Below are 72,089 nucleotides of genomic sequence, written 5' to 3'. Positions count from 1 at the left end.
TATGGATGTCACCAGAAACCTTGCACAAGTTGATCATTGTAACACACAGCCTTCCAGGATGAAGAAATAGTTTTACGGGCAGTTTATTTTTACTTGCTAATATCTCCTTAGGCATAATCATTTCCATCCCTGCTATCACAGGATTCATGTGTTATACTCTGATCTTAGTGCTTTGCTGTATTTACAGAAGTTGATTATGAACACCAAACCCCAAAAATACGCCTTCATTGTAATGCATCATTACTTTCCATTCCGTTATGAAAGCAGAAAAACTGTATTCCCTCTGCACGAAAGAACTGGGATTGATTGTAGTTTTTAAAAATATTAAACTAAGTAGCAGATAATATTTTTGCCTAATGTGAATTCATGCCTGAGAGTATAGAAATATTGTTTATATCTTGTTTATTGCTGAAAACCTACCTTAACTGATATTATAAACATCTTATATATACTATATGTGTATTGTATATACCTTATTAATATTTGTGAAGAAACATTTGATATCTGTACATCCAATAACTGAAGTTCATTTTAATTATTAGCAGCCAAATGAGCATGTTGTTTACATGCTCTAATCCACAGTCTCTGAAATGACATTTGTCTGAAAGCCTGAAATATCCTTCATGCTAACCTCATAAATGTCAGCCTTAGCAGTTATGACTGTGTGGGACATGAGGCAATTTAATCCACTGTTGAACCCAGCAATAGATGCAAAAGAACAACAGCAATATCTATAATGCTACTTTGCATCAAGTATTAATGATCCATTTTACTAAAGGAAGAGCACACTTACTGCATGTACTTGTCCTGAAAACGGAAAATATACCACTGTATATAGGCTTAACAATTGAATTCAATCAGCAGGTGTAACATGAATGAAATGGACCAAAATTTTTCCTTCACATGGCAGAAGCTATTGAGATGTGCCTATTTAAAGAGAAGCAACATCTTCTATATGTTATCAGTGATTTGCATCTGCCTTCTCAAAAGTGAGAAGCAGAGAGAGGTTAACTCTGCTGAACAAAATGAGAGCTAAAACTCACAATATTTTGTCTCTTACTGACATATCAAAATGAAAGTAGAAATATGGAAACATTTGATAATTAAAGAAAGAATAAAAGTATTTTTATAAGGCTGATGTATTAAGTATATAAATTCCCCACCTTGTATACAGCAGTACATGGAATAAATATGTTGTGCTCCTTCAGCTCTCAAGATAGCTAACCCTTACATATTAAAGTGTTGAGAGAAAACACTCATGCCATTCTGTCAGATTGAGGTCTGGCCTATACTCTGCTATAAGCATGTGAAGGCACAGTTATTCGATGATTTTCTGTAGGACACTTACCAATAAGCTTAATGCCAAGAGAGACACAAGACTATTGCTGATAAAAACATGTACATCTGAGAGAACATTTTGAAACTTTAAGAGGCAAGGTAAGAGAGGAAATCTGGTTCTTTAAATGACAAGTGGCTGCAGTACCAGGGCATGATGGAAGAAAATTAAGTGGAACAGAATAAATGTGAAAAAGTAAAGAATAAAACCTATAAGAACAAAGTTCTGAAGGAAAAGATATAAGGGAGAAACATTAATGAAGGACTTAAGCTGTGTGAATTTGCACAATCATGAGAGAAGAAAGTTTAAAGAAGTGCTGGTGAGTCACTCTGCAGACTTGCCAGTGTATTAGCATATCGGGGTCAATATGGTTTCGTAATGTGTACTGTGCTGTGACAAAGAGCGAAGTGATTCTGCACATGTGCTCTGGAGAACATTACACCTAATCTGTATTTGAGCTTTCAAGTACATCAAAAGAAATTTTATTGAATAAACAACTCTGAACCTCTTGCACCTTTATTTTGTACTGCAATCAGTTCAACACTTATCGCAAACCTATCTGATCTCAATTTTTGTTTACTCTTGTATTTTGTCTTTATGACACTTGTAATTATATGCTCTTGAGTTCTCTCTCTGCTTGTTTGCTCTTCTGCAAAACACAGTATTAGCCCTACAAAAAATCCATTTATTTCTACTAGATAGCTTTGAACCACTTATTGGTTGTGTCACAAATGAGTAGTCTCTAATTAGCCCATCCTTTAATTGTTCAGATTCCTGAAACTTATTTAGACGACTGTTGCATTGTCAATGGTCAATGACTCCCTCTGACAGCAGGCTTTGTGTGAGAAAATTAGCCTTGCCCAAGTGGCGTAGAAGTCTTACGCAGGGAGAGTCGTCAGACAAGAATACTGCCTTGGACTCCCACGTCTTCCATCTCACTTTCTCCATCTGCAACTACTAGCAAAATAGCTGTCTGGTGCAAGCAGTTATAGGGTGACAGAGGCTATGGTGCCATGCAGAGTGTGTTCAAAGTAACCTGAAAGCATGTTCCATGGCCAAGGCTCCAAGACTTTGTAAATGTCACTGGTCATGCAAGGCACAGGATGTTTCCATGCTGACAAGAAAAGTGGTTGAATAGTATGCCTTTTCCAGAATCTTGATTTTTTTTTAAGTAATATAAATGTCCAAAATTACACATTCTGCATTGTGTTTCTGCTGATTAATTGACAATTGCAAAGATTTCTTTCTTTTTTTTTTTTTTTTTTCTTTTTCTGTTTCTTTCTATTGCGGAACACAGGACTTGCAGTCTTATTTTTTGCCATTAGTATTTCTACCAGAGCAGATTTGGAATTCCCCTGAAAGTTTGCTTTCAGACCAAAGTAGCAAAGATCTTCAATTTATCCACTTTTGACAGATAACTTGACTATAACTATTCAACATGATCTGGCATATAAAGGGTTAGTAGACTGCTGTATGAGGCTAATCTAAAATGTTATGTGAATAAGTAATGAAAATAAAGATACAACTGACTGACTGACCATGGTTTAGCTGGTGCAAGCTCACCAGAATTTACATTTTCATTTAGCACTGATAGCTACACTGTTTTCCTTTAGCTTCTCCAGGTATATACTTTATAATATATACAGGAGATGGTTTACCTGCCTGAAAATATCTGAGTATTTATGCTTCATCTAATGGCATTAGATTTACAATCTATCTCTTTGATGTTCAGCCTCGGTCTTTTCTCACTTGCTATGGATCTCATGTTAGCTCTTCAATTACAGATTTCAGGGAATTGGGGTTTATCTTTGAATGTGACTCAGCAATTCATGAATACATAACCTTGTCAGAACAGCTGGAGCATGTCTCTTACTGCTCTGTGGGATGTGCTAAAGACTTTTTTTCCTGAAATGAGAATTTGTTAAAGTGTGACTCCAATAAAGTAAAAATCGCCATACAGAGCTGACCTTGGAAGTGGTATTTTTTTACAAATCCGTTAGCGGTTAATGCTATGTTTCATTTTGGAGCCTTTAGAAAAGACCTGGTCACAACTTTGTCTCGAATGTAATTCTTTTCAATTTTGTAACATTTCAGTTAATGCAAAGTTAAGAACAGCTGTGTTGAGAACATTTCAGAAGCAAATGTTCTAATTTTTCATGAGTTGTTTCGATATTGTTTGACAGTGGTTTTCCCTCACCAGTGAAATTTCAGAAGAGTTGACACAAGAGGTTGCTTGTGCTTACCCAGTAGCTGAATCCCAAATTGCCATGGCTTAAAGCCAAATTTGAACGGCTTTGTTGCCATTGATACCTGAGCTTGCTGCAATTAAGTCCACACTTTGTCGTTTATACAAGAGATTTAATGGTGTCGCTGTCAACTATTGGAGAGATCTGTTAACAAGTTATTCCTAGCATTTCCTGTAAAGTACTATATGTATAAAAAAAGAACTTGCACTGAACTGTGTTTCTCTTTCAGTCATACTCTGATTGTTCCACAGAAATGTCTTTAAGTGTAGGTAAAGGCAGGGTCTAGAATTTACCAGCAAAAACTCTGTCCTGATGAAAACTTGTCTTTTGTATATTTTCGTAGCTATTTTTTTTTCTCCTGTGAGAACATTTCTTCTCATGGGTGGTAGATTACTAGCAATTATGGATGCCACAGAAAGGCTGCATATGTCATGTTATCGTCACTATAGCTTTCGTCAGTATCAGGTACAAATCTAAGTTCTTTTCTAAAGCAGTAATGCAAATTAGTCCAAGTTATCCCGCAAAACCTGGGAATGCAGAATATCAAGCTTTAGTGGGCTGTGACGCTCCTTTTATGGATTCAGAGTTTGTATATAAGCCAAGAACACTCTCTTCTGTGGGGAAAGCATGGCAAATGCAAAAAAGACAAACTGACAATATCTAAAAAATTTAAAGACAGTTACACTAATTCTCAAAACCCAATAATGAATAAACACCCCTCCCCCCCAAAACAGTCCATACATTATCCTTTTTAAACCTAGCAATTTTTAAGCCAAGTCTTATATGATTTCTGAAGTTTGGGTTAGAAATGTTATTAGTCTTTTCAGCAGCCCATGATAACTTTCTACTTAGAAGTGTGCTTAAGTAAATTGTTTCAGGTGAATTAGCAGCTTACAATACATCTGAGGGAAGACAGATATGGCAGCTAGACATGGACTCCAGGAAATTTTCCCATCCATATTTAAATTGGAAAACCTAGTTTAAGGCTTGTGTTCCTAATTTTCATCAGCAGTTTTTTTTTCTACCTCATTCTCTGCTGTGTGTTTGTTTTTTCTTTCTTTTTTTAATTTATTTTTTTAATTATATGATTGCGAATCTGGGAGTTCAAATAAGGAGTAACAAAGTAGAAAGTTGAGCTTCATATCAATTAGTAATTAGAAGCAATAGCATCATCTGCAAATATCTCCACCAGGCTGGGACAGAAATAATGCAGTAAGAAAATATTGTCCATTTTGGTGCTAAGGATGAATGTACAAAGATTTAGTTGGGAGTGATTTCACTGAGTGAAGTTTAAAAATTCTGTACATTTTACCACGTGTAGATCTCATACCTATGGGTTATACCTATATAACCTCATTTGTTTCTCTTTTGAATCTTCAGCATATTTATGTTATGTACTTTTTTTTTTTTTAATATTTCACAGTGGAAACCCTGTTCAAGTACTTTTCATTTATATGCCCTTTTTTATAGAACAAAGGCTTAATTGTGATATTACAGTATATCAAGTACTGTTTCTGATGCCATTAAAACATATTTTCATGTAATTGCATGATAGACTAAGAGAAGCAGAGGGCATACATTAGTAGTAGGAGCTATCGAAAGCAGCCCAAATAATAGAATACCTTAAAGGTAATTGTAAGGGAAATGAATATATGTCAGAGGTAAAATACTTAAAACATTCCCTGGTGTGAAAGTCCTCTTTAGTTCTAATGGTGCTAGCAAGTGCTCCTGTAGCACTTTCTTACACTATACTTTTTCTACCCTCACATAAGATAAATGGAAATGTCTTTTTGTTCATTGACAGTATTGTCCCTTCAGACTGAAACATTTTATTCAAGCCTGAAATTTTAACCCTGCTGACATGAAATCATAGTTTTCTGTCATCATGTCAGTGACCCACATTAATGTCATAAAAGTGTAGAACAGCAGCACCTGAGTTCTAGTTCTTGTAAAATAAACCTTTGTGGAAATTGGGCCAACAGCATAAATTTAGTACAGACCCTACTGCTAGTGCTTTATCTGAAAAATGTTTATCTTGAAAGCATACTGCATGCTACAGACAAGCCATGCAACACCTGCAAGGATTTTTTTTTTTTTTTAAACCACCACTAATATAGCATCCTGATGTGAAAAGATGCTCTAGGGAAGTTTATTTACAATTTAAATGAATTAATCTTTAACAACTTAAATGACACTTTATGGAGTTACTTTATATTTAATCATAAAGAAAAATCTTCACGGTCTCATGTACTCGGAAAATGATGAAGATCATTTTGCTTCCTTTGGTCATGTGAAGTACATCTTATACAAGTAAACATTTCAACAAAGACCAGAGCTGTTACTCTGATGAGTCAGATACTTTGAATGTAGGCAAGATTGGAAAGATCATACAGACGTAGTTTCATATTTTTCTTTAAGGATGGATTGTTAAGGTTCAATTTCCTAATTTGTACTGTAGGTTATCCTGCTCTTGCAGGGGGGTTGGACTAGATGATCTTTTGAGGTCCCTTCCAACCCTTGGGATTCTGTGATTCTGTGATTCTGTCCCCTGTTCCCTGTGTCTTGCAGCAAACAGTGCTTTGCTTTCTGTACAATGAAGTACATGTTTATATCGAGTAACAACTGTAGTGTCAATTGCTGAGGACGTCTGATCAAGGAGAACCTGTGGATGAAGCACTCTACAGACAGATAGGAAAAGCCTCTCGCTCGCAGGCCCTTGTTCTCATGGGGGATTTCAACCACCCTGATATCTGTTGGAACGATGGCACTGCACGGCACAAGCAATCCAGGAGGTTCCTCGATTGTGTGGAAGACAACTTCCTTCTGCAAGTAATAGAGGAGCCGACAAGGAGAGGTGCCATGCTTGACCTCGTGCCCACCAACAGGGAAGGGCTTATTGAGAATGTGGTACTCCAGGGCAGCCTTGGATGCAGTGATCACGAGATGGTCAAATTTGAGATCCCCAGGACAGTGAGAAGAGCGTGTAGCAAGCTCACTGCCCTGGACTTCAAGAGAGCAGACTTTGGCCTCTTCAGGAGCCTGCTTAGTAAGGTTCCATGGGATATAGCCCTGGAGGGCAGGGGGGCCCAAGACTGTAGGTTGATATTCAAGGATCACCTGCTACAAGCTCAGGAGTGCTGCATCCCAACTAGAAGGAAGTGCGGCAGAAGGGCCAGGAGACCTCCTTGGATGGATAAGGAGCTGCTGAGGAAAATTCAAAGGAAAAAAGAGGCTTATAAAAAGTGGAAGCAAGGACAGGCGGCCTGGGTAGAGTACAGGGATGTTGTCCAGGAAGCTAGGGACTAGGTTAGGAAGGCTAAGGCCCAGTTAGAATTAAACTTGGCCAGGGATGTTAAGGATAACAGGAAGGGATTCTACAGGTACGTAGCAAACAAAAAACAGACTAGGGACAAAATAGGCCCCCCCTGAGGAAGCAGGTCGAAGGAGGTGATCCTGCCCCTCTACTCTGCTCTTGTGAGACCTCACCTGGAGTATTGTGTGCAGTTCTGGTGTCCTCAGCATAAAAGGACATGGAATTGCTGGAACAAGTGCAGAGGAGGGCCACGAGGATGATCAGGGGACTGGAGCACCTCCCGCATGAAGACAGGCTGAGGAAGTTGGGGCTGTTCAGCCTGGAGAAGAGAAGGCTGCATGGGGACCTAATAGCAGCCTTCCAGTACCTGAAGGGGGCCTATAGGGATACTGGGGAGGGACTCTTCATCAGGGACTGTAGTGACAGGACAAGGGGTAACGGGTTAAAATTTAAACAGGGGAAGTTTAAATTGGATATAAGGGGGAAATTCTTTCCTGTTAGGGTGGTGAGGCACTGGAATGGGTTGCCCAGGGAGATTGTGAGTGCTCCATCCCTTGCGGTGTTCAAGGCCAGGCTGGATGAAGCCTTGTGTGGGATGGTTTAGTGTGAGGTGTCCCTGCCTGTGGCAGGGGAGTTGGAACTAGATGATCTTGAGGTCCTTTCCAACCTTAACTATTCTATGATTCTATGATTCTATGACATTCTAAAAATCCCGCATGAAGAAAGAGTTTATATGCTCCTTATTTACCTTTGTATTAGTATGAACCAGTTCCCTTCCAGAAAAATGTGTTTTGCATTTGGCTTCCTTCTTCACTCTTTGTCAAAAAGTCTCCTCTGCTGCTAAAACGATTACATTGTTGTGGTATTATTTTCAGTTCAGGCGACATTCTTGCAGAAGTGCTCAATTTCTACAGTGCCTAGTATATTTATTTAACACATTGTTGGTAGTGAAGTTCTGACAACTTAAGAATGAAATATGTATGAAAAATAAATATGCTATTTTTATAATGCTCTCAGTTTGCTTTCTTACTCCAAGTGCAATATTTGCTCATCACAAGGGTCATCAATAGATGCATCTGGAATTAATCTACTGGTAATTGTAAATGTATTAACACTCACAGCAAAAGAATGGCAGAATGATAGCTTTCCTATATATTTCCTATTCCAAATTCTGCACTGTATTAGCCTGTGTCTTGACCTGAAGTGACCATGACCTCCTATTGAACTGGACCCTGTAACTAGTTTACCTGTTGCTGCAGCTGCGAGAATCATCCCAAACCTGGAACTTAGCTTGTGAATTTTCCTAATAGGGCAAACTGCATGCATCCCTCTTCATTTTCCTGCAGCAGTTATTCTATCAGCAGCTGACTTTGTTCACTCTTTAAAGTGCTGGACAAAATTTGCCTAAATAGTCTATATCCTGAGAGATAAATAATGAGAATTTTAGAGTGAAAGGGGTAGGAAAACTAGACCAGTCTTTGGCTGGTGTAAATTCTTGAAGCTCCACTGATGTCTATGTGTACAATTATCTAGATAAAATAAATGGAATAGTTCCTGTGCTTTGCCCAGATGAACATCTGCTCCGAGACTGCTTTATTATAAAAGATGTGACTGGCTAATGATGCTTCTTTAATTGCCATTTGTGTTTTCTTGGTGGTTTCTGACACAAGGGTAAGCTGAAATAATGCTAGTAACTTCTTTTAAAAGTCACTTGGTACAGATAAGTACACTTTGCCCTAGAACTGTAATTTAACAAACAAGTAACAAAGTGAGCAAACAAAATTTCCAGATAGTTCTAACTTCTTTGTGTATGTAATTTTACAGATTTCTTTCTTTAAATATGCAGGGTGAGATAATCAAGAGTGTTAACAGCAGCCCTGTGAGTGGGTGAGGGACTGGGCTGACAGGCAAAGGACCTGGGATGAGGACCTGGGATGAGGTGAACACAAGGTCAACAAGATGAAGCTTAAGCTGGGCCACATCTGGCATTTCCATGTAAGCAAGGAAATGCCTTTTTTTGGGCACTCCCTCCACCCCAGCCTCTCTAGGAAATCAGCATGCTGGGTTGTCTCTCTGAAGTGCTGTACACTAATGCACACAGCAAGGGGAATAAACACGAGGAGATCTGTGTGCAGCTGTAGAGCTACTAGCCTGTTGAGATCACAGAGGCTTAGTGGGATGGCTCCCATGACTGGAGTGTTAAAATGGAGGGATATGGGTTTTTCAGGAGAAAAAGGCCAGAAAGATGAGGGGAAGCTGGCCTTTATGTGAGAGAACAGCCAGAATGCATGGAGCTGTGCCTTGGGACTAATGATCAACTGACTGAAAGCTTATGGGTAAGAATTAAAGAGCAGATCAATATGGACATTGTAGTGTCTGCTAAAGGCCACTTGATCAGGAAGAATGCGTGGATGAGGCTATTAGTCCTTAAGGGGGAGTTTAGCCACCCTGCTATCTGCTGGTGGAACACAGCAGGGCATAAACAATAGAAGCAGCTCCTGGAGAGAATTGATGTCAACTTCCTGACCCAAGTCACACAGGAACTATTTGATATTTGAGTAGTTTATGCTGAGTTAGTAGCTATTTCTAGAAGACAAAAAAGTATCCATAATGTGTAGCATCTAAACAAAGCAATCTATTCTGTTATTAATACAAGTTACCCTCCAAATGAAACTGAAGCAGGGAGATAATCAGAAGGTAACTACAGCTGTGTTTGGTATATTGTTAATAAAAGAAAAAAAAATGTTTGCTTTAACTGTCATCCTATTGTCCTGCGAAGAATTAACCCAAGCAGCTGAGAGTTTAACCATTTACCTTGTGAATACGGAAATCAAGGAAAAAGAAAAATGTGAAAATCCACATAGCACAATTACAACTTCCCCTGAAGAAACGGAGTAACCTAAATGATAATTTCTATCCTCAACATAGGATTTAAGGTGAAGAAAAATAAGAAAAAAAGATTTAGAGCTTGGCAGATCTATGAGCGCTTTTTGTGATCAGCTCATGGTCAAGATTTATCATGTGTGTAAATATTCACCTTTAAACTATATAAAGCTTCTTTTCCTGGCGAAAGTAATTCCAGAAACTTGACACTAGTAGCAATGAATACCTGTGTCCCACTTGTACAGAGTGGACATATGAATAGATACTGATAAAGCCAATTTGAACTCTTCTGCTAATCCTGAGGTATTATGTTCTTATTACTCAAACTGGAAGTGGGCAGTCTCCTAGCTACAAGGCTCTATTATTCTGTGCATATGTGTGTGTTTGCATACGTATATAAATATATAACTATAGAAGAAACTAAGAGTAGGTGTTCCAAGGGCTAAATAGTCCAGAACCCCTTGTCATCCAGTAGACCGGAATCTGTGTGGCTTTTTCTTTTTTCTGCCTTTTTTTTTTTTCTTAAAAATAAATTTTTTAAAAACAAACAATTTCACTGAGTGGAGAATATGATCTCATTTCCAAAGTGTGGCAGAGAATTCCACAGATGTCTGTAAAATCTATTTTAGAGCACTGGTGTAAAAGCTCTATGTACTGGTGATGCTCTGAAGGGTACAGACCTATACATTCAGAAGGAAATTAGGGCTCTGACGCAGTCGGGAGTAGCAAGAATTTGAGCAGAGGCAGGTCTGTAACGTCATGCACTCTATTCTATACATTGGTTTTGCATTTTTCCCATCAAATACATGTCTGTTTTTTTTTCCAGTAGGACAATAGATGATTAAGCCAGCATCTGCTGAGAAAGAAGACAACAGCTAAGGAAACACTGAGTTTAAGAGTTGTAATAGAGAGATTCATCCAGCTTGAACCCCTGTCCACAACATACCTGTCAGGGTCCTGAGGGCACTGCTTGGCCTTGCTGGCCCTGACCTGCACACATTACTACAAACAAAATGTGCACATTTTTAAGTGACTACAAGAAAGTTCTGGCTCCTTAGCTGTTCCATAACTGTTCTGGTGGGCCACAGACTATCCATAAGAGGGAAAGAAGAAACTGGGGTCTGACAGGGGAGTGAATAACTGCAGATTTGGGCTTGTCTGTGGTCTGAGATTGAAGGAGGATGTTACCCATGTGCTACTTGCTCATAGTGCACACTGTGCCCATGGCTGGGCTCAAAGCATTATACACCTCAGCAGCACGGGCTCCCCATTTATGTGACATTAAGACATTAGTCTCCCAGAACCCTGAAGCTCTCAATTTCTTCACCTGAGGGGTCAGGTCCCCTGCCAGGGCAGTCACTTCCAGTTTGGCAGCTGCTCCCTCAGCAACCTAATATACCTTCTGCAATAGGCCAAGAGGAGTTCCTGAGGGCACCTCCTGAGGGTGGTTCCTGAAATGCCCAAACCATTTCACTCTCAGCGGTGTGGTTAGAAGTTGCTCATTGTGCTGTGGAACCTCTAACAGGCTTTAACGCACAATAGACAAAGAAAGGTCTTGCTGTAAGATCAGTTTTCATGCTTTTTGCAACAAAGAAGAGAAGTGCTAAACGTTTTATACATCTCTGAGCTAACTACATATTTTTCAGGGATGAAACTGTGACTTTTCAGCACCTCCACCTCCATTAGCATGCTTCCAAGAGAAGCAGAGCTTGAAAAATGTTTTAAACATTTTTTGCTACACCATAAAATGTCTTAGCTCCCACTTAATTTTATCCATGATTATTTACAATAAAATGACTTTCATCTGTGTATAAATCCTTACCTAGTACATTCTTTTTCCAAATTGCCTTATTAATCCTTAGCTATTATTAATTAGAAATGGCACAAACAGCACAATCATTTCCTTAACTCTGTCCGACAGCTGGTCTTTAATAGACTACAAAGCATGACTTTGGTTTCTGGAATTTATTTTTCTTCTGCATTAACAATGTCGCATGGTTGAATAAGGAGAAAAAAAAAAAGAGGAGAAATATTTCCAAGTGTCATTTTTAACTGCAGAGAGACAACATTTTATTGTAACTATAATGGACTGAAACTCACGGTACGTTCTTAATGCAGGCAGGCAAAGCAGTTAGCAGCTTTGTATTCACAATACTTAAGTTAAAAAAACCTAAAAATTCATAGCCCCTCCCTTATATATCAGTTTAATCATCTGTTATTGGTAACACTGGTCTCTGCTGTGTTTGCAGGACCCACATATTATATCATGTGTGAAACAAATCACATAACTTCCCCGCAGTGATAATTGATCAGGCAGAATGTTTACATTTAGCAGCGCAAGATCTTGGTAATTGCTTGGCTCAGAAAGAGCACGAGTTTTCCCTGGATTGGTGCATCCTCTTCATGTACTGGCTGACCATCTTTTGACTTCTTTTAGTCACCTGCTGGAAGTTTTACTGATGATATAAAAGGCACGTGAGTAGTGTTGAGTACCAGGGATGGTGGAGCTTTCAGCTTCTACGTCTAAACAGTAAGCAGAAGAGTGGAGAAACACTGTTAATGCTGAAGATGTCTGAAATATTTGCATTTTGCACGTATTACACAATGATTTCTTTTTCTGAACATCTTTGTTATTCTTTTTAATGATATGCTCCATCAAATCTGTTAGCCTATGGGGTAAAAGTGTGACTAGTTTCTCAGATGATATCACCCTTCTTTCATGTGCACCATCCTGTATCTGAAGTTTTGTTAACGTAATCAGGATAAAGGATATAAAATTGTACAAAATGGAAACCCTGTCATTTAGAGAGATTTGTATTTACAATGCAAATGTAAGAAATATGGCCCAAGGACTATGAAAATGTTCTGATGAAAGAATTATAATGGAATCTCTTATAGAGGGGTTTGTGTTATTGACATAATCTTAAACATTTTTAGAAGTATGCAGTAAAGGAAAATGACAACTAGGATATAAGCTCATAGTAAAAGAGATCTAGTGCATAATATTCAGAAAACTGAGAAAACACATATAACTGAAATCTGATGAATGACCCAGACATAGGAACTTGCTACTGAAACTTGCATTTCTTTCAGACAATGAAACGTGATTTTTTAGAATAGTTTTAATAACTCTCCTATTTTGTTAATTCTTAACTAAGGTAATAATTTCTACAATATGTGTTCAAGAAGCAAGATTTCATATCTAAGGCTAGAAAAAAAAAGTCTGCCTTTGCCCCCTACTCCTTGTGTGACCTTGAGCAACTTGCTTTTCTCTAGAAAGCTTTTGATTCCTAATGTTTACAGAGGCACACCCTTACCTCAGTGATAAGGTAAAGATATTATTGATTTGTTGAAATGCTATGAACATGGGATACATGTGCCAATACAGCTCACTCTGTGCATGGATAAATACCGGTTATGTGTTTGTAAAAACTCAAAGTTAATTTATGCAGTATTCTTTTTCTTCCCAGTTTTCAATCAGCTTTGTTTTTACAGTCTTGGAAAAATAATTCCTGTTAAAAACCCCAGCTTCTCCCTTCTACCTACAGGTCCTTATGCAGGAGTACCATTCACACAATTCAATGGTATAGCTGGAGTACCCAAATATTTCATGCTCCCAACATGCCTCATTATTTTGTATGTTTTGAATTGTATTTTAGTTTTTTGAAACATAGGCTGCAGATTGAGAGTTCTTGAGAACTCTAGACAGAGACAGAGATTAGCTTCCTAACCCTCTTGTCAATTCCAAACCTACTATAAGGACTTAGTCTTTGAGTAAGGCATAGACACTCATGCGCTAAAGGTTAGCTCCTTAACATAACAGTATTTCACTGTAACACATATATATGTGCATTTTGTATATTTGGCTTGGTTTTTTGCTCTTTAAAATGGGTCTAAAAAGATTTACTTACACCTTGTATGGGGTTCTTGAGATTAAATTGGTCATGGTAGTTTTTAGATCTGGAAAGCCCCATGTATCATGGAAGTATCATGATCCAAGTATCAAGAAGTTAGAATCAGAGGGACTACATCTACATACGAAATTCCTTCTCAGTACTTGCAATCCCTGCTTTTGCAAACTAGAAATGAGCTTGGCACTTTCAGCCCATTACTGCTGAGACAAAAAATGGAAGAAGTTTTTTTTTTTCTAGTTTTATTAAATCAACCCAAGCTATATAGAAGAAAGAATCTTCTTTCTACATACAGCATTATGCTGCACACTGTAAACTGTCAGAAACACTTAACTTCATGCTGAAAATGTTTTATATCTACTGTGTCTGATATTTGCTATTGTGAAAAAGAAAGAACAAGTAAGGCAGTTGAGGTTACCCTCATACCACACAAAAAAAGAAAAGAAAAAAACATCTTTTCAATTATAAATAGTGAATTGCATGAAACAGCTGCAACATGTTTCTGAATTCTTTGTTTCTGACTGCTTTCCCTTCATGCCTTGAGCAACCAAAAGGATTAATTCTGGGTAGTTATTTAAATACAGTTACTTGCTAAAAATCCTCTGCCAAGATCAGAGAAAAAGGATTAGGATTAAACTGTCCTAATCGAAAATAGTGTGGGTTGGGGTCTTTTTCCTTTTCTTTTTTTTTTCTTCTGATTGGAACTCTTGCTTCAAGAAAAAAGTATTAATCCTGTTGGCACTGCAGTGCTGTATACTGAATATGTCTCAGTGCTAATAAATACATTCCTTATAGAGGAAATTATTATTTTATCATAAAACTAGCTGAACTGGTAGAGAGTATCATGTATTTCCCATTCCTTTAAAGCACAGAAATAAGGAACGAACCCATACTTCTGGAACAAATTAGAGATTTTTATTGCCTGGCTTCCAAAAGGCCATCTCCATCTAGTACTTCCTGAAAAAAGGTGCTATTTGTCTGTGGTCTTTTATATGGTACTGCATCTACAGAATTAAAGGTTAAGAATATTTCAGGCAGCACTTCTACACTTGGAGAGGACAGAAAGGAACCTCTGCAGCAAATTATTCTATTGCCCATTTGAATGAATAGGCCAGTGGTAGAAAGGGCACTGCCCTGGTTTGGGGAGCTAAGGTGTTCTCAACCAAGGCCATGGAGTGAGGAAGGTCCTGACTGATTTGGCACTAAGAATTAGCCACTGCTGATGTGGTTTAGGAGAGGAGTACTTTGTCTGGTGATAGAAGACTAGCTGAGAGGGCAGAATTGACAAAAGCTAACTGTAAGTATTTGTGTTGAGCATTATCCACAGGAATGAGAGAAATTATCCAAATGCAGCTGTGTTGTTCTTCCTTAATTTAATAATTTGTATGACTGTAAGCCTGGGTGAGTGCACTATTAAATGTATCCTTCCTTTCAGAAATTAATTGTAATCTCATCAAAGGTAACTAAGAGATACGGTCCATCAGGTTGCTAAAACATCTTCTTGTAGCAGATGAAGGCTGGCTCAGCTGATATGAGGACACTGATTGCTGGGATCATTGTTGATGAGGAAACAGATTAGAAATGAGGTTAGGAAAATATTTCTACAGTCCCACTCAGCAGTGAGCCCTCAGTAGGTTAGAGATAATTTAGATGTTAATGTCTTGGGGACAGAAACTCTTTCTTTCATGGTGTATCTACAATTCACAGTATATAAGAATCAGAACCATGACTGGCTAGCATTAACAGTAGTACAGGCACAATAATAATGTTATTTAAATGTCCATTTCATTCTGTGATGTTTAGCTATGGTTCAGGACCTCTTTATGTAGGTGGAAAAATTGATACTGGAGCTTTTTAGCCAGTCTTACCTACTGACAGAAAAATGCACAAGTTTTGTTTCCCTGAAATGGGAAGGTTCGAACAGGAAACTTTGCATTTTACTCTGAATTTTTGTTCTAGTGATTTTTTTGGTGTGTTTTCTTGGGCTCTTTTTTTCTTTCTACTTCTTTCTCTCAGACTTGTGCAAGTCCAGCTTTTACCTGTGATGCTTGGGAGTTGCCTGGATCCCCGAGATATCTCATTACTGACATAGTTTTCAGGAAAAGTTAATGTTGTTGTAAATCTTCCCTTTCTAAAAAATTTTGTCCTGACCTCAAATTTTCTCTCCTTCAGCTTGATAGGAAAGAAACTTCAGTTTCTGGTTTTCACATAGATGATGCTGGATTCTGTTCTATTGGTGTGTGAATAAATTGTTTTATTTGCACCAACTCTGTGGAGTTAGTGCCCCTTCACCTTGAATGATTTCATAGTGATTTCCTTGTTCCAACGCTCACTAGCTCTTTTATCCTCCATGGAAGTTTCCCATGGAATCCTTCCCAACTCAGCTGTGAGCAAGCTGAATTTTGTTCTTCTAAAATCTAAAACCTCTGTCTTATCACTAATCTTCAGCACACTCAGCCAGATACCAAACTCCACAATATTGTGATCATTGCAGCCAAGGCTATCACTTACGAATATATGACAAAGCATAATGCACAGAAGATGATGTCTAGGTTGACCTTAAATGGGAACAAACAGATCTATGAAATGCTTTTCTGTTGGTCAAACTGTTGGACTATGGTATGCATCATTAATAGGAAGGTACGTAAATCTTTTTGGTCTTCTGGATTAATGCATACACTGTCACTGACTTGTTTAGAAATTAATTAAATCAGTATTTATACTGGAAATATTCTGGGTATTGCCAAATGCTTTATGTCATTTTCATACATACAGGTGTTTGTCTAAGTGCCTATCTGGAGCCAAATGGAACCTATCCAAGGTATGACTAGACCTCCAAAGCCTTGACACCTTACTGATCTTACATTGTCAAAAACATCAGTAGCTCAAGGTCCTTTGAGAGCACTCACTGCTGGATTTTCTGACTTCCTGGTGGTCTTTTTTTTTTTTTTTTTTTCTGTCATCTGTTCTATGCCTAAAGAAAAAGGCACAGAACACATGAAAAACACATTACTTTTTCTTCTTTAGGAATGGAAACCTGTAGGTTCTTACTATCGATTGTACATGTGTGATTTTCTACCATTTAATTGTGGGATGACATAGTGGACTTTTATATATTAGACATGATGGGAAACTTTCCTATAGTGCAGCATTGTCCAGGTAAGAAATAGGTCCAATGTGGATGCCAATAACTCCTGAGATTTTTTGTATCAATGAGCTCTGAAAATTTCCAGTTCAGTGCAGACCACAATAACAGACTTTCTCATAACTCACCAAAGATTTAGGATTTTAAAACAAATGCATAAAAATATTTAGCAGTCTAGCTGACTCCTTCAGATTTGCTCTTCTCTCTTAGCCACCCTGAAGATGTATCAGGAGTTCTCAAGAGGGAACCCAGTGTGTTCAAGTCTCACTGAAACTGATGTTTTGCAGGTTTCCTGAAGTTAGGTTCCTAGGAAATTCTTTAGCATCTTACATGAAAATTCCTTGCCTTTAGAGCTGTATCCATGTGACAATGGCAAACAATGGGATATGTAGTCTTTGTTTTGCATGACTTATTTCCTCGTTTATTTAAAGTTCTATTTTCCTTTTCAAGCTTTCCGTGCATCGATGGATACAGTCCTATGAGCCTCTCCCATCATGGATTGCAGGTTGATTGTATGTGGGACGATTATGAGAAAATGTGGTGTGAAATCTTAATATTAGTTCTCAGACCATTGGAAACTCTGTCATAGAATCATAGAATGATTTGGGTTGCAAAGGACCTTAAGATCATCTAGTGAAAGCCCCCTGACATGCACAGGGATGCCACACACTAAGCCATGTCACCCAAGATGCTGTCCAACCTGGCCATGAACACTGCCAGGGATGGGGCATGAACAACTTCCTTGGGCAACCCATTCCAGTGCCTCACCACCCTTACAGTAAAGAATCGTTTTTCTGTAAAGGACCATGGGTACAGGGCTGACATTGAGGCCCATGAATGGCCATGCCAGCCTGTGCTAAAGGATACCAGTCCTTTGCCCGGCAGAGTAAAGCTCGTCAGTGCTTCCCTTTACCAAGCATACAGTGTGTTTCTGTAACATGGAGAAGAGATTTCAATCCATCGCCTCCTATGCTCTTCTCCCGTCTAGGGAGGGAGGGCACTGTTCCTTGATCCTTTCCTTCTAGGGCCCATCCTTCCCTTCTGGTATCAGCTCAGGACACCGTGTGAACTGGCATCAAGCTGTCCCCTCACAGCTTCTCCTGTTTCCTGCCTTCACTTGTGAAAGCTTTTGCAACAGCATTGTAGCTCCAGTTCCCTCCAGCTTGTCTCCCTTTGCCTTGGCTGCAGCTCTGGGCTTTCATGCTGGTGTCCTCAGCACACACCCTCCATTGCACTCACCAGTACTGCTGTTGTGTGAGGATTTATTTGCGCTAACGCTGGAGATAGGTAGAGAGAGATAGAGATGTAGATATAGGTGTAGAGATACAGAGATAAGAGATGAGCTAGCAATAGACAAAGAAGAGTGTGTTTCTGTTTGTGTATATTGTTTTTTCCTTCTTGTTTCCAAGAGGTCACTTTCTATCAGAGCTGGGCAGAGGCAGTAGCGTTTTCTACTCCTGTATATGAAAAACATAGGTGTTTTGCCTAAAAGAACAGTTTGTCCAGACAGACACAAAAACTTCCTCGTTTCAGATAGGAACCCGCCTGGGGCTGCCTTCTGCAGCCTGCACCAACATCTCCAGTAAGAAACTTGGCGACTGTCCCTTTCCCCCCCCCCCAACTCCAGTCCACTCAAGAAATCAGCCTATGGGAGAGAGACCAGCGGTCATGCTGCGTTTCAAGGATTTGAACAAATATGCTGGGGGCAGTTGTGGCCAATCTTTCAATCTCTGCCATCTATACAGTACCCTTACATGATGCTTAGCTGGGGGTTTTAAAACTGTTCTACACGACTGAATCAGTTCCTTGCTTTGCATGAGTGTTGCAAGGAAAAGCTGCTGAGTCTACGTGGTTTAAACCAAATTGGGATCAAAACACTTTATTGAGCTATCGAGAACGGATTTAGGCAGCAGTTGGTGAAGTGTTGCACTCAAGCAGTAACACAAGAGGTAACCCCACAAACTAGACACACAAATGTTAATAAACACAAGCAAATATCTAAACATTCAGAGTAACAAACACAGAAGAGATTTCTGAAATTCTTCTTCTTTCCAAGAAGAAGACCTCACCATAAGCAGCATTGTAGCAAATGGCACTTGGTGTACTGGTAAGGAATGGTGAGGAACTCCTGTATGCTCTCTATGCTTCTGCAAAGTTCATGCAGAGGGAACCAAAACCCCTTTCTTTCTTTCTTTCTTTGACTTCTGGGATCGCCATACTCAAATGACTGTCTGTGGTATAAAAGCCTTTATTGATACATCTGGACATAGGAATTCATTTACAGGGACACTCTGCAGTGGTTCCCAGTTTGTGGCCACCATGGGCAGGGACATCCCCCTAGGCCTCCTGGGCACAGGCACCGCCTCAGGGCCAGCACCCCAAAGGCCTTTCTCCAAGGCACGCTGGGCGAAGGGGCAACAGCAGCAGGGCTGCCGTGGGCAGGGCTGCGGGGGCCCCGTCATGCCCGTGTCAGCACCTGGCAACGCAGCATCAGAGTGCTCTAGGGCAGTATAAAGCCCAGTGCCCTGCGCCAGTGCTTTGGAGCTCCAGTGCCAGGCACTGGAAGGGTTCTTCCTCCCAGGCTAGATCGGGCCAGTGGCATTTTGCTGTTGTTGGAAGCTCCTGAGATGGCTCCAGGTGGAGGCAGAAAAGGCAGTGCCAGCGTCCCCTTCTCCCCTTAGAGGCATAACCAGCCCGTGGACCGGGAGCAGGTCTTGCTCATGTGCTCAGGGAGTAACTGACTGCCAGCGCTGGGGTCAGGAAGGAATTTTCCCCCGGGGCAGACTGGCACTGGTCCCCGGGGGTTTTTTGCCTTCCTCTGAGCACTGAGCATGACCACTTGTCAGGGCTCCTCTGGTCCTGGTGCTCTGCATTATCGCCTGGTGCTCATGCACCACGAAGGTGGCTCCTCGTGTCCTGCAGCTGGGGGGGGAAGGCTTTTTTGCCCCCAGGCTGGACTAGCAAGTGTCCCCGGGTTTTTTTTTGCCTCCTCCGTAGCTGAGCACAGCCCCTCCATGGGGCTCCTTTGGGTTATTGGTAGCCGAGAGGCAGCTACTAGTGCTCCACGCAGGTGGCCCTCGTGCCCCGCAGGGGGGGAAGGAAGCCACCTGCACTCCCAGGATGGCCCCGGGACTTGCTGCTTCTCTCTGTAGCATTGAGCACCCCCCTTGTCAGGTCTTCCCCGGCCCATTCTGGCTGGGTTCTTTCTCACACTGCGCTCGCCCCACCACGGCACCGCTCCTGCCCTGGCTTTTACATTTATCAGGCTGCAAGGGATGTTGTTTCAAGCTAAACTGAAGGATGTGTCAGCCTGCTGCTGGCTACGCATGGGCATCGGGTTAGTGCTTGTGGGCATCAGCTCTGAGAGATTTTGAAAAAGAAGATAAGCTAAACTAGATTAAACTAAACTAAAATTAATTAAACTAAACTAAGCTAAACTAAATGGAATTATTTATAGATTAATAAAATACCCTTTCCACCTCTAACCTGATTTGCGTCTGATTTGTGTCGTGGAAAGTGGTTTTGGTGCTGAAAGCCTTGGTATTTCAAGTAAAGAATGGTCATGTCGTTATACAACTCACTGTGAGTGCAGGGAACGGGATGGGATGTGATGCAATGGAACGGAACAGAAGAGAATGGAATGGATTGAAATGCAGTGGAATGGAATGCAATGGGATGGGATGGAATGGAACAGAACAGAACAGCACAGAACAGCTATGATACGTTATGCATACAGCTCTGCATGACAAACTCTGACCTAGGTCTGAGGGGCCATCTGCAGTACAGGTCCCAAGGGAGGCCGGTCCCAGGCATTGAGGCCTACAAACACCCTCCGGACCCCGACAGCAGTAGACCTCACTCCTCATATACGCTGCTTCAGACATGTAAGGAGTGCCACTGGAGAGAGTATTGGGTCAGATGGCCTCCTGATAGAGTGCTGTTGTCCCCAGGCTCTTGTGTTAGGCTGTTTCTCCAAAAGCAGCAATTCAGGCATTTTTAAAAACTAGTATTTGGGGGAGCAGTGTTCTGTATGCGCTACAGTGGACACTTACGGGCCCTGCACAGTCTGGGGCTGGAGCAAGCAGTGCAGCTCCCTCTCAGCTCCCCTGACACCTTTCAGCTACTGGCAGTCTCCCGCAGCTCAGCCCCTGCTGCAGGAGGGCCTCCACCAGCGCGCACCGAGTGCAGCCCTGCCCGTTGCGCACCCTCGCCTCACGAGAGCGGTGCAGGCACTCTCTGCACCCCGAGCTCTGCGCTGCAGCCTCCCCTCTCACCGGCTCTCTCTGGGTGCCGGGGCAGCCAGCGCCGGGGCAGCCAGAGCAGAGCCCCCAGCGCGGGCCGTGGCCCGGAGCCGAGCGTTCACCACCCCCTCCCCGCCCGCTCGCTCTGGCGGCGCCACCCGGCGCGCCGCGCTCCTGCCCTGCTCAGGGCGGGGCCTCCCTCTTGGCACCGCCCCCTGGGAGTCCCTGCTCGCCTCAGCGGAGCGGCCCCCTCCTGGGCAAGGCCTGGCGGGAGCGCGAGGGCCCTTTGGTGGCTCTCTCCGCCCAGAACGGAAGCTCCTGGACGCGGTGTTTCCCCTCGCTCCGGGGTTGAAGGCTCCTCTCTGGAATCACCTCGGCAAATGACTGTTAATGGCCGACAATGACCGGTTTAAATCTGCCGCCAGCCTCCTGTTTCTGCCCCCTTTGGTCAGAGATTTTTAACTGTCCAGCATGGGACACCTGTTGAACGCTTAGTAGGTTGTACATCTATTTCCTTATTTTTCCACAACATGATCTTAAATGTTCCTCAGATACGTATGGCAGTACAGGTCAGGCCCGATGGGACTAATAATTACTGCGAGGAGTAAATCATGAGATAGTCAATTTTCTGGAAGCGGTGGCAGTAGTCTGGCAATGGGGAATACTTTGAAGCTGTGAACACTTGTTATTAAGTGAAATAATCAATGTCCATGGCATAGGTTTGAATGCTTTCCTATTAGGCAGTCAGACCTTTTGCTAGAGTACCAAGGGATCATCTTGGCTAATCACTGAGATTACCCATGACAGGAGTCTGTGAGACAATAAATAACTTACCCAAGCTATTTATGTGAAAAATGTTGTCAGATGGAGTTATTCTTTTAATGCTTTATTCAGATTCAGAGTAATCCTTACCAGTGCACCAGAAATTCAGACAGAGCAGTCTGGGAAACCATTGCCACTTCTGAGACAAATGTTAGTGCCTTTGCCAAGTGCTGCTCTCAGTAACATGGTAAAAAAGCAGAAGGAACTGGTGGGTATAGGTTGGACCTCTCCTGTATGGCTTAAAACTATCATAGTGTGTTAAATGGTGTCTGAATAGTGTCTAACCTACAGTACAACCCAAAGCAATGCTACCTTTCTGTCTCATCATGATGAATATACATTGCAGCTCATCTGCACAGATGTATCAGGCCCAGTGGCATTGTTGAATTACTGTGCCTGCCCATCTGACTTTGTTCAATCTATCTGCTGTATATAAACTTGAATTTCTTGCAGTAAATTTAGGGTTTAGTAAATTAATTTAGTAAATGAGAAATTTAGGATCTATTAAAACCATTGATACAAAATGCACAAACAAATGCTATTTTTAACAGTGCCATTTTTCAAAGGAATTTTCAGCTTCTGTCAAGACAGATAACTACTCAGCTCACCTTTGAGTCTGTGAGCAGCACTGCTGTACTATAACTGCTACAGAAATAGTCAAGAGAGAAGCAAAACTCAATGACTTATTAAACTGCTTGCAGTAACCTTAAGACATGTACAACTTACTGTTCTGCTCAAAATCAAGGGCAAGCTGGTTGGCTCCCAGTAGCTATATATACATGGAAGTACCTATATATATATGGAAGAATTATGTATTGAGGTGTACCAACAGTTAAGCTGAAACGGACTCTTAAACTGATTCATAAGTGTATAGTTTAAGTATAATGTGTTTAAGTAATTGATGCTGGAGCAATACCATCTTAAAATATGACCTTAAAGCTTGGAGAAACTGTCAAATTGCCTCTAATTTCCTCATCCACATGCATGGGGTTTGTGCCATCTTCACTTTGTATGGTCCTTGGGAGTCTTCTTCCCTCTACTTTTTGACTTTTGTCTGATGTGTTGTGTTTGCAAGGCCTGTTGCTCTCCTCACATGGTGAAGTCATCCCAGCAGCTGCCTTTTTTTGCAATTGCTTGCATAGACTCATGGAATGTAATTATTGCAGAAATATTCATTCTAATAGTGTTGTTAGTCCTATGCGGTATATGTTATTCATATATTTATTTGGAGGCATTTGAATGTAAAGGCATGAATGTGGCATTTGATCCATACTGCTGGAGTCCATGTTTCATGTATGTTTAGGCTTTGATGGCATACTCAATTATTCTGAGTTTTACCATTGATGCACTTGACATACTCTTGTCTTGTCAGGTTCTGTTGAATTTTGCAAGTGCTGCTATCACAAAAGCAATTTTGCTTTTGATTTCTGCTTCAGACTTTCTCTTCTTTGTGATGGTAATTCAGAGATACCTGAATGAATCAGCTCATTCGAGTTTCTCAACTTTGATGTAAATTTCTTGTTGCATATGAGAATTTTCTATTGTCCTCTGTCTGTTTTTTACCTCCTATTTGATCACCAGTCCACAGGCAGTAGCTTTGTTGTTAGACCTGTTAGCTATGGTCCTATTTCTTCTAATCAAGTTGATGAAATCTACAAAGTAAAAATTATATAGATCTTTTACCACTAGCTGATATTGTCCTATCAGAATTTTCAAGCACTTTGGACTTGCTATGTTCAAAGAAAACATGAACAGGTATGCTGCCATGAAAAATCTGTCTTTCAGTCAATTCTCATACAGAATCATTTACTTAATGTGTACCCTGTGAAGATTATGCTTTTCAAATTGCTTCTAAAGCTTTTAATTCAGCTTCTAATGTATCCTGAACAGTTTCTGGGAGGAAAACCTTGTGCAGTTGGCTTTGAGGTTGAAGGAACAACCTTACTACCTTTTGTATTGATGAAAAACTGCTATACTAATACTATAAAAGTTACTAATTTTACCTTTGCTGCTTGTTTATTTTTGAGGCCTGAATTATTTGATGGAACTATACTCCTATGCTTATTACAAGGAATTTAGTCACACTGGGTATGCTGTGCGTCAGTGTTCTCTTCTAACCTGAATTGGTGTTTGGTGGAATCTATGTTCTCATCTAATATATGAAGCAGTTCTGAGATCCACATCTGCTCTGGGTGCAGGACATACTCTAACGAGCCTATTCTGTGCCAAGGAACGTGTTGGGAATAAACCTTCTTCACTAACCAAAATTTTCACAGGAGAGAAACAGAGTTGTCACTCAAAATATTCTATAGTTCTGTGTTTAGGGCAAATTTGGTAGGCAAGGGATGTGATTTCTAGTCACCTGAGACAAAAAATTGTTTAAACCCGGATCTCCCAAATCCTGAAAGACATCTCTAATTTGGGGGTATTTATTGAATAAATAAAGGAGGAAACAAAAGGAAGCAGTGATGCTATTTAATTTTTCTTCTTTCTTTCAAAGACTGGCCTGATTTTGTATTATAATCTCAGGAGATGATTCACAGCTCTGGTTCTTGGAAAGCGATGTACATCTAGGTTTATCCAGATGCTGAGTGCATATAAAATTTGTAAACATGCTACATAGTGGAGTTCAAGCAAAGCTGGTACACATGGTGATTCAGAAATACTTGGATATCCAACGTGAGGTATTTGCTTTAACGTAGGACTGCAACCAAACTAATAAACCTTTACTCTTTACTCCATGAAATGATCACCGTGAAAACTTACAGCAGACACACACTTCACGGCAGAGGAGAGACTTGCTACAGACTTCTGAATTTGTAGCAGGCTTCAGTTAGTCTTTTAGTACAGCACCATAAGCTCTGCTAATTTGCCATTGATTAAAATCAGGTGCGGAATGGAAACTTCACAAGCCCTCCTTCCTGTTAGTGTCATGATGTTTACCCCTTCAAATACAGAAGATGCTTTCAAGTTTAGATCTAGTTCTTTTTAAAGTGAGAAGTAGGAGAAATAAAGTGAGCATAGGAGCAAGCTATCCTGCCTAGTGAAGTGTACATACACCTATTTTAGGCCAACTCACATGTCCTAAAACATATGCCTTAGTCTGGTCTTCTTCACACTTACAATTCTGAGTCTGGTCCAGAGTGCCCTGTTGCTCAGATCATAGTATTTACAATGTCCTTTAAGGACTGTACAGCAAGGCCAAGTTCTGTCCTGGCTTTAGAGACCATGTAAATATACTTGAATTGATTAGTCTAATACTAGTCCAAACCCCCCTGTTATCCGTTTGATATAGGCTTATTTCAAATTTCCTCAGATTTTATACAGCTGCTACCCAGATTAAACATTGGACAACAGTCTAAGTATCAGTCATGCTTAGCTCTTGCTTTACAAGTTGCCATCTGCCTGACCATGCAGTGAAAAACCCACAGCTTTAAAATTATTTATTATTGGTGAATAGCTGAGAATTCGTGTACCTGTGGCTTAAAAATAATTAAAAAAAAAAAAAACCAACAAAAAAGAGGATCTGAGAATTAACAATGTATTTGGCTGTCAACACTCAGCATTTGTTAGGAACCTTTAAAAATCAGAGTACTGAAGTTCATTGCAGTCCCCCAAATCCCACTGCAGATTCTTACCTCAGTTCTCTTTCTCTAAATTTGGTTATTGTCTATCAGTCTTACTGCATGTTTAATAATCAGCAACTTCCTTTCAGTCAGTGCACAGCTAGTTGATGTACCTGGAGCAGATGATGGGAAAAGGAAAGGATGGGACTCATCAAGGGTGTGTCTGTACCATGGGCTCCATTCATAGTCGGCAGAGATGCAGTCAACATAATGAGTAGAGTCTAAAGTGCAATTTGTCTCATCCTAAAGCAGCTGTCTAAGAGAAGTGAAATGAACCAAACCCTGGAAGTGCTCATTACTCTCCACTGACTTCTAAGGAGCCAAGCAGACTAACTTCCCTGTAAGCAGCCAGACATCAAATATTAGTTGATTTGAGCCCCGTCCCATGCAACTAATTATGTTTAACAGGTGTGTAGAAATAACCATGAATTTGTTACATACATGACTATTCTGTTTGAAGCCTGGATGCCCAGGTTTGTAATCCTAATTTAGGCAGAAAGTGTTTATTCCAGCATATTTGTTACTGCATATGTAAACTGCTCCAGTTTGGGAACACAAGCCTTTCTGTCCTAGGTCCAGATGGCCAGCACCAGCTTAGAGACTGGAGGTAAAGAAGGCGACAAGGTAGGAAAGTGGAGGGTTATTCCATGTAGTTAAACATATCTGAGTTGTAGCTATGAGATTTCAGTAATACCTTATTAGTAAACTTGCTTAGCTAACGTTGCTTGACTTTATGGCTGCTGTGAATCTAGTGTCAGAATTCTTAGGGATCTAGTGTTTCTCTAGCCATGCAAAGGGGTTTAGAGTTATATAATTATATTTTTTTCTTTGTGTCTTCATTTCTAAAACTCGAGTTTAGTTAGTATTGAACCTTTTGTATCTACTTCAAGTTCCCTTGTAAAACTTTAAAGCTTATAAAACTTGCTTTCTGGGTGGAAACCATTTTCTTCACAAGCAAAAAAGGAACAAAAGAAAGCAAGCTTCATATAGAAATGTAATTTATATTAAACCTGTTGCTCCTTGTGGTGTTCTCCTGTAATCTGAAATGTACGTCCTTTTCTTCTGTGTAGTAAATAAGAGAGAAATGGAAAAAAACCCACAAGCCCCTTGATTTTATGAAGCAAAGAAATAATGACAGGAAATGGGGATTTTTGTTTGTTCTTTGGTGTGAATTGGCACAGGCATTATGATGAAGTTAAAACACAGAGGTTAATTGAAAAATGCAATAAACAAAGCCCCTTGAAGGTCTCAGAATAATTTTGCCTGGCAGCACTGTCAGCCTACTACCATTGGGCACTAAACCTACTCCAAACTGCTTGAGATAAAAAAAAAAAAAAATAAAAAGGAAAATAAAAGAAAAGGAAGAAAAGAAAGAAAACCCCATAAAGTTAATTGTCTTTCTGTTCCTTCCACCTCATTTCAGCCCAATTATAACTGGGAAAATTCATTGTGTCTCATTTGCATTAATGCACCTCTATGGAAAAATAGCTTAGACAATGAATTAAATCTTTCTCTCTCCTTTTTTTTTTTTTTTTTTTTTTTTTTTTTTGCCTGGTTTATGGCCATATTTAAAATAAAAAAGAAACCCGGATGAGAAAATTGCTATGGAAAACTCATGGGTAAGGATCTTGATATTTTTTTCTTCAGTTGTTTTGCTACCAGATAAATTCTAAAGATTTATTGTTAGACAGGAGTATTTCTTCAGTAGACATTCTGTAGTCACAGGACAGAAAATGCTGAAATACCTGCCAGAATTCCATCAACTCTGGCTAACCCCATGTTATGTTAAGGAAGAAAATGTTCTGTGGGTTGTGATAAACTTAGCTCTTTGCATGCACTTGTGTGTTTTCATAATAGGCTTCAGAAAAGCTGCATAAATGCTTGCTTATGCTGTGTTTTGAAAATAAGTCCAATGCATGATCCTGTTGTGATGTAAAAGAACTCAAAAGACTGTCCGTCACATTTATATGCAGTGCCATGTTTCTACTCAGCATTTCAATTCGCATTTTAATAAACACATTAAGGGGGCTCACTTGTTGGACCCATCTTACATCTATTTTCTTATTGAGATGGTGAAGAAAAACAGTATGTTTGCTCTAAATCGTCAGTCAGAATATGAGCTCAGTCTGCCTCTTCCCAGTGCCATTTATATTAATAGGTATGATTATCCATGCAGGCCTTATTTTCAATGTACTGTGTTTATAGTCCCCATTTGTATATCTTATGTTCATAACGATGTGGAACAGCTGGCCACAAACTGCTGTTTCACATTAAAAAGACATGTTTCCTGAGCTTTTGGGGATTCTTTATACTAAACAATACATACTATTGACATTTTGCCCTTTTCATTTTTCTTTAGCTCTTCACTGCAGAGGGATATCTAGGGTTCAGTATTCTAAAAGAAGACCTGAAGGGCTTTTGAGCAATAGAACCAAGGAGAAAGCCACTTTGGGTCATTAAAGATCCCAGGACACTCTCTGCAAGGAAAGTGTGGGAGTTGTTATTGTCCTGGATGGATTCCAGCTTGTGTAGCTTCATTGTAGGCTATTTAATAATGTATTTTCAGTAGATAATCTTCCCTTGAAAGCCTACTGTATTGTGCTATTGAACATGTAATGACCACTCTATTCTGCTCCAAGAATGGCTTCACCCCAGTGGTGGATGGAGTGATTCCTTCATGGCGATTTCCACAAGGACAAGATGAATGATGAGCACTGCACTAATTACACTAGAAACTTGGTTTCCATTTATATTGCTCAGCAATTATAGGAGGTACACCTGAAGAATCATTAGTTTTGTTATTATTGGTTGAAAGATTTTATGCTGTGATATAGTAGTCTTTATGCTCATCTACTTAGTCTAAAATTAACTGCTTTTTATTTTCTCACTTTAAAAAGAACTAGATCTAAACTTGAAAGCATCTTCTGTGATTCGAAGGGGTAAACTTCATGACACTAACAGGAAGGAGGGCTTGTGAAGTTTCTATTGCACACCTGATTTTAATCAATGGCCAATTAGCAGACCTTATGGTGCTGTACTAAAAGACTAACTGAAGCTTGCTACAAATTCAGAAGTTTGCAGCAAGCTTCTCCTCTGCTGTGAACTGTGTGTCTGCTGTAAATTTTGATGGTGATCCTTTAATGGGAATGGGAAGAAACAACCCAATGTATACAGAATTATGCTATTCTAATTTGTGAGTGAGGATTGAATAATAAGCTAAAAATGAGAGAGAAAAGAAGACAATACGTTAGCATAAAGTATGAAACATGGTGATGGTGAAATCCATAATGTGTGTTTCCTTTATTTGATTCTTACACACAGAATAAAGCTTTCTCAGGCTTTCCTTAAGCTTGTGATCATTTGCATGTTTCTGTCTCTGTGAAAGGAACTAAGGTTCTATGTGGAAAGTCAATGGTGATGTAACACTGGGCTGCACCATATGGAAATACACACTTCTGTGACTAAGTTGTAGTGAGAGTGTTTTGTAGTAGTAGTATTTTGTGTAGGAAAATACATAATTCCCAAGTAGAAATTTTAGAGATTGAAAAAACAAAAGTTATGCTTGAAATATATTTCCAGCTCTATTAAACTAGACATTTTGTGTAAATTGTAGCTATGCATAGTATCAAATGATGCAGTATGTTGAGCATATTTAATAGGTAAAGATTAACATACGTGTAAAAAGACAGAACATTTCTATATCCATGTGTAACTTTTGCAGGACTTGGTCACAGTGCTTGCAGATTGAAGTCACTGACTGATGCAAGTATGACGAATGTCAACACCTACCCTGAAGAAAAATCATGGACAAGAAAAAGAAAGTGAAAAAGGGGCATTATCTTAGCTATTTTTCTGAGAAACCCAAGAATAACAAAAAAAAAAAGCGGCCAACCCCAACCCACCAAACCCTCCGGATATCACAGAATCATAGAACGGTTTGGGTTGGAAGGGATCATAAAGATCATGTAGTTCCAATGCTCCTGCCATGGGCAGGGTCTCCTTCCACTAAACTGGGTTGCTCAAAGCCTCATCCAACCTGGCCTTGAACACTGCCAGGGATAGGAATATGCATGTGTTATGTTTTATATGTACTTTTTGAATCCTAACTGTTTTGCTATGGTGCCTTCTGTGGCAAAAAAATTTACTTGCAGATTCATTACCCCAGAGCACCCAACTCTGATATTTTTCACTGTAGACTAAAGAGTTTTCCCCTTTTTATATAAATCTGCAGGGAACCTTAAGAAACACCATGCTTTTTTTCTGCATGTATTGTTTTTAATAATGGCAGATTGAAGACTCAAGGAGAGGAGATTTTTATGAAATCAGAATGTGATTTGCAGATCTTGTAGGAAGTAGCTCAACATTAGAATGTTTCAGTCATCTTTTTTCCCTGACTTCTCTCATAATTTGGATTATCTGAATACAGATGTCTCAGACCTGCTAACAAGGATTCTAAACAAATAGTTCCACAAGATCAAATAAAAGCTTAATCTTTATTTAACTTAAGTGTCTATTTTTTCTATTTCTTTTATTGTCCACCATTCAAATCTGCTCCCCATGATAGTGTAGTGTTGTTGACACAATGATCATTGACTGGGAAGGCAAGCCAAGAAATCTTGCCCAAGAATCAATGAATGTTAATACTATATACTCATTGTTAACTGCTATACATTCATTTTATGCCCTTTTTACTCATCCTGTTCTCTGCCTTTCAGACCATTAAGTCTTAAAAAATCCCCCAACTTTGGCATAGATATACAATAACTAGAGACAGGCTTAATTTCCTGTGTAGGCTGGCCTCTAGAGTTAGCCAAGATGGAAGCAGCTGATACAGAAATAACATCTGACCAACTTTGCACAGTAGTTTGCACCAAATCGCAAATGTTCAAACATTTTTGGTGTTTTTCTCCACTGTGAGCAGCAATGTGAAACAGTTATAATAATGTTATTTGTTGTAGGCCAAGTAAATAGCAAGACAAAATTACCTCCCAGTAGGAGAAGTGAACTTCTTGGCAGTGAATATTGTATGGCAAAACAGACATAATCAGTTACAATAAAATAACAATGTTAGCAGTCTATTATTCTATTTGCAAGACAAGCACTTCTTAAAGATACAATGATAGAAAAATAAGGAGAATACTAAGAAGAAGAGTTCTCTTTGTGTGTACCAAGTTAGAAATGAGTGCTTACAATGAAATTCAGGTATGTACATATAGAGGAATTAAATGTGTTTACCATGGGCTTACATTTTTCTTGTATTTGACCAGGCCTCTTTCATCAGTAACACCTGGTCTTGTACATTCACTTAATTTTAAGCATGTGAGTCCCTTTGTCACTGTTAGAATTACTCCTCGTGTCATTAAAAATATACACTTGATTATGTAGACGTCCACTTAAGAATTGGATGAGATGGTTGAAATCTTAGAAAGGTTAATTTGGGAAGCAGGGTTCACATCTGATTGTATCATAAGTATGTGCACCTTAAGAATGGATAGAGTACTGCCTGTGCACCTCCATTCTAGTTTCTTGACTAACGAATCACAGAATCACAGAATCACAGAATCCCAAGGGTTGGAAGGGACCTCAAAAGATCATCTAGTCCAACCCCCCTGCAAGAGCAGGGTAACCTACAGTACATCACACAGGAACTTGTCCAGGCGGGCCTTGAATATCTCCAGTGTAGGAGACTTCACAACCCCCCTGGGCAACCTGTTCCAGTGCTCTGTCACTCTTACAGTAAAGAAGTTCTTCCTGATGTTAACGTGGAACTTCCTATGTTCCAGTTTACACCCATTGCCCCTTGTCCTATCACTGGATATCACTGAAAAAAGCCTAGCTCCATCATCCTGACACCTACCCTTTACATATTTGTAAACATTGATGAGGTCACCCCTCAGTCTCCTCCAAGCTAAAGAGACCCAGCTCCCTCAGCCTCTCCTCATAAGGGAGATGTTCCACTCCCTTAATCATCTTTGTGGCTCTGCGCTGGACTCCTTCAAGCAATTCCCTGTCCTTCTTGAACAGAGGGGCCCAGAACTGGACGCAATATTCCAGATGCGGCCTCACCAAGGCTGAGTAGAAGGGGAGGAGAACCTCTCTTGACCTACTAACCACACCCTTTCTAATGCACCCTAGGATGCCATTTGCCTTCTTGGCCGCAAGAGCACATTGCTGGCTCATGGTCATCCTCCTATCCACCAGGACCCCCAGGTCCCTTTCCCCTTCGCTACTTTCTAGCAGGTCACCCCCCAACCTGTACTGGTACATGGGGTTGTTCTTCCCCAGATGCAAGACTCTACACTTGCCCTTGTTAAATTTCATCAAGTTTCTCCCCGCCCAACTCTCCAGCCTGTCCAGGTCTCGCTGAATGGCAGCACAGCCTTCTGGTGTGTCAGCCACTCCTCCCAGTTTTGTGTCATCAGCAAACTTGCTGATGGTGCACTCAGTTCCCTCATCCAGGTCATTGATGAAAATATTAAACAGCACCGGTCCCAGCACCAACCCCTGAGGGACTCCACTAGTCACAGACCTCCAGCTAGATTCTGCGCCATTGACCACAACTCTCTGCCTTCTTCCTTTCAACCAGTTCTTGATCCACCTCACTACTTGATCGTCAAGCCCACACTTCTTCAGCTTATCTATGAGGATGCTGTGGGAGACAGTATCAAAAGCCTTACTGAAATCAAGAAAAACTACATCTACCGCTCTACCATCATCCCTCCACCTAGTCACTTCCTCATAGAAGGCTATAAGGTTAGTCATACATGACTTCCCCCTCATAAAACCATGTTGGCTGTTCTTAATGACCCCCTCATCCTTGATATGCCTAGTGATGGAGTCAAGAATAAGTTGTTCCATCACCTTTCCAGGGATGGAGGTAAGGCTGACCGGTCTATAATTACCCGGGTCCTCCTTCTTGCCCTTCTTATAGATTGGTGTGACCTTTGCCATCCGCCAATCCTCAGGCACCTCGCCCGTTTCCCACGACTTACCAAAGATGATGGAAAGTGGCCTAGCAATGACCTCCGCCAGCTCCCTCAGCACCCGCGGGTGCATTCCATCCGGACCCATCGATTTACAGATGTCCAGATTGCATAGCTGATCCCTAACCCAATCCTCATCTACCAAAGCAAACTCCTCCTTTGTCCTGACTCCTTCTGGGGCTATAGAAATCTATCATTCCTTAAAGTTATCTGAGTCAGAGTGATCTTAATACCTGGTGGGCTACTGAGAGATGTCAGGAAGATTTCCATATTAGTAAGTTGGTCAAAGCTAAGGGAAAGATCTCAGGGCTGAACAGAGGGCAGTTATGATACCTGTGCTTGTCAGAATCAGTCCAGGGACTGAGAACATTCCTGATACTGTCAGCCAGGATGTCAGTAAGTTTGGCTATTTTGGCAAAATGTCAGAAAGATTTTTCCACTCAGGTCACTGTTTTCACAAAGCTATATAAATGAATTGACAAGTTTTTAATATGCATTTCAGCAATTGCTTCAAAGGTTTGGGATTGTTTAATGAATTTCCAGATGAAGTCCTGTGAAAGCAATAGCTAAAGAATGTTAATTCTTGGCTGTGCTATTTGGTGAAACTATTTGTAATTTGGGAGCTACATAAAATCTTTAGATTGTTCATTAATTTGGCATTCAAATTCCTGTAATTTTCTTTTGCCACAAAACTTTTTTGTGATAATTCTACTTTCTCTGCACAGTCACTGGAGACCTCAGTTATTCTTAAAGCAAATACATTAAGTAGCTTGAAAGATAAGACGCATTATTGTCATGAGCAAGTCAAGTCATTAAATCAACATCAGGTTGGCAAAGAGGGTGTGATGTTTACAATGACATTAAAGTGAGAAGGAAAGTAATGATAATCTGTACAGCAACTGCACAAACAATTGATATTGTATACACTGTACTTACGAAAACAATACAAATTTAATGTAATCAGTGATAATGCGAACAAAAGCAAATAATAAAAAAAGTCAGATGTACTTCAACAGAAATAGAAAATGAATGCTGAAGCAGGGATGTGTGAACAGTAAGACTAGAGGGCCTTACTCAGTAAATAATATTCAATCAAGAGCTCTCAAGAATAGCTAGATATTTTATATATGAACTCTGTTGACAGATTTCTGCTTTACAGATTTCCACACAATAAGGAATTTATCAATTTTAAGGTGAAAGTATGTAGGTGAATCATTAATGGCCCCAGGAAACAGAATTTTGTGTTTAATCTTTTTCTGCTACTGTTTTGCTCTTTTCTTGGGCAAATCATGCTGGAGTATAAGGAGTATATCCAGAGTATAAAGGTATTGAGTTTTTAAGTAGCACAAGGCATATAATCTTATTGATTTTAGTGACCATTGCATGCTCAAATGGGTGGGACTGAGGATATCTAGTAAAACAGACTTGATTGGAAAAGGCAGGTTCTTAGAATATTGCTGGAAGTATTAAACATACATTGGATGGATAAGGGACAAGGTGTAAGGCATTCTGCAAAATGGTTGGGTCATTGGCCAGCTTAGATTCAACTCTGCTCTATTGTGTAGGAAAAATTCTATCATATACCAATGTCATGGTTTAAACCCTGCCACACAGCTCATTCTCTCACTCTCCCCATTCTTTCCCTCCCTCTACTCCCAGAGGGATGGAAAGGAGAATTGAAAAGATTGCAACTCTCACGGGTTGAGATAAGAACAGTTTAGTAACTAAGGTATAACACAAATCACTACTGCTACCACCAATAATAATAATGATAAAGGAAATCACAAAGGGAAAGAATACAACACCTCAACACCAGCCAACCGATAACTCACCCAACCCCACCTGACCGAGCACCGACCGGCACCTCGTCCAACCCCGCAGTGCACTAGCCCTTGCGGGTAACTCTCAGGTACATCCTGGGCATGACGTGCTGTGGTATGGAATACCTCTTTGGTCAGTTTGGGTCAGGTGTCCTGTCTCTGTTTCCTCCCGGCTTCCCCTCCTCCCTGGCAGAGCATGAGGCTCAGAAAGTCCTTGGTCAGACTAAAACATTTGTGTTATCAGCTCTGTTCCCAGGCTGAAACTCAAAACACAGCGCTGCACCAGCTACTAAGAAGGAGAAAAATGACTGCTACTGCTGAACCCAGGACACCCAAATGAATCCTTTAACTACAAATGCAATGTGATCTTGTTTTCTGAAACTGTTCATACAGTAAGGTTCATGTGACAAAAATTAAAAAAAAAAAAACATCAGAAGCTAGTAGAAAGACTTAGCCTAAATGGTAAAATCATCATATTAACCTTTTATTTATTTATTTATTTATTTATTTATTTATTTATACCAATTTAGCTTGCTGGTAAAGAGATTACATTTTTCATTGCAACTTTGCTCAGTTTTTGTCACAACTAATTTAAGCTGTTGATTCTTTTTTCAAAAGCCTTTCACTCTGATCGCTTCTTTTCCATCTTTGACGATTTGGAGTTCAAGAAGAAAAGTCCTGAGGTGACCTACTCTATAGCAGCATGCCTGTACAGGTGAAATTTTCACCAGTGTAATTAGTAGCATAACTGCAGTCTCCCAGTGTAGATGTTCTGTGCAGCTGTAATGTGGGACTTCAGTTGCTGACTTAATCTTAAGTGACATCGATACAATTATATAGATGCAAATTCTCTCAGTGCAGACATGCCTTATGTTTGTCAAATCAGTCTTAAATGGCTATTTTGGTTGCCCAGATCAAGGTGACAAAGCAGATGTTCTGAGAACAGGCCTTTACCAAAAGTTGAAGGCAAAACTAAAAAAAACCTGAAGCAATAATTTTGCAGTTACGAGCCAGCTCATTCTATAGTCTTTCATGCTAAGATGGAGTGTCAGTTTGTTGTTTGCTTTTTCTTTTCTTTTTTTTTTTTTTGGTAAAATCTGGATATTATGTCCACACTATTCTGAGCTCAAGGACTTGCCATTTGAAGTAGGTTTGATTGATCTACCCCAAACACATACCCTTTTTTGACAAAGTGCTAATAAACCCTTTCTGGCAGTCACAGAGTGCTTCTTTCAAGCTCTTATTATTTGTTTTTTGAAGTGATGAAATGTACAGAGAACTGTTGTAAGGTTCTAATTGAATTTCACAAAAGCAGCCCTGGTGTGACCAAAAATTGGGGGGAAAAATCCTCAAAGCTAATCTCACTGAAACAAATGATTAAAAACACTAAATGGGAGAGGTCCTAGCTAGAAATAATCATGAGACTTAATGAAGATTTTTTCAGATAAGTTAAGGTTGATAATGTCTACAAAATATAAGGTGGATGAAAAGATTCACAACAGAAAAGTGTTTATTAAAACACCTTTTAAGAGACCTTGGGAAATAACAAAAGCTTCCTTTAAGGTTTCCTATTAAAGACTGAGTGAATTAGATAATTTTGCCACCTGCAGCTTTAATAAAACTTTTTGCTTAGCTCTTTTAGCAAGGTTTAGTTGACTTTGAAGAACTTTAAGAATCAGTGTCATAAGGGTTTTTATGAAGTTGGTGACTAAAAAGCTACATAAATCCTATTTTCAATAACTTTAAACAGACCTGAAGTGAGGTAACAATCTCTGGTTGTGTCAGAACAATTTATGTCTTAGACTAGCTTTCTGATCAAGCTAGATAAAAGTATGAAAGCTAACTTTGAAATTTCTTAGGTTATGAGTAGACTTTTTCTTGGTTTTAGAGATCTATCATTTAATTTCCCCACCCATGATATGGCCCTTGCTATATTGTACGTTCATGCTGGGATAAGATCCAAACATAGGATACTTTGTGCTCCTCCCTCTTGCCTTTCTTGGGCACCTGAAGAGTCAACACAGCTGACTTTACTAGCTCAAAGACTAGGTGAGAGACAGAAGTTCTTTGCCACACCTAATAAAGATTTTAACTTTGTATTGGAAGGTGAAAGCATTTGCAAATAGACAGTGCTGAAATCTGGGATTATTATTATTGGAAATATAGTGTCTGGGAGTGACAGCCTCCAGTTGAGTGTGTACTATACCACATTTCGAGCAATGGGCCAACAGCCTAAACTATGCATTTCCCTGTGACTAGTAGAAAAGCCTTAACCTAACTCTTCTGATGTAATTTTAATGTAATTTTTTATTTTTATTTATACTCTTAATTTTGGTTAGCAAAGAGGACACAGTGGAACGTATTTCTTTGTCACTAGCACTAACTGAAATATTCACTGGTTGACAATTTTCACTAAGCTACCTTTGAGGCTGAGTGGCAGGAACTAGAGTAGTTGCAATTCACACCAATTACTTTGTGTCCCATCACTTCAAGGTATGGCTAAAGCTGGTACCACTATATGGCACTAAGTATGCCCAACAAAGTCATTGCTTATTAGTTATCTTGTTACACATCAACTGTATAAGACAGTTATATTAAACCATTATCAGCATAACCTTTCTATCAGACTCTGGTCAACTGTACATTTTTGGTGCAGTCTTTGCAACTGTCATTCAGTCCTTGACTTAAGGGTTCAGCAGCTGCAGTACTCTGTTTGCAAGTCTGCCTCTTAAATTAGCTGGAAATTCATACTGGTGTAGAGATGGTGTCTGATTTTCTGAGATACAAAGAGAGACATGCTTTTAAGTCTGCAGGTTTTGCCTGGTGGTTTTTGACAGTAGATTGAGGAATTGGGTTTTCATCTGTAACATCCTCACATTTTTTGTGCCATAAAGTAGGGCTTGCTGATTTGAAAAACTGATTTTGGATTTCATTCTCAAGATTGGCAAAGGAAATAGCTTATGTATGCTGACCTTTATGAGAGCATGTGAAGCCTCTGCGTTTGAGCTGATGCCTGAAAAAAGCTAAAGTGAAGAGCTGGCTCAAGAATGGATTTTCAATCTGGGAAAACAAGCTGTGTGTGTGAGAAAGTGGAAAATGTATGTCTTTGAGCAGAGAATCCCTGTTCATTTGCTTTTTCTGCCTCTGTTAGGCTTCAGTCTAATTACATTGTCAAGGGCAGCTAGACCCTAGGACATTCATCCTAATGTTTGATAGGCTGACATAAATAAAACAAATAACACCACCATTTGTTAATGCTGTATTCCCCAGTATTCTCTCAAGCTTTGTCATGTCTCCAAGTTTTCTACTTCAGCAGCCACAGACTATCACCACTCATCATCTCAATCTGCATCACGCCTACTGAAGCCAGGTAATTTGGGGAGGCTAGGGGGATAAGCTTACCGTACTTTCAGCATCCCTCACCTTCATTTTACTGCTCTGTGTAGCTCTCCTCTAGTGTTCCCCTGACAGTGCAGCATCAGTGAAGCTAAATATCTGGCTGGATAAACATTATTTGGTGAATTAAATATTTAACTATTTCAGTACATTTTGCAGCATTTTTCTAGAAATCCTGTAGTTTTTTAAGGCAAATGCGTGTTTTAGCAGATGGCAATATTAATCACAATCCAGTGATGCTGAACCGAGCTGCATAAGTATTGGGGGTATAGCTAAGCTGCCATTACTCACACTGTAAAGCTAAAAGTCTTCATTAGCAATTTGGTTGTCTTACAAACCAAGAAAGTAAATTTGATCTGAAATAACTAATCAAAGACTAAGTTATTTAAATAATTTTGACATTAAGGAGGTTATTAGGTAATGCTAATTGATGGCTAATTTTTTTCTATGTATCTTGTTTCATGTTAGTTAGATACCCACATTTCATTGCTAATAATATATTCATTTTATATGTATTGTTGATATAATTTTTGAGATATTATGATAGCAACTGAAATTTCTTGTGAATAGACTAAATTAGAAAAAGGTTCCTTGCAGCAGTCAGTTGATTCTTACTGTACAATAAATGCCTGTTAACTGAAGTGCAAATTAAATACTTATTTGTAACACATAATACAAAGCATTAAGTATAAAAAAAATGGGCTACATTGTGGACTCACAATGTGGAACCAAAATCAGTCAGCTTCAGAGCATGTTCAATATCTCAAGCAACCTGCTAAAATATGACATGGGAAACAGTTTACACTTGAGCAATTATCTGATAAGAACCAGTGCTCACAGTGAACCTATTGCCGTATGTGTACACAGATAGTGCATATATACTTGAGCATGTATACAGACCTGCAGAAGGGCATGGTATATGTCTGCTTCTATATGTACATAATAAAAAAATGTATAACATTTATAATATAATATTTTATAAAAGTTTATTAAAAAGTTTTTATAATTATAAATATTATAATATGTGTGAAAGTTCAGTAGGCATGTAAAAAATAGAGATGTCAGGTAATAGAGGATTTGAATAATGTTTTAGTGTACCTTTACAGAGATGTAGATTTCCTATAAAAATCAATAGAAGTATACTGAAACGCATTTGAAGTAATACAGTGGTGAATTAAGTCAAAGCATTATTTATGATTGAGATTTATTGCTTGCCACTCATTTAATGTGAATAAAATAAATATACAATAAACAGACTTTATATATAATAATTTATTCAGGATTTTTTTATCTTTTCAGACTCAAAAGCAGTTTTTCTGTTCCTTTGGCACATTGGGAGAAAGGGTATATGCCTACCTTTTGAGATCTATTGAAAATAAAATGAAAAGCATATCTGCAGCGGTTATTTGTCAGGTAGTAAGAGACTATGCAGATGAAGGAGCTGAATGAAAGCTCTTCTAAGTCTCCCTAGATTACATGAGCCGCCATTTAAGGAAAGTTTCCAAAACAGATTGACATCTTTGATTATCCAGCTTTTTGAGCCAGGCCAAGTTCTCAGTTGGCATAAGACAGCATAGCCCCTCTGAAACACAGTCCAGTGCTGACATTCATCAGCTGCAGATGTGGACCTCTAAGATCCATGGGTTTCTGCTCAATTTATTTATTTATTTGTCTATCTTTTTATTTATTTAGTTTTGTTCCAGCAGTTAAATTAAGGGGAGAGTGGGGAATGAGGGGAGTAGGGGGTGATGGGGTGAGAGAAACAGCTTTTGTTGCCCCATTTATCTCTCTGATTCTTTGTCTCCAAAAAGATCTTATAACAGAAAGTTGGGAATCATAACTAGAGATGGTGCTACCCACTTTGCTGCTACAATATTCAATATACTTGACTGAAAAGGTGGAAATGATAGTCACTGATTGTTTGTTAAGAAATAATCAAATTCTGAATGGTTGACAATATTTAGGAGGACATAACAGCCTTTTATAAAAAATTAGAGTAGCCGTTAGGTAATGTGATTATGTTAGCTGCCAAAATCACACAGGGAAGGCCTTTTCATCTGTGCAGCCAGAAAGAAGAGAACTGGCATAGAAGCTGTTACTCTGGATCAGCATCACTCTATACTGAGGCAAACCTCTTGTCATTACTCATGAAGGTTTGAGAATAAGCTGGTTGGGAAATTGTTTTCGGTTTCCAGTTATAATTTAAAGACATAGAGAAATGTTGTCACACTTGGATGGGAATTTTAAAGCCTGGAAATATCAAACTGGAATAAAATTGTAGAAGTAAAGCTAAAGCAATAGGCCTAATTTATTTCTATGTGAGTATAAACATATCAATCTAGAACTGACAGTAGTGGTTGACATTAATGGCAAACACATCTCTCTTCCAAATTACACATCACATTTTCGTTAAATGTCCAAAAGCTTATAAAAGCAAAGTCAGAGGAAGGAATCCTTCATTAAATGCAGGTTTTGGCTGGGAGAGAGTTAATTTTCTTCCTAGTAGCTGGTGCAGTCCTGTGTTTGAGCTTTAGTCTGGGAACAGTGCTGTTAAAGTACCGATGTTTTAGTTGTTCCTCAGTAGTGCTTACTTTAAGTCAAGGACTTTTCTCATGTCTCTGCCAGTGAGGAGTGGCACATGAAGCCAGGAGGAAGCAAAGACAGGACACCTGACCTAAACTAGCCAAAAGGATATCCCATAGGGTATCCCATAACATAGCATGTCATGCCCAGTATATAAACTGGGGGGAGTTGGCTGGGAGGGGCCAGTCACTGCTTGGAGATGGGTTGGTACATTATGGAAAAGATGGGGGATTGGATATTAAATTGAATATTAAAATTCAGTATATTGAGAATAATAATTATTTCACTTTCCAGAAAGTAAAGAAAAATTAACCAGAAAATACTGCTTTGAAACAAAAAAACATGCTGTTTTATTAACAGCCCTCTAATGCATGATGTTTGTCTGAAATTTCTATATTTTGTCTTTGGAATGCATCGAGGAATTTGCATTGACCCTCTTCAGACAGAAACAAATAGATTGTCTGCAGGTTGAACTTGATCTCACAGATTGCATATATCCTACCTACACTGCTCTTCTTTCCTGACCTAAGTAAAGTCACTATTTTATTTTCTAGGAAAATTTTCATAAAAAATTACATTTAGTTTTCCCAGTTTAGGCATATGCATTAGCATAAACCTTTGGAATTCTCTAACTCAATGCCATGCATTATTTTCTGGGTGAATACTGCCATAATTGCATCTTTATTTGCATTTGCATAAATATCCTTTCACCTTGTGAAAAAGTTATCTGGAAGAAAAAAAATGTTACAATGTATTTAAAGAAAAATAAAATTAATCATTTTCATTCAAATGGCATAAAAAGAAAGTGCAGTTTGGGTTTCAGTTTTAGGCTTAACTTTAGCTAATGCCAGCCATGAGGTTATCAGTTTTGTTACCAGAGCAGGCCCCATGAAGCATATGCTGTGTCCAGCATTGACAGTGAGAATTAATATTATTCATACCTATCAAATGCATACTGAACCAATACAGCTCTGTTTAGACAAGTACATTTCCTTATTTCTGAAAAGAATTTATCTTTATTTTTCAACAGCTTAAAGAGCTAAGACCAAAAATTGCTAATTTGTAAAGGTCGAATGTTGCAATTGTTGCTTGCCGGAGTAATCCATGCTCAAATGCTTCAACAGCTTCATTCTGAGTACAATTACCTGAGTTCAATCAGGAGATTTGGTACTTCAATAAACTAATAAGCAACTGAAACATATGCAAGTAATAATAGCTGTAACGTTTGTTTGCAGTTGAAATTTTCAGAGACTGAAAAAACAGAATTTAGAAACTTACTGGTTGAGTTTAATTCTAGTTCTAATAAACACCCATTGCAAAAGGATTTATACAGCTAGTTAAAATATTGTGCTACATGTTTTGATCTTGCCTTGCATAGCTAATAAATGCAACAAGTGCATATGAATGCTGTGCATCTTACCTTAGCTTTTCCCCATGAAAACTATGACAAGGAGTAAGCAGAGTTTCTATCCCCGCAGCAGCAGTCACCAGCAGGATAAAAAGGTTGCTGCCAGAGGGCTGCTACTAAAAGGGACAGTAAAGATTCAGCTTTCTACTACCACAATGAAAAGCTGGTACAAGAATTTGTCCTTCAGAAAGTAAATAGTATTTTGTTCTCATAGTCTCAAAATGAATTAATCACTCTCTTGGTTTTGCATTTCTTATTCACTTGTTGGCAAAATTTTATCTATAAATGTCATGTTTGATGAAAAAGTGTATAATGTAGCATGACATTCTCAAAAAGTCTGAAAGCTGGAGCTCTTGCCTCATGGTAGATAATTTTTTGGGAAAAATGCAAAATAATATTAAGTGGAGACATTTAAGTTTTTACTTGAATTTCAAGAAAGTTCCAAACACAAATTATACCTTTATTTTTTATTTTAAATTTTTAATTAAATTCAAATAAAAGTACTTAAAATTTAATTGAAAAAAATTTAACTTAAAAGTACTTAAATTTTAATTGAAAAAAATGGCTTTAGAAAAAACAAGCTATTCCAATTTGAGAGTGCTGACCCTGACAGAAGGCCTTATTCCAATCACTGTAAAGATAGAAAGTTGTTAGAATTGTAGATCCTCATGAATGTTTTTATTTCATAAGCATGTCCCACCAATAAAAACCATAAACCTTTGACAAGGTTTTGGCCAGATCTGTTTCAGTCACATATGAGTTTATATTGCACTGGAGGAAAAGGGAAAATCAACACAGTTCAGAAATTTGGCTCTTCTAAATGTCATCTCTATACCAGCTATCAGTTAGTTGAAGTGAGAAGTTTAAACAAATTTGAATGATGTTTGGAAAAAGATGTTGGGCTTAAAATGTTGGGCAAAAGACAAGACAGGCTGCCCAGTTTGACTGTTGAAACTGCAAAGCAATATGACCTTGCCCACACTGTCAAATATGACTTCATTGGATCTCATCCTCTAGCTAGGTCTTGTTTCGCCAGGAGAGATGATGGATAATTTTTCAACTCCTATATTTCTGGAACATTTGCTCCTCTGACAACTATATAAAATGAATGTATTGCCTAAAAATCCCTGTGCTCAGAAGCAGTCACATCTCATTTCACTCTTCTTTCCTCTTTTTCATTTATAGATGTAGACAATTTTTTTTTTTTTTTTTTCCTGCAGAATGCTTACTTTCCTTTTTTAGGAAATTAGGAGTGAATGTATGTTACTCTGTGTTAGGAAAACGCTTGATTTTATTTTCTATATGCAGGAAAAAAAAAATTCTCTTTCTCACTTCATAGCCCACTCCCCCAGCAAACATTTCCATGAAACCACAAGAAATCATTGGTATTTAAACTTTGTTTTTTATCTGTCCCATAGACAGATATTTTGCAATATCTTTGCCTTTACACGACTAAAAGAAAACTAAAATGTATTACTGTGTTTGGTTTGTTATAAGTAATAACAGTGAATTTTTCTGAATGCCATATAGGAAACAGTAATTACAAATGAGCATTAGACATTGAAGAGTTTAGAAATAAAAGACCAAAGGTAACTTTAGCAGGTGCAAGTTTTAATATAGTTTTTAGTTATGAGATCTTTGAGGTTTTGTCCTAAAAGTTCTTCTGATTTATTTACTGTACGGGCTAATTCTGAACCATGGGGAGGGACAGTCATTACTGTTTACAATCCCTTGAAACTATAACATTGCATGAAGCCTTTGGAGCATTGATTTAGAGCACCTCTAAGTCCATCCTATGTGCTAACAAGCCGTTAAAAACTTTTATACCTTGAAAAGAAACTCCAGACTCAGTCTGACTGGGAGACAGCAGCAGCAGTTTTCAGAATTACATTGAACTGCTTCTGCATATGGCAAGATGCTTGCATCCCACATTACATCCCCCCCGCTCTGTCTTATTCTTTGACACTGCATATAATACAGCTGCAGACCCCAACCCTGTCTTCCAACATGTTGCTCCATACCTTCCTACTTTTCTTAGCCCAGTTTCTATCCCCCACCTTATGTTTTTAACCCTTTCCTCCACGCCAGCTAACCCCTTTTTGTCCTTCAGTATGTAGGAGAACTGAGGCTCACTAAAAGTGTAGCTGTTGGTTTTATTCTGCTTTGTCACCTGTCAATGTGAGCTTTCTAGCCTTTTTTATTACCTTGCAGATCAACAGTGAACACAGAATTAATTTCATGGGCACTTTTGTGATACTTACTAACATAACCCAGAATTGCTGCACAAAAAGCAATAGATTTATCTTCATACCCCACTCCTAAGAAAAGGAAATGGCATTGTGCAGAATAATTACTGATGTCCAGATTGGGATGGCTGGGCCTATTTTTCCACAATGCAGGTGAATAATACATCTACAGCAGGGAAGATGGGATAGGAGTGGGGGAAGAGGTGAGCTGAATAAGGACATAGGACTCAAAATAGACATCTCACCAGCAAATGGTAAAGGTGGTATGAAGAGGGCTCAGAGCTGGATCTTTCCTGCATGCTACCCTTCATGTTACCTTGCAGTGCAGCATTTTTAGATGCTAATGATATCTATTGGCTATACGTTCTGTTGCAAATGCTTAGTACTTCTATTCCAATGTGTTCCCAGCACAAGGATTCTTGTCTTTAAGTGGGGGCAAGGAGGATACTATTTGACTCCTATAACTTCTAGAAAGAGAAGGTATTTTGCATGATTAATGTCTATGCTGATTAATGTTCAAAGACATGATGCCTCTAGTAAATATCATAATATAGTAATCATAATAAGTTAGACTACAAATGCTTAATGTGGAAGAATGGTCTGAGGGACATTACAGGAAGAAAATTTGGAATCTATTTTATTGTCTTAAAATATTTCATGATTGAACAGTTTAGTTTCCAATTATGTTAAATTCCTTTATTTCTAGTAAGAGGTTAAAGACAAATACCAGCTGAGGTTTTTATTTTAGCTATTTAGTTTACATATAACAACTGACTTATTGTTAAGCACTGAAGCCAAAGACATTCCTTTGCTGATGTCATCCTGATGTAAAAAAAAAAAAAAAGACGACAAAACTAGAAAAATATACTAAATAATCTGTAAATATACACATACACATAGGTATACTTATAGGGAAATACAGATACATATACTCAAACGTCCTGTTATGATGCTCACCGTATTTGTGTGCAATCACAATAAAGAATAAGAGCAGACTGATTGCTTAGCTGTACGCAACATGTTAAGTGAACTATTGCACCCATATCTTAGTTTGGACTAAAGACTGACATTCAATTTTAGTATTTCAAAACATAATTCATGTCAAGCCTATATGTAATGTATAAATGAACTATGAAATAAAATATTTTTAGTAAGGAAATCTTGCTGATTGGGATGTCAGCCTAGGATGATCTAACATGTAGGCCATTAAAGAACACACACACTGTTTTCTAATATTGTTTCCCTTCCTTTCTAACTTTCTGCACTTTGTTTGGGACTACTTTTTCAGCTGGTTAGTGCCCTCTAGGATTCTAAGTGAGATAGTAGCATAGATACATAAGTAAAATATGCAAATTGACAAAATAATAAAAGCTGGTCTGAGATGTATCTTCAAGCCTCAAAAAAAGTGTCTTTGGGATAAAGAGTTGTAAGGCATTTTGTTCCCTGTCTTATAAAACTCAAAATGTTGTGACACAATAGAAGGAAGAAGTGCCATGAAATGATAAATTGATAGAAATATATTTGGTGATAGTAATCTCACAATTTTTGTGTTCTTTTAGTGCTTTTCTCTTTGGCAGGTTTCTGTTACTGAGCTTGCTGTCAGCATCTGTTTCCATCTAATGAAAAAGATATTGCTTGCCACAAAATTCTGACACATTTGTGTTCAGAGTATAAATTCACTTTGATTTACTCTTAATTGTTAGACAGTGATAAATGACTGTGCAATTATCATGTTTTAAATGGCAAGCTGAAGCACTGACAAGTCTTTTAAGATATTTCTTTCCAATTCTACTAATAAGTGAACATGCAGTGGTTCAAAAATACTGCTTCATTTTGTCACTGTCACAACACTATTTGTACATCTGCTCTCTTTCTAGTTTCTGAATAACATCCTCATATTTTTTTTGGCCCTGAACTAGAAATTTTTAGTTATTTCATTTTTTGTCTTTGTCTGCATAGTTACTCTTAGTAAAACTGTTCTGAACTGCTGCAACAGGATTAATCCTTTCTGCAGACTCATTCAGAAAGATTAGCACTTTTTAACTTGTCATGAAAGTAAATAATTTAAAATTTATCACTTTAGTTACTATAGCTGTGCTGAGTGTCATCACATTTACAAGCTCTTAAACTGGGCCTTGAGCTGAATTACTTTGCATTTTACTACATAAAATAGATACACTGCTCAAACTGTCTGGCCCAGGATCTATGTGTACCTGGGCAAAACAGATGCCTAAAAAAGTCTGAATGTAAAACCTTCAGCTTCTACAACTTCTTGGGGTGAAGATGTCTACAACCTAACAGTGCTAAGTGAGGGCATTTTTTTTTTTTTTTGTTCTATAAGATCCTGCTGCCCCTTTCTTGCTTATACTTAACTGAGATCTGTATTTAGTAATTCTAAGAAAAGACAAAAATCTAGGTAAAATTAAGCCTGAAGAGAACATGTTTAATATATACTTAAAGACCAGCGTGTGCATAAAGTGATTTTTTAGGCTCTTTTAAAACATGTCTGTTAGCTGAGGCCATACTGGGCATGCTTCCCTCTCACCCCTTTTAAATAACATGACTGGCCCTTAAAGCTCTTGTCCAAACTTAGGAAAGAAACGGAAACCAGAACCTGCTTGACTGAAAACTTTAGGAGATAATTAGGGTATCTTTAGAATGAGATATTAATTAATCTTCATCCTTTTTGCTGAAGTGATACTGATGTGTAGCACACCATTAATGGTGAACAGAAAGACTCAGCTGGGAAGAAGCACCCTGATTTCTGATTGCAGGACTTTTTATCCACGTTATTTAATGACTGTTACTGGGAAATACTGAAACAGAACTGAGTGTTTTAAATAACAAGAAAATTAGGCATGTCTGTTTTATTTAAAGACACAACAATCCCTCAAATTCACGTTCTTTAGGTTTAGACTTTACTGTTTTCCCAAGCAACTGACCACTGATCCTGAGAGTGCTCTATTAAAACGGACCCTGGTACTTTCAGCTGTGGGGACATCTTTTCTTGATCTGCCATTCCTCAACAACACTGAAATTTTGTGCCAGATAATTCTTATCTTTGTTTACATCTAGAAAGCTTTATTAAATGTACAATTATCACAGTCTTATTAAGTGCATGCAGTATTTATTTGCACATTCATAAATTATAGGAGTATGCATAAATGTACAGTATTTAGAACACATTTTTAAGTCCTGTTGCAAATCCAGCATGCTCCTCTAAATCAGAAACAAAGGGACAAACCCAGCATTATCAGCTCCTGTCAAGTCATGGGAACTCCTGCTCTTCCAGGTGATAAGTTTCAATCACTAGATGCTTCCAAAAAGCTGCAGGACTGAGTCCCATAAACAGCAGCCAACTTTTGTTGCAGATCTTGAATGCCCATTGGTAGGAAGTCAGCTGTACTTGGAAAGTGTCTGTCACTTCTAGGATTAAGCCTGTAGTATAATGAATAGGACATGAAATAGTAGACACTAGTACACACAGTCAAATTCATGTATGTTATTGAAAAACTTTTCCAGCACTTATGCCCTCACGCAAACTTTACTTCTGTTGTTGCAGTTTTGGCACCCACACAGGATGAGAAACACCTGATCATGATGATAGTCTAAGCATAAATAAGAAAAGATTGCTGTGCCTATGGGAGTTGGATAAACTTTCCTGAACAGTTTCCTTCTCCCACTGGAAGTGTCATAAATTCTTTAATATAGTCTAAAGAAATCACCAGCCCCTAAGTTTCATATTCAAGGTTATGCCTCATTTACTCAGGAATGTGGAAGGCTGTCAAATTATTTTTATGCTGATTGCACTTAGTCTGTGTTGTAAGACTTTTATATTAAGAATTCTCTGTTCAAATGTTTTCAGTAATTGATGTTAAAATATATGGATATATATTATAATAAAAGAACTTACGATTTTTTGTACAAATTCCAAGACCTGCTGAATGCTTCTTTAAAAAAACTTGCATTTAAATGTTGGGAGAACATTAACTGCTGTTTGTATCAATTAACAGCTCTGTGAAACAGTTGATTAACCAAGATTTTTTTCCACTGGTCATAGAGAAAAGAACATTAGGAATCTGTCTTACTATTGGGAAGTAACTGTTGAAATGTCTACACTTTTTACAATCAAACATAAATCCAATTCAAGCACTAGTTCTTGTTTTTTAAATGTTTAGAATTAGATTTCATATCATACACAATTCTGAGCAAATAACCTTATTAAATCAGTTACTAAATAAAGACAATTAGTTTATTCCTATTATAGAGGCCTGAAAATGGGGCTTCAGACATTTCAGAAGTGAAAAGAAAATCTTAAGGGATATTAACAGCTGGATGAACCATAGTAGTTTTATAATATGCTCTTATCACTAGGGCATCTGTTTTGAAAGGTGAAAAACATAGGGAGGTTACAATGAACTTGCTATGAGTGAATATCTTTAATAAGAAAATGAGTGAAAATTAAAGTCAGTAAGAGTTTAGGAAAAAACCAACAACCCAAAATAGGAATTTAAAAGAGCAAATGAGGAATACTTAGAGAGATGAGTTCCTAAGTATTTCATGAATCTGAAAACAGCATGAGTGATTAAGTATGGAAACTGAACCTTACCACTAAAGTGAGTAGGATATATCTCTCCTAAATTACGCACCTGAAAGTCAGAAGTCTAGCACTGAACTGCTTGCCCTAGGGTCCCTTTATAAACAATAGAGAAATATAAGCATCTCTGGAGGGTGATTCATCTCTGACTAAAATAGGCATCTGAGATAGGTCAAATGATTTACCCTCTAGAGATGCCTATTTCTCTCCAGTTCAGACATAGATGTCTAAGTTTTAAACGTTTAAAGCTAGGTGAGATGAATCCCACTTCAAATCATCTTGATCTTATGTCGTGACTGCACTGAACAGTTGAACAGGCAACACTGCTGAGGTGAGCAGCTCGAGAGAGGACGCCTTCAACACCGGAGCGGGGGGGACATCAGAGCCCAGGAGCCTCAACTCAGAGCGCCCGGAGCCACCGAGGGAGCCTCAAGGCCTCGACAGGACCTGCCCAGGAGCCGGCAGCTCCGCGGACGCGAGCAGGGACTCACAGGGGGCGGAGCCAGGAGCAGCGGCACCAGCCCTGAGGGGGTAAAAAACTGCCCCGGGGAGCGGGAGCGGTCAGGGCGGGTTGAGGCAGCTTGTGTGGGCAGGCGAGCGGGATGGTGAGCGCTGGCCGTATGGGCAGGGCCCGCTCTGGGAGCTCTGCTCTGGGTGTCCCGGCTGTGGCCAGCGTAGGCACCCAGACAGAGCCGATGAGAGGGGAGGCTGCAGTGCAGAGCTCGGAGTGTAGAGGGTGCCTGCACTGGGCTTGTGAGGGGAGGGTGCACAGTGGGCAGGGCTGCACTCGGTGCTCCCTGGTGGAGGTCCTCCTGCAGCAGGGGCTGAGCTGCGGAATGCTATTAGCGGGCTGCAAGGTGTCAGGGAAGCTGAGAGGAAGCAGGCCTGCTTGCTCCAGCCCCAAACTGTGCAGGGGCCTCAAGCTTCCCCTCCAGCTCATGAAGGAAAGAAGGAGGCCACCAACCCGGGAAGTTGGGAATTAGTGACAAAGAAAAATAACAAAAGAAGGAGGAAAAGGACAATTAAAAGCAAGGGGCTTCCTCCTAAATCTGTTGTCCCCACGCAGAACCGCTTTGCTGTCCTGCAGGAGACTAATGAGGAAACGCACTTGCACCACAAACAGCCGGATTATGCACGGGTAAAGACCTCTACTGGTGCTGCCAGGAAAAAGCGGTGGGTCGTAGTAATAGGGGACTCTACTTTGAAAGGGACAGAAGCACTCGTCTGTCGGCACGGATCAGGGATGTTACAGAGAGGCTGCCTGCTCTAGGAAGTCCCACGGACTGTTACCCACTCCTAGTGATCCACGTAGGTTCTAGGGATATAGATAGTAGTAGCCTGGGGAACATAAAGACTACAGAGCCCTGGGAGAGGTGGTTAGGGGCTCTGGAGCTCAGATAGTCTTTTCATCAATTCTCCAGGACACAGGGGAGGACCTAAAAAAAGCCAGGAGGACTGGCCAGGTTAATAAATGGTTAAAAGGGTGGTGTCATAGTCAGGGGTTTGGGTGTCTTGAACATGGGACTGAAGTTAGTAGGCCAGATCTACTGGGGGCTGGTGGAGCTGGTGTGATAAGGGGAAGAGCAGTTTTGGTAGGAGGCTTGCCAGACTGGTCAAGGAGGCTTTAAACTAGATGTGTTGGGGGAGGGGGGAATCCTTCCATCCCAACACACCCAGTCAGTTGCCAGCACCTATAATAAATGCTTGGAGCAATGTATTCCAGTTGCTCCAGCCAACGAGCCGGCCTCGTTTGAAGCTCAGCTCAGATGCCTCTATACAAACGCCCGTAGCATGGGGAGCAAGCAAGAGGAATTAAAGATGTGTGCACATCTACAGGGGTATCATATAATAGGCATCACAGAAACATGGTGGGATGGCTCCTATGACTGGAGTGTTGGAATGGAAGGTTACAGGCTCTTTAGAAAAGACAGGTCCAGCAGGTGGGGAGGGGGTGTTGCTGTTTATGTTAGGGATAGGCTGGAGAGTACAGAACTCTGTCTGGGGACAGGTGAGCAGTTTACAGAGAGTTTGTGGGTCAGGTTTAAAGGGAAAACAGCAGTGGGAGACATTACTGTGGGGATCTGTTACAGACTGCCTGATCAAAGAGAACCTGCGGATGAAGCATTCTATAGACAGATAGGAAAAACCTCATGTTCGCAGGCCCTTGTTCTCATGGGGGACTTCAACCACCCTGACATCTGTTGGAATGATGGTACGGCCTGTCACAAGCAATCCAAGAGGTTCCTTGATTGTGTGGAAGACAACTTCCTTCTGCAAGTAATAGAGGAGCCGACAAGGAGAGGGGCCATGCTTGACCTTGTGCTCACCAACATGGAAGGGCTCGTTGAGAATGTGATGCTCCAGGGCAGCCTTGGATGAAGCGATCACGAGATGGTCGAATTTGAGATCCCCAGGAAAGTGAGAAGAGCGTGTAGCAAGCTCACTGCCCTGGACTTCAAGAGAGCAGACTTTGGCCTCTTCAGGAACCTGCTTAGTAAGGTTCCGTGGGATATAGCCCTGGAGGGCAGGGGGGCCCAAGACTGTAGGTTGATATTCAAGGATCACCTGCTACAAGCTCAGGAGTGTTGCATCCCAACTAGAAGGAAGTGCAGCAGGAGGGCCAGGAGACCTCCTTGGATGGATAAGGAGCTGCTGAGGAAAATTCAGATGAAAAAAGAGGCTTATAAAAAATGGAAGCAAGGACAGGCAGCCTGGGAAGAGTACAGGGATGTTGTCCGGGAAGCGAAGGACCAGGTTAGGAAGGCTAAGGCCCAGGTAGAATTAAACTTGGCTAGGGATGTTAAGGATAACAGGAAGGGATTCTACAGGTACGTAGCAAATAAAACAGACTAGGGACAAAATAGGCCCTCTGAGGAAGCTCTCGGGAGAACTGGTTACACAGGATTTGGGGAAGGCTGAGGTTCTCAATGACTTCTTTGCCTCAGTCTTCACTGGCAAATGCTCTGACCGCACCACCCAAGTCTTAGAAGGTAGACGCAGGGACTGTGGGAATGAAGACCTTGGGCCCACTGTAGGAGACGATCTGGTTCGAGACCATCTTAAAAATCTGAATGTGCACAAGTCCATGGGACCTGATGAAATCATTCCGCGGGTCCTGAAGGAGCTGGCGAATGAAGTTGCTAAGCCACTGTTCATCATATTTGAAAAATCGTGGCAGTCAGGTGAAGTTCCCGACGACTGGAAAAAGGGAAATATAACCCCCATTTTCAAGAAGGGGAAAATGGAAGACCCAGGGAATTACAGACCAGTCAGTCTCACCTCTGTGCCTGCAAAATCTTGGAGCAGATTCTCCTGGAAGGCATGCTAAGGCACATGGAAAAACAACAAGGTGCTTGGTGACAGCCAGCATGGCTTCACTAAGGGGAAATCCTGCCTGACCAATTTGGTGGCCGTCTATGATGGGGCTACAGAACGGATGGACAAGGGTAGAGCAGTTGATGTCATCTACCTGCACTTGTGCAAAGCGATTGACACTGTCCCACACAACATCCTTTTCTCTAAATTAGAGAGATATCAATTTGATGGATGGACCACTCGGTGGATAAAGAACTGGCTGGATGGCCACACACAAAGAGTTGTGGTCAATGGCTCAGTTTCCGGCTGGAGACCGGTAACAAGTGGTGTCCCTCAGGGATCGGTGTTGGGACCGGTCTTGTTTAACATCTTATTGCTGACATGGACAGTGGGATTGAGTGCGCCCTCAGTAAGTTTGGCAATGGCACCAAGCTGTGTGGTTCGGTTGGTACGCTGAAGGGAAGGAATGCCATCCAGAGGGACCTTGACACGCTTGTGAGGTGGGCTGATGCCAACCTTATGAAGTTCAACCATGACAAGTGCAAGGTCCTACACCTGGGTCGGAGCAATCCCAGGCACAGCTACAGGTTGAGCAGAGAAGAGATTCAGAGCAGCCCTGTGGAGAAGGACTTGGGGGTGTTAGTCGATGAGAAAATGAACATGGGCCGGCAGTGTGCGCTTGCAGCCCAGAAAGTCAACCGTATCCTGGGCTGCATCAAAAGGAGGGTGACCAGCAGGTCGAAGGAGGTGATCCTGCCCCTCTACTCTGCTCTTGTGAGACCTCACCTGAGTATTGTGTTCACTTCTGGTGTCCTTAACATAAAAAGGACATGGAACTGTTGGAACAAGTGCAGAGGAGGGCCACGAGGATGATCAGGGGACTGGAGCACCTCCCCTATGAAGGTAGGCTGAGAAAGTTGGGTCTATTCAGCCTGAAGAAGAGAAGGCTGAGTGGAGACCTCATAGCCTTCCAGGATCTGAAGGGGATGCTGGGGAGGGACTCTTCGTCAGGGACTGTAGTGACAGGACAAGGGGTAACGGGTTAAAACTTAAACAGGGGAAGTTTAGATTGGATATAAGGAGGAAATTCTTTCCTGTTAGGGTGGTGAGGCACTGGAATCAGTTGCCCAGGGAGGTTGTGAGTGCTCCATCCCTGTCGGTGTTCAAGGCCAGGTTAGACGAAGCCTTGTGTGGGATGGTTTAGTGTGAGGTGTCCCTGCCCATGGCGGGGGGGTTGGAACTAGATGATCTTGAGGTCCTTTCCAACCCTAACTATTCTATGATTCTATGATTTATAGTAATAGAAAATCCCTAAGGCATGTCACAAAATAGATGCCCATTGCTGACCATGAAGTGAAGAATAATACAGTTGATTGACTCCAGAATTTATATCTTTAGGAAATGTTTGTGATGTAGAACTTGGCCAAGTCTCTGTGATGTGTAAAGCCTTTTACTTATAAGTCACAACAGGGTATCTGGATAAAATATGTTCTTCTTGATGCCCATTAAAGTTTTGGTCTTGGGTTAGCACTAAGTAGGCTGTACTACTTTTACTTTATATTTGAGATTTTAGTATCCTGCTACGTGCAGTGCTATGTCAGTAACTAAAAAAGACAAATTCAGTCAGGATTTTCTTCTTTTGGTTCTTCATTTTGTATCCAGAAAAGGTGTAAGAATCATACTTCCAAGTTGTTCTCTTGAAAGATAAAGCAGTATCTTGTAGGTAAAGTGTTAGGCTGCAACCCAGTTGAGGGCTTAATCTTCTCTTTCACTACAGTCACAGGGTGAGAGTTCTGCTTTGTTTGTTCCTTCCTCTAGTCTCTGTATCCACCCAAAATGTAAGTTCTGTGGTACAGACTGCCTAGTATAACGTGCATGCACAACACTGGAGTCATGAGTTTGGAAAGAGCCTTTGCTGTACCAACTGCATTTCATGGTAGCTAAGATTAAAGCCCCTTCAGCTATAACAGATATCCTTTATCCATAAAACCAGTCCATCTCTGATTCTTGTGTTTGTTCATGTCATTTAATTTTTTAGTATACAGACTGGCATAGAATTTTCTTCCATTAATCACTGTTTTACTTGTGGTTAATCCAATGCAAAAACATCAATTTTCTTTCGTTGTCCGAGAGCCTAGGACCAAAGCTCTTCATGAGACTGGAATGCCTAACACAGTTATCTTTGGAATGCCTTATCTGCCTAATACAATGAACACAGTGATTGCTTTCTGTTGGTTTTCCAGCATCCTGATGATATTTTTTAATCAACACAGCATGCCTTATTTCAACCCCAAATCAAAATTAAAAAGAAGGTTAAAAAAGTTATTATCCTTTGTATTTTTCCTAGAAATTATAGTATATTTATTTAGATCTTCCTGTAAACTCAGTAAAATGGATGACATGACAAAATTAATAAAAATGTGGTTGGTAGAATACTTTCATAGAAGAAAAATATGGTTTTAGTAATTTTTAGTAACCTATTCAGGGTTTTGTTTATAAATGGATAAGCACCGTATCTTGAATGTGCATATCAAATTAAATATCCTTAAATTGTATACATAAATTAATTAAACAGTTGGGAAATTGAATTTAGCAATGGATCACTGGCTCTAAACTACAGCATTCTACCTTGGGCTAAATTAAAAAGTAACCACTTGGTGTTTTGACATCTCATTAACAAAACTGCCTTTAACAAACACTAGTCCATTTGAATGATAAAAACAAGTGAATGCTAAATGTGTGTGTAAAGGATTTGCTGGAAATAGAGAATAAACCTAATCTGAAAGGAAAACATAACGGAAAATGATGGCTGGACTTGTAATTACTAGAATGAAAAATAAAGAAAAGCTTGTTTTTTCATATTATTTTTGAGAAATGCTGATGGGTATTTTATTCAGGGAATGAATACACTATTGGCAGTTCTTGGTATTGCAGTGCAGAAAAGAATTAGAAGAAGAAGCAAAACTAGTACGAAGAAGAAAACGTGGGTGCTTTATTCAGTTTACTTTTTTGTGCCATTAGACAAAAAAAAGTAATAAAAGTGTTTGAAATAAAAAATAAAATCAATTGTTGTTATTCGCTGGTTTATTGGTTCGATATGTGCCAAGCACACATTCAGATGCTGTTTGCCTTGTGGGAAATCCACATGACCACGATACACAGAGGGGGAGTTTGAATGCCTGATAAAAATAAATAAATAAATAAAGTGCATGGGAGCAGTACAATAAAAATATTTTTTACAATCTGCAGATGCAGGTTCTTGATTTTTCTAAGAATCAGTCCTTAATTTCCACACTCTTTTGTAATGTTCATTCCTCTAATCTGCTTTTTCATTGAAAAGCATCTAGAATTATTTTTATTGATGTTTTACATCAAATTTAATTTACCTTTGTTGCCAAGTCTGGCAGAGTGTGCTCCATCTATACCCTACTCAGTTTACTAATAAACCAGTTGTTCACATTGCCCTTTTCGATGTTGTTTTTTCTAACTCTGATCATTTAGACAGCATCTTATACTGTGGATCTCTGCCCTCACTTGAAATAGTGAGTGTAAACTTCATAGAATCATAGAATAGTTAGGGTTGGAAAGGACCTTAAGATCATTTAGTTCCAACCCCCTGCCACAGGCAGGGACATCTCCCACTAAACCACCTCACCCAAGGCTTCATCCAGCTTGGATGTTGAGGACACCAGAAGTGCACACAATACTCCAAGTGAGGTCTCACAAGAGCAGAGTAGAGGGGCAGGATCACCTCCTTCGACCTGCTGGTCACGCTCCTTTTGATGCAGCCCAGGATACGGCTGGCTTTCTGGGCTGCAAGCGCACACTGAAGCCGGCTCATGTTCATTTTCTCATCGACCAGCACCCCTAAGTCCTTCTCTACAGGGCTGCTCTGAATATCTTCTCTGCCCAGCCTGTAGCTGTGCCTGGGATTATTGTAGGATTTCTCTCTCTGGGGTGTCTGTATGAAAACTTGTTTGCCTACAGTGAATCCATTTCCATAAGTTGCTGATTTGAGCTTTTTGCTCCTGACATTTAAAAAATCCAGTTCTGCCTTTTAGAGCATTGGAAATCCCCTGAATGTATTAAATCAGATCCATTCCATACAGATTCCCATTTCACCTAGGTTTTTGAGCATGTGTGTAAACTATGCAATCAATACTGGTGTTAAAACCCTCTCTCTACCACTTCAGGAAAGTGACACCACCCCCCACCCCCCACCCCCCAAATTGAAATATTCCAAGCTTAGTGTTTTCTGTGGGCACTTGCCACGAAAACAAATTTTACTCACATTAGATGCAATTCCCAAGGTTTTCCAGCTATATTTTGAATTCGCTAAATGACATGTCAACATGTGTTTCAAGATTTGTGCACTTCTTTCTCAGAAAATGATAAATGCTATGCTGGTGGTTCCAAATTCTGATAATGTATTGTTTATCAGCACAGTTGGACCCATTTGTTATATTGACTATTCCTAACACCAGTCCAATTACTCTGAATCTGTATGGAATTGTGACACCCTTTCATATTGAGAAGTCAAAATGAGGAGAAAATCACCATCATGATTCTTGAAGATTCCAGTAATGAAGCCCCATAATCAGTTGCGGTCATGCTAGACTGAGTAAATATTCAAATATTCAAAATATATTGTGGATTTCTGTATCTGTGAGTCAGCTTTGTGACTATTAACCATTCCAAGTAGTTTTAGTGGTTCTAGTTCTGACTTTTTCTTGACTAACAGAAAAATAAATAACACTTCAGGTACTGACACATAAAATTTGACTCTACTAATACACAATATTTAGCATATATTTCAATCTACCAAATTTCAGTTGTTTACATAAGAAATTTATAATTGAGAATTTTTCTTAGTGGTGAAAAAGATGAATCATACCTGAAACCTGCTATAAGATACATGTATCAGGGAGCACATACCATTAGAGATGCTTCTGTCTTTCCATTGATTGTCACATAAGTCTACATATGTAGTTCAGGAGACAATTTTTCAAGATTATACCGTACATGCAAACAGTAGGAATTTCCATATGAAGGAAACTCATGTTAAATTAGTGTTGTATATGGACATTTGTGTATGTCCTACTTCAATTTCTGTGAAAATCTAAAAATCTGGAAATGCCTACTTAGTATACCTATCCATAATAGTCACTGGACTATCTAATAAAGAACATTTCACAAACCCTTACTGCTCTTTACATAGAGAAGGAGTAAAACATGAGTAATCACTAATACTGATGATTTGCTGTGGACATTTTCAAGCATGTGCGAGGAGCAAGTTGCTGTGTTCTGCATTCAGTGGTAATAGTAATATTCCCACTGAATATCTGGCTCAAAAATTATAAAACCCTGACAAATTAAGGCATCTACTGAATCAGCAACTCTGTAAGCCTCTGGTAAGGACTGAAGCAAGAAAATTCTGAAGATCAAGATCTTTCCATCTCTTGCAGTTTGGCCCTGAGTGAAATATCTGTAAATTCAAGAGATAGATTGACTATCATTATATACATCTTCATAGAATCATGAAATAGTTGGGGTTGGAAAGGACCACGACACCACCTCATAAGCATATCAAGGTGCCTCTGGATGGCATTCATTCCCTCCATTTATCAACCAAACCACACAGCTTGGTGTCATAGGCAAACTTGCTGAGGGCACACTCAATCCCACTGTCCATGTCAATGGCAAAGATGTTGAGCAAGACTGATCCCAGCACCAGTCCCTGAGGGACACCACTTGTTACCGGTCTCCAGCCGGACATTCAGCCGTTGACCACAACTCTGCGTGCGGCCATCCAGCCAGTTCTTTATCCACTGAGTGGTCCATCCATCAAATTGATGTCTCTCTAATTTAGAGACAAGGATGTCGTGTGGGACAGTGTCAAACGCTCTGCACAAGTCCAGGTAGATGACATCAACTGCTTTACCCTTGTCCATCCGTTCTGTAGCCCCATCATAGAAGGCCACCAAATTGGTCAGGCAGGATTTCCCCTTAGTGAAGCCATGCTGGCTGTCACCAAGCACCTTGTTGTTTTTCCATGTGCCTTAGCATGCCTTCCAGGAGAATCTGCTCCAAGATTTTGCAGGCACAGAGGTGAGACTGACTGGTCTGTAATTCCCTGGGTCTTCCATTTTCCCCTTCTTGAAAATGGGGGTTATATTTCCCTTTTTCCAGTCGTCGGGAACTTCACCTGACTGCCATGATTTTTCAAATATGATGGCCAGTGGCTTAGCAACTTCATTCGCCAGCTCCTTCAGGACCCGCGGAATGATTTCATCAGGTCCCATGGACTTGTGCACATTCAGATTTTTAAGATGGTCTCGAACCAGATCGTCTCCTACAGTGGGCCCAAGGTCTTCATTCCCACAGTCCCTGCGTCTGCCTTCCAAGACTTGGGTGCTGTGATCAGAGCATTTGCCAGTGAAGACTGAGGCATGGGAGTCATTAAGAACCTCAGCCTTCTCCAAATCCAGGGTAGACAGTTCTCCCAATAGCTTCCGGAGAGGGCTCACATTGTCCCTAGTCTGTCTTTTAAATGCAGTGTGCCTATAGAATCCCTTCCTGTTATCCTTAACATCCTTAGCCAAGTTTAATTCTAACTGGGCCTTAGCTTTCCTAACCTGGTCCCTAGCTTCCCAGACAACATCTCTGTATTCTTCCCACTCTTCCTGTCCTTGCTTCCACCTTTATAAGCCTCTTTTTTCCCTTCAAATTTTCCTCAGCAGCTCCTTATCCATCCAAGGAGGTCTCCTGGCCCTCCTGCTGCACTTCCTTCTAGTTGGGATGCAGCACTCCTGAGCTTGTAGTAGGTGATCCTTGAATATCAGCCAACAGTCTTGGGCCCCCCTGCCCTCCAGGGCTATATCCCACGGAACCTTACTAAGCAGGTTCCTGAAGAGGCCAAAGTCTGCTCTCTTGAAGTCCAGGGCAGTGAGCTTGCTGCGTGCTCTTCTCACCGTCCTGAGGATCTCGAACTCAACCGTCTCATGATCACTGCACCCAAGGCTGCTCTGGAGAGTCACATCTCCCAAGCAGCCCTTCCCTGTTGGTGAGCAAGAGGTCAAGCATGGCCCCTCTCCTTGTCGGCTCCTCTAATTACTTGCAGAAGGAAGTTGTCTTCCACACAATCGAGGAACCTCTTGGATTGCTTGTGACAGGCCGTACTGTCCCTCCAACAGATACCAGGGTGGCTGAAGTCCACTTCAGAAAGGATGAATACTTTTAGAAATGAAAGCAATTTAAACTCTGCTGTAAGAACGTTATGTTTTATGACATTTACAATATAATTGCAAAAACCATCTTCAAAGCAGGAAGTTTCCTGTGATTTACTGGTCATACATAATCTTTGGTCAATTTTCGTTTTATGCTCTCTGTTGAGTTTATGCACCGTATTTTTCATACCTCAGATTTATGACTTTTCACATTTACTTGTACAAGAGATGGACTTTTAAACTGTACATTTAACTGTCACATTCTGTCTTGTATGTACTGTATATCTGTCAATACAAGCTTTACTGGGCAGGAGTTGGATTTTCTTACATGAATGGATAGTAGATAGCGAATTGCAAATTGTTGCAGTAGTAAAAATTAGTAATAAAAATAATAATTATGACAGTGATGATTAGAATAATGAATGGACAAATCTTTTTTTTATAGAATGGTAATGTTTATTTATGTTTACATGCAATCTTACTATTGCTTTGAAGGCTAAAATCGGGATCAAGTGACAGCTACACGTTATCTTGACACTAACATAAAAATCTACTGACATAATGCAAGAATAAAAGATATCTTGGAGCACACTGTAGATGGATGGAAAGAAGGGCAATGGTAAATTAGCCCGTGTTTCATTGATCATAAATAGCCTAAAACCTAGCAAAATTCAGGGCAAAGATGAAGATTGCATTGCCATGCAATTTTCTACGTTGGATTTGAATATTTGGAGTTATGTGGAGAAAATATAGATCCTTTTGAAAGCTAGCTGTATCTTCAAGAGCCTAATCAAAATAGAATGGCAACTGAGCACATATTTAAAAGATTGTAATGATTAACATACTGCTGACCATCAAAAGAGTTTGTGGTCTATAACTACAGGTTAGATTCACTTAGTGTGAACTTTGCTGTCCTAAATTAACGAGACTTGTCAGTGAAAATGGGAGTCAGTGAAATGACCTAAAAGGTATTTATTACCTTTCTGTGATCCTGTTTTAGTCGTCAAGCTTAGGCTGGAACGAGTGATTGTAAAGGAGATGTCTACCACTCTACAAATAGGAAAAAGTGAAATTAATTCACCTAAAAATATTAAAAGAATCTTTTTCCAAATAATCTTAAAACCTATTTTTGGGTGGTCAGTTTTGACCAAAAAAAAAAATTCTCATAAATTGTCTTGATCTCAAAGCATGATAAAATCAGTTAAATTATGGAAAAAAAAAAATGTGTGTTATACTTTCATGTTTTTGTACAGTGGTTTTTGGCTGGACAAAGGGAGGGTCATACTGTAGACCCATTAATGCTGTTTTTTAGGTAAAAGAAAAGACAGTCTTAACTAAGTAGGTTGCAAAATGATAAGAAGCCACTAACAGTTCTTATACTGCACATTATGCCTGAAGCTTTTAAGGTGGATTTGGCAACATTTGTTAATTAAATCTTTCATCCATGAACTGGTGAAGCTGGTGAAATCTAAGGTAAAATTTTAATTGTGCTGAGTAAGAGCAATTAATAGTGGTGTCTCAAGGAAAATTCTTAATCAGTGGTAATTGAAATGACAGGCAAGACTTTGCTCCAACAGTTCATTAAACTTCTATTTTTATGGGGATTTCTTCATTTCCACTGGATTGAACAAGTCAGTATGCATGACTTATTCTGCAATGAACTTTGATGAATTTTTCTAAGTACATTAAAATGAGCTGCATCTTCTGTTAATCCAAAGATCACCCCCATCCATACATATGGTGATAAACCCTCTGATGCACATGCAAGAAGGCAGGATAATGGGCATGAAGGACAATCATATATGTACGTATATAAATATGTATTTTTGTTTGTCAGTAATAACTCTGAACTGCCTACAGCATTCACAGTGCCTCTTAAAAGTCAGGTATTGTATTGAATTTAAAATTCTCTTATGCTACACAGGAAAGGAAAAAAATCAAACACTTTCTGAATTGGGCCCAAATATCCAAGGTTAATTTTCTGAGAAAGCTGCAGCAGCTAGATAAGGCCATCCCCTGCAAATTAGTTTTGCCTGCCTGGATTACAGCTAAATTTATGCAGCTTGCCTTATCCTTTCAGAAGCGCCTCTGAAGTGTCGTAATTAACTGGCACACATAAAGTGAGAAAATTTTCTGCTTGGTGGCAGCCATTCCTCATTTCATCTCAGTTCTAACCCAAATGGAAAGGTAGTTTCTTATTTTACTGTTAAAAAAAAAAACCCATCCCATAACCCACCAATATTTTACAAGAAATCTTTGAAAACAAACATGAAACAGCTTCAGAACAGAGTTAGGGTTTTAAAGAGCACAAATACTGCTGAGGGAGCAAATTGGTGATTTTGCATAATAGCAAATAGAACACAGTAGATGGAGATTGTGTGGTGTACATATAAATATATATGTGACTATACATGTAGGTACACACACACATATAGCTTCCAAAGTTTTACAGTTCAGTAGAGAATTTCTGTGTCTTTTATTTCTGTTAAGATCCACAACCAAACTATAGGTTAGGAAGAAGGAGATGTGATGTATGCATTGTTTTATTATTTTATATTATTTTAACATAATAGTACACAGTTCCCTGTTGCTTCTGAATCATGTGTGAATTCCCGTGTCTTTTGTTAAGAAAAGTCAAGGGCATATTTGACATTTTCCATGTAATTTTACTTTTTGCCAATTAAAATGGTTTAATGTTGTAAAAAGAAAGCAATATAATAATTGAAATAAATCCCAATTGTCTATATTTCAAGTAAAGATGGCACACATATGTAAACTTGGTGAAAATGGTGTAGCCTGCAGGAAATTTAATCCCAAACTGTGCTAATTTGTTTCCTTTTCTGCATAGATTTTCATCAATCTTTTTATTTTTGTTGTGATCATCAAGTTTTCCATCTGCTATAATAACTTTTTATACTATCTTGCTCTATTTTCATGTTTCTCGTGTGTCCCATTATTTACTCATTCATAAAGCCTGTCAAATAATTTGACAACTTTTCATCTATTTCTGTAATAAAATATTAGGTAAGTACTTTCTCCTCTTATCCCCCCTCAAATTTTTGTGTGATGAAAATTACAGAAGTCAGTGAGAGTGACTGTTTTGCTGAGAATTCTGATAATGAATTGCTGCTGTGCAGTAGCCAGCAGTGTTTGGACTTTTTTACCCATTTTCCCATTTAGCAAAAGTAGGTTTTAGGTTTGCTATCAAATCTTCATGTTATCCATTTAGAGTGTTGCAGCCAGAGTATTCAAGTATATTACAAACCATTGTGTACTAAACTACCTCCATTCCAACTATTCTAGCTTGGTGGAAAGCTGTATTTTTGCTTTGTGAAAAACTGATATTAGAGCTCAGCTGGGAATTTTCTACAATCTATTTTTACTCAGAAGTTTCAGCTATGTCAAACATAAAGCTCTTACACTGCTGGTAAGTAGATCAACAAGTATGCTGCAGTGTGTTAGTTGCTCAGAGCATACCCTATATAGTAAATCTCCCAACAATGAGTAATGGCAGCAGGAATCAAAGGGCCAAATTTTGCTCTTGGCTGGAGCGGATTAAATCCACAGCAAATCCACTGACTTTGGTGGAATTACTTGAGATTTAAACTAGTGTATCAGTTAAGCAGAATGTGTCCCTTCCTACCTAAACCATAGTTCTAACAGCTACTGATAGCAGAGATTCCTGGGCAGCCACTGACTTGCACAAGAAGAGAATATGACATGAGCTCATGGAATTTTTATTTGCTTAATTGTCAAGTAATAAAGATGAACATTATCACTGTCTTGACCATAGTAAAATATCTTGTCTGTGAGGGCTGCCCTGTGGAGAAGGCTGTCATGTAAAAGCAGGAGAGGCTAAAGAAATGCTAAACCCGCATGCAGTTGAAAATCTTTAGAAAAGCTGAGTGAAGCTGAAGACAAGCTGGGTTTGAGCAGAATCTGAAACTTCATCAGCAAAAGCCTAATTATTCATAAGAATCTTACAGGGATTAATTGTTCTTTAACCAGGAAGTTCATCAAAAACCACTGAGAAATAATTTCTGTGTATTTCAGGATTAGAAAGAAATGACTAAAGGACAAGTTATATGAAGCAAAATAAAGGGAAATGGAAAATCTGTGGTTCACCTGTGCTGGATATCAACACCACACTGTTGGTATCCCAGTAAATTGAGTGGGTAGGTGTTGAAAAGATCTCTCGTTGCTATGAAAAAACATTTCAAAAGTTGTTGAGTCACAGGTAACATACAAAAATCTTTGTGCAAAGACAAGAATTAAAGGAAGGTACAGCTTAGGGTAGTCGAACAGCTGTTTCCCTTCCCACCAGTGCACTTCCACGAGACAAGTAGTGGGGAACAGATGATTCAAATTAAAATTTATGTATCTGTCAAATGAAAACAGTGGTCATTTTCATAAGACACCAGTGAAAATTGTCTATATATTTACTAAAATTATTGGATGGTTTTGAGAAAAAAAAACCTTCAGGGGGTTTTGAGTGGTTTTCTTTCCTGTATTTTTTTTCATTTTCTGTAATATCAATTACATTAACTTCCTTCTTTACATGTTTTATCTCTCCTAGCTTACTTTTGCCACTTTATGTCGATTTTTTTATTAATTTTCCAACTGTGTACTTTTCTTCTTTTTTTCCCTATAATTTTCATGTATTCATTAATATTTTGCAATTACCAGAATCATTGTGATGAGGTTTCTTTTCTTTGAGCAGATATATATATGGTAGACAGGAATCAGTATCTTCTCTTAACATGGTCACTTGTAGACAGATTTCTTGGGAAGGGAATATGTCTTTGTACTGTTTCAGGAAAACAATGAGTGGGAATGGTTGGACAATTTATGTTGCTGATTATCCATTACAGCAAAACATCTCTTCTGCTAATGCATATGCACTTATCAAAAAGCACTAAGAGGGGTACAATCCGAACATCTTTGATTACAGCCAGATTCTTGCTAAAATAAATAGGAAGGCCGTAGGCTGTATAGATGAGAGTGTGCCACCTGTGCTTTCAAGGTGTCTTTCATTTTCCACTATCCCCTAGTTATAAACACAGTAAGGACAAGCCTGAAAAGCCTTCTGAAATAATACCAAAGTGGTGCATTTTCTGTGGCTTTTATGTAAATTTGTGGGCTTAGTTCATGGTTCAATATCCCATATCTCTAATAGCAATACTTCTGTTGCAGTAGATTAGCTGATGTTTTGTGAATGATCATTTATTCATAGCCATAATTGTTTTCTTAAGTTGCTGTGGTATTTAAACACCGTACCATATTCTTTTTCAAAACCACAGCAGTAGTTTATGGCAAGACAATTATTTGTTTCTTACAGTCTTATTTTTGATATAAACACAATTTTTTGAATTGATATGTTTCTTTTCTCAGATTTATATGGCCTATATGTAAGACTTGATAAACATTAAATTAAATGACTCTTTCTTTTCTTTTTATATTGATACCAAAATCCATAGGACAATCCCTTATAAATGGGTATTTCATATAATATGGTCATATATATATATATGTAAAAGTAAACAGATTTAATAATAGGCATCTTTAAAAATACCAAAGTGAAGAAATTGCTGTGATTTGATAAGGTTTTTCACAGATTTGTTTTATTTATTAATATAAATCTCAGCCATGCAGTTGCTTATATTTAAATTCAACTTTATAAGAGGAACTGATACATGTATAAAAGTAATGAACAAAAATCCTGTTTACCAATTAGTTAAATCCAATTAAAGCTTAAGCTGATAATTGTATAAACCTCTGTTATGAAAAAGTATGCTTGGAGCTGTTGTCTACAGTATGTGTTGGAAGATTTTTTTAATGGGAACTTGTTACTGTACTGAGACATTGAGTAAAATACTAATTTAACTGTTGTAAATCAATGATATTTAAGTCAGGACTAGTGGTTGCCTTTTGTTAATACTGTATTTTCCAACAAAAGCCATTCCACAAGTCTAAGGAGAACACTGGTGTTCAGCAGTCAGCTTGGGCACCTCTGTTACTAACAGGCCTTACTATGACAGATGTGGTATTTTCAGAAGCTGCAGTTCTATGCTAATTATCCAGAATATATCTCTCCTGAAAGGCAGATCAGATTTGGATAGTTTGGTGTGTTTTTGTAGTCTGATATTTTGTACAGTGCAAAATCCATAATTCCTCAGTTGTCGTATGATCCTTTCTGATTTCCAGAATTTGTTTTGACAAGACAAAAGTTCTTTTCACAAGGCACGGAGCCCAGGCATGTAGTGGGCTTTTCACAGAGCAAAGTTCATGAGTGCTAATTTACAGTGCAGCATATAAACTCTCAGTTGCTGAATTTTGGACTGGTTTTGAAGGCTTTTCTCAATTTACAAAATTAACTCACAGAAGCATATCATCGTTCTGTTGCTCCACCATATTTTTGATTCAGCAATAAATAAATACTCTTTATACTTGAATTTCATCAGCATATATAGTAAATTTTAAAGGTAAAAAAAATAAAGTAGCACATTATTACAATGGTATTAATGTAAAAGAGAAGCAAAGCAGTAAGTGTAATTATTCTCTATCTGCTGCATCCTCTGTTAATTGAGGGTTGATGTAGATTAAAATGAAATGCATTTTTTTTACATCTGCACCATGATCACAGAGCTTCTCCTTTAGTTTAAATATTGAGTGAAGTAACTGCTCAAGAAATGTTACTAAGAATTATTCCTTTTCCTGTATACCAGAGTTCACACAGTCGTGGCTTCGTTGGTGAATGATTGAATTATGTCACTTTATTGAATGCATAATATTACTATTAGTAAAAAGAAAAGCTGTGTGAATTAATATAGGTCCTTATGCTGCTGTTGCCATTAGTCTTGTTTTATGTTGTTTTTTTCCTTTGTGATTGCTCTCATTTTCAAGATCTAAACTCCTGTGAACTGGGCTACAGGGCCATGAGTCAGGCATTCTAGGAAAAGCTTTTGTCCCCTTTAGTGGAGAGGTAAGGACAACAGAGGGCTGACGGCTCATTTTGCAGGTTTGAGGAAGATGACGGTTTTTAGAATTCATGATAATGCTTCAAAATTCATAGTGGGAAAAGAAGAGCCCATTGTACCACCAATGACTTTTGCTTTCCTTTTTCCCCCTGTCATTCAGTAAAGGATTTGCTTTACCCCACTAATTTACCAGTTAACACAGCTGATCTGAAGCAGGAATTGCTGGAAGTTGCTAACTTGCCATAGCTGCATTTGGTGTATAGCAAACAACAGCAACAACAACAAAACAGTCCTCCTTCTCTCTCTCTTTCTGAAGAGGGGATATGGTGGGGGGCTCACTGTCCTTAGGCTGTGGAGTTGAACAGGCAGCAGGTCTGCAGAGGGCAAGGGTTGTCAATAATGAAGCAATTCCTCTTTTTGTTCTCTTTCTTGTATGCTGTATAGCTCACTTTCTTATCTTACTCTGATCTCCTTTGTCTTTTCACTACATACAGGCTTTTTGCAGGTTAGATTTACACTCTTTGGTACCTGCTATTCAACTCTCAGTGCTGTATTGCTTTAGTAACCTGTACTTGACCATCTTGCATCTGTGCTTATAACCTCCAAGCATTCTTTTATTTTCATGGCCTCTGCTATGGTCTTTATTTTGGGAGCCTCTGCAACTGATGATGGCATGGCTGCCTAACAAAAGATTGCTGGTCTTAAGAAAATTCTGTACCCTGCTCAGGACTATCCATCTGAGGCCTCCTTTTAATTAGGCACAACAATTTAGAGCAAAATTTTAGTATAAAAAAAATGGACAGTTATCAAACAGTGTTTATCTCTTTTGCTAATTATAAGCCCATGTCTTAATCCATTAGATGTTCAGATGTAATGTGAATGTGTTTTGGGTTTTGTTTGTTTGTGTGTTTTGTTGTTATTGCTGATTTAAAGAAAGGAAGTTAAAACAGTATATTAGGACTTGGGAGATTTGTGTTTGGCTCCCAGCTCTTGGGCAAGTTGTTTAAAACCCTGATATTCCACAGTTGTCTGTTTATATATACCCTGTACTGCAATGTATATTTTTAGTGCTATATTCCAAGCTTTTTGATACAGGTGTGCCCTATGATAGTACAACAGGATGCCCAAATGTAACTGTAACAATAACTCTTCACCAATTAAATAAAAACCTCTTTGACTTAGATATAGACTAGATTTATTTTTTAAACTAATATGTATGAAGTACCAAAGTAGATCTTCCTCCAAAACCACTTTATTTCAACAAACTCTCAGATATTTTTCTTACATGCTTGTTAAGAGACCAATATTTAGGTATATGTTACTCATACGTTATGACATAAAAGATTATCAGAGAAATAAAATGGAAAGAAATAGTTCCATAACTTTAAAGTATTTCTAAAGTGGGAAGGATACAAGTAAATGACATTAAAAAAAAATTAAAAACCCCAATCCCAGGACCAGTGGAACTTCCTCTTTGTATTAACAAGAGACATATATGCTTGATATGATATTGAAATGAAGATATATTAAATAAAACCACTGGTTTCTCTCTTAGAGTCAGTTTTGCCCATCATTAGTGAATACTGAGTGAAAACAGTAGGTACGGAGGAAATTTCACTGGAGTTTTCTTTGGAGTTATTTTGTTGAAAGTAGGATGAGTGGTTTGACAATTCAGAGATGCCTTACCAGTATTATGTTGTGTATAATTCATTCTGATAAACAACTTGAGCTTGCAATGTTAATATATATTATTTTGATTTTGTCATGTTTTTTCAAGATTAGCTATCAAAATGTCTGATTATATGACAGAAATATTCAATAAACCAAAGGGCTTGAAACTGTTCCATTTGAATATTACACATGAATGTATGTTATCAGTGGAGAGTATATAAATATCTTGGGTGAATGCTGTGCAGAGAAACACTTTATTCCATTCTACCTGTTTTTCTTAGAAGACAACTTTGTGTTGTGTCAGTGCATTCACAAGTGTAAAAACTTAAGCCATTCTAAAGTTACTCCATATCTTTAGCCTCTGAGGAGAGAGGACAGAAAAAGCTTAGTTATTAGACAAAAATACTGCTGTCATCTAGCTGCAAGAAAACATCCCCAGACAAAACAGCGTTCCAAGGGAACAAGGGTCCTATTGCTGCATAACAGCTTACAGAATCGCTCCTGCAGTGGTCCAGACTTTAGAACAGCTCGCTGCCATTCCCTCACACTTGGAGAAGAAACCTGTAAAAGCCTAAAATATCTGGCTTGCCAAGAGTTCATCTTTTAAATTTCATCCTGAGGGTCACCGGTAAGATCCTTCTTTCAGACCTCTAGGTATTTGTAAGAAGACACTAATATGTGACCTAGAAGCTAAACTACTGTTATTGTTAGCCAGAAGAAACAGGCACTTGTAAAGCACAGTTTATTTGACCTGTATTAGATGCCCACAAGACTACAAAATTAATTGCACTGAGAAGTGACTATCTATAGAGACTCTGACGGAATTCAGATGTAGACATCTATATGATAAATGTCTCAAGTTCCATGAGATTAATCCTACTAAATATTAAGCACCTAAATCCTACTTGAGATAGTCTTTAAGTTTTGTACTTTCTACTTCATTATTACCTCTATAATCAATGCCCAATACCCAACCCTATTGCTTCATGAGCATTACAATACTACTGGATCATTTCTGGATGTAAAAATCCACTAGCATTTACGAGAGTCATTACAAACGCACACCAACAGCCAAATTTCTGCATTTTTTAAGCAATTACATTTCTCCAACAAACAGAAAATCAGTAATCAGATCTCTGTGGGGCCACAGAATAATTATTTTTGATCTGGTGGATTTTTTTCTCTAAATTGAAGAACAAACTTCTGTGGTAGCTCACTTTCTGCAGATTAATAATAGCGCAGTTCAAAGTCAAGGTCCTTGATGGCACATATTTCCTTTAGAACAATATTTGGGTAGAGGCAAGATGAAGCAATAAACATAATAAAAAAACCCTGAGGTTATCCACTCATCTTCTACTTTATAGAAGACAAATGATCTTCTAAGCCAAAGACCTGGACCTTTAGCTATTAAGCAAGAAAGGATCTCGGCTTTTATAATTAAGCTATAGTGTCACCATCCTTTGAGGGCAAAGATACATTATATGCTTACTGTAAAGCCAAACTGTAATTAGAGGTGTGGAAACTATCAAAAAAGGAGGGAAGTGCTTTCCTAATGATTAGACATATTCCTTTTCCACTCTTCTTTCTCAATAATTCAATCTATATTTAAATAAAACCATTGCGATTTTGGAGTGAGCCTGCTGTGAAAAGATGGCATGCAACTAAGCTATACTGTTTTGGTAGCTTTTAAAAAAAATTCCTCTCACATATTTTTTATTTTAGCTCTGATTTTTCTTTTCTACAGAAGCCATTAAATGAAAGCCTGGGTTCCAGCTAGCTTAAATGGGACAGTAGGATTTTTCAAAGTACTTTTATAGAACTTCAGGTCAAGATAAAAAACAAGCCAGCAATTCTATATGTCCAGGGATGTAATGGTTTTTTTACATTTCCCTCATCTATATTCTTACTTCATATTGGGAAAAAAGTATTAGGAGGGGTTTTCAGGGTAACAAATGGGAATTAGGACTTATACGTCTCACTATCTTTTGTGCTTCAGAAAATATCTCCCCCGTGTATGTGAGGCTTGATCTAGCTTCCACTGAGATCAGTAAGTCCCATATTGATTTTTTGGGAGAGTTGGATCAGGCCCCTGTTACATTAGCTAAATCCTGACTAGACCAATATGTGTATGAACTGACAGTGATCACCTGAAGATGAAATGCTAGCTTCAAAACCACTAAGCTTTCTCTTCTATGGCAGAAAGGAAAAACAAAAAAGTGTGCATGTGTAGGAGAGAAATGAGGTGCTGCTGGCAGTTCTGAGCCTGTACAACTGGAGTTTTGATCATCGCCCCACCAGTCAAGTGAAGACATAAAACCATAGTTAGTGAGTTTCTGTACATAATGAGGTAAGTAGAAGTTTTTAGTTAGGCATTCACACCAGATATTTCTACTGACCTCCTGAAGGAAATAGGTTCCTGATGTAATCTCATATTGATTGAGCTGCCAGACATTAACTGATGGCCAGTCTTTGAAGGATGCTGTTTTAAGAAACCTTGCGATGCTCTTTCACAATTCCTTGTCATGTGCTTAGACCTGAACCATCATGAGAGAGAAAAGAATATGGAAATTGAAGTCCTATCAAACACGTTTCACTTCGTCATTAGTACCAAAATGAAACAAGTAGGATGAAGACACTCGCATATGGCTGAGTTTTGAACAGGGAGCACACTGGCTATGTATTAGGACAAGGAGACATTTATTGTACATTGATCTGCATCTAATCTGTGTTGTTTGTGGAGCAAGTTTGCCAGATGACAGCTGTTATCTCCGGCTATTGACATTGTGCATCTTAAGGACATACGACATTTTTAAATTGGCCTAATTGTTCTGTATTGAAAAAAGAAGACATCCTGGTGAATATTGTTTATAGGACCTCAAAAAAATAGAAACTGAAAAAAATAAAAAGTATGATAACAAAATATGACATCAGAGCATATATGATATATGTGCCGTATATATATATGTGCCTTCACTCCTACTGACATTAATGAAAATATCAGTAGAAAATATTTTGGATCTTGACTGGAGACAACTTATACATATACATCACAATACCAGTGCCTTTTAGGATAAAAGAGAAAATACACTGCCCAGTTTTTATTAGCAGAGAAGATTAGAAGTCAGAGATATTAAGTGATGCTTTCAAGGGCAACTTTTCAGTTACGAAGTTTTACGAGAGGAAGAGAGCATAAGAAAGAAAATATAATTCCATTTCCACCATGATTTCATACAGGGAGTTGTTGTAATTCTCTAACTGTATTTAAATTTCCCAAACACTTTCATTTTATTAAAAGGGTTTAATTTCTGAGACATAAGCCCCGGTATATGCCAAAATCTAAGTGCAATTAGCACAGCAGTAATGGTTATAGAGAATAAAAGCAGAACAGAAACCCTAATCTTAAATTGAAATAGACTGCTTGTAAGAATTTCAAGTTGGTCAAAAGCTAAAAGAAAACCCCCTACTGTCCTTAAAAAAAGAATATGGATGTTTTTACTTCACTCTGATTCTCAGACTGATTTTTTTATTGCTTAAAAAATATTTAAGAGATCTCATTAATATAGCACTGATTTCTCTCAAACTTCATTATTCTTGAAAAAAATCATAACTTGCATGTTATCTTAGCTATATTAATTAATTAAAAATTTTTCCCATAGTCTCACTGCATTATCAGTGATTCATTACCCTTCTGCATAATTTCCAAGGACAGAAAAGTAGGAAATGGAAGCTGACCTACCCTTTAATGGTTATTTAGACAAATAAGATCTAGGAACCACTGTATTTGAAAGAAGAAATTTGTGGTAAAAATAAACGTTGAATATATTAGAAGAATATATTAAGCAGTTTGTAGCTGATTTCTAACCCAGACGAGTCTTGGGCCTACAGCCTGTTCTGTACAGATATATATGCCCATATGGAACAGCTTGCAGTATCAGGTCAAATTTAGAAGACATATACGTACCAGTTGGAGCAGGCCACTTTAATGTAGGTATAGGCCAGAACAAGCAGCAAAGTATGGTAGCATTTTTTGCAAGGTGGTGATATTAAGGAACGGCAAGTTTTAGTTTGATTAAATAGCTTAAAAATGAGGACACTGGTAGACACACTAGCACTTCAGAAGTATCAAAAAGAGGCAATTTGTCCCATCCTATGACCTGCGGTTTCATTTTGAGTAATCAGTAGTTTTACATTCTGTATTCTTCAAAGAGTAATCTAGCATTTGTTCACCATCAATTACAATATTTGCTTGCAAGACAGGCAAAACGAATTTTTAGCTGTTTCTAGCTAATTTCTAGCTTGTTCTGTTTCACGCTTTTGCTTGTAAAGTAGGAATGTGGCTTTATT

General features: G+C 38.9%; 1 long non-coding RNA gene across 1 annotated transcript; it reads left to right on the top strand.

The window, feature by feature from the left end:
- The first annotated feature begins 21,434 nt into the window (after window positions 1-21,434).
- Window positions 21,435-29,951, top strand: LOC136009144 (uncharacterized). The gene is made up of 4 exons (XR_010610357.1): window positions 21,435-21,573; window positions 26,097-26,147; window positions 27,106-27,142; window positions 29,245-29,951. It is a non-coding gene; the product is annotated as an uncharacterized LOC136009144 (long non-coding RNA).
- Window positions 29,952-72,089: the final 42,138 nt, after the last annotated feature.

This window comes from Lathamus discolor, chromosome 2 (genome assembly GCF_037157495.1).
Source record: "Lathamus discolor isolate bLatDis1 chromosome 2, bLatDis1.hap1, whole genome shotgun sequence".
Classification (NCBI taxonomy): domain Eukaryota; kingdom Metazoa; phylum Chordata; class Aves; order Psittaciformes; family Psittacidae; genus Lathamus; species Lathamus discolor.
Note: the sequence above shows the minus strand (reverse complement) of the source record. Positions and strands in the feature narration are given on the sequence as shown.